At 44.4% G+C, this 61,256-nt stretch overlaps 1 protein-coding gene and 1 long non-coding RNA gene across 2 annotated transcripts; one reads left to right on the top strand and one right to left on the bottom strand.

Annotated features, from left to right (window-relative positions):
- Nucleotides 1–928: 928 nt before the first annotated feature.
- LOC137675681 (arrestin domain-containing protein 3-like) lies at nucleotides 929–28,269 on the top strand. The gene is made up of 8 exons (XM_068421849.1): nucleotides 929–1,235; nucleotides 11,307–11,388; nucleotides 14,529–14,676; nucleotides 15,908–16,010; nucleotides 17,434–17,690; nucleotides 18,106–18,268; nucleotides 23,656–23,810; nucleotides 25,553–28,269. The coding sequence occupies exons 1-8, from the start codon at nucleotides 956–958 to the stop codon at nucleotides 25,607–25,609; spliced, it is 1,245 nt and encodes a 414-aa protein (XP_068277950.1). The 5' UTR covers nucleotides 929–955; the 3' UTR covers nucleotides 25,610–28,269.
- On the bottom strand, nucleotides 2,989–9,319 carry LOC137675682 (uncharacterized). The gene is made up of 2 exons (XR_011049970.1): nucleotides 9,245–9,319; nucleotides 2,989–8,608 (listed from the first exon to the last, which is right to left on the bottom strand). It is a non-coding gene; the product is annotated as an uncharacterized lncRNA (long non-coding RNA).
- Nucleotides 28,270–61,256: the final 32,987 nt, after the last annotated feature.

The raw sequence follows: 61,256 nt of genomic DNA, 5'->3' as shown, positions 1-61,256 counted from the left end.
TTTTTGTACCCTCACCCCTCAGCGAATGTGCCCCTGCTGCGGGGGGGAAGAGGGGGAAGGGCCAGGCCGGCAAAGGCGGCCGTGCCCCACTCGCCTGCCGGCCTCGGCCCGGCTCCCAGCCTACAGCCTGCTCAGGACTAGCCGCTTCACGAACAAAAGCTTTGGGTGAGATCTGTAACTAAATGACGTGCCGAGCGTTTCCCTGACAGAATCGTTGCTATTTTTGCTGCTAGCCAGGCAACCCGTGGCTGGGGGGGGAGAACCCGTGCCGGCCGCGGCCAGCCTCCGGGGCCCGGCGCTCACTGCCCACTGCCCGATTTCAGCTGCCAGCTCCTTCCGAGACACCTCCCGCCCAGCCAGCCAGCCAGCCAGCCAGGGCCCCCAGGCCGTGCCAGGCAGTGAGGTGAGACGAGACGTCACGTTGAAGCCCTCCAGACAAGGAGCCCTCACACTTCCCGCCGCAGACGTTTTTCTCTCAGTTCTTCAGTACCTTTCTCAACACCGCACTGCGGGCTCGCAGCGGAGCCCCGGCTCCACCAGGGAATGCTCTGGCTCTCTGCGCGAGACTAAAGCAATAACAAAAGGAAAATGCACACGACAGGGAAGGTACGCGCAAGCGGCGGAGGAAACCACCGCTACGACTCGACTCGCGCATGCGCGGCGGGGTTGTTTTTCACAAAGCTGTTCTTAAAGTGAGCTGGCAGCGTGCGGGCAGCTGTCTTTGTAAGGAGATTATAGTGCTGGGTAGCCGCCGCCAAAGTTGGGGTTTTCTCAGTAATTCCGACGAAGCGTTTGTAGGGGACACACTGATCTTGTTGGCAGGCTCTTTGCGTGGCAGAGGCGTTGTTCAGTGTAAAGTGAAGATCGCATTTTGTATGAGACCGTGGCGCGCTTCCCCCCCCCCCCCCCCCCCCCCCCCCCTTACCGTATATTTTTATACTCTTTGTTGTAAAATATGGTGCTGGGGAAGGTGAAGAGTTTGACAATAAGCTTTGACTGTCTCAATGACAGCAATATCCCCGTCTATTCTAGTGGGGACACAGTCTCAGGAAGGGTCAATTTAGAAGTTACTGGGGAAATTAGAGTAAAATCTCTTAAAATTCATGCAAGAGGACATGTAAAAGTACGTTGGACTGAATCTAGAAATGCTGGATCCAACACTGCCTATACACAAAATTACACTGAAGAAATAGAGTATTTTAACCATAAGGACGTTCTACTCGGACACGAAAGAGGTAAGCTTTTCACTTATTCATTCACTACATGCAGACATTTTTCCAGAAAAGGACACATATTTGCATCGTCTTGGTTTATCCCTTTTTAATATGCAGTCTCATAGAGTTCACTATTTCTAAAGATGAGGAAATGCCGGTTACGTTCTTAGGTTTTATTTTTGATTATTTGAACGTTTACTTAATATTAAAACCGTGTTGAGGTGCATTTTCAAAGTACCTGCAAACAGGCCTTTCTTAAAATACCTGCCTTTTATCAGAGTCTTTTCATGAGGATTTGCTTTTTTTAATACATTGTTTTTTGATATGCGATGTAATTTTTTTCTTGGTGATATTAGCAGGATTTGTTTCTCTATGGGGAAAATAACTGTTAAATCAAAACCAGATGTTCAGTAAATTACTTTCTTGGTAGCATCCTATCGAATCATAAGTGTAACTAAAACATAGCACTAGACTTTCTGACACATAATAGATGCATATCAGTCTGAAAGTCAGACCTGTGATGATTTTTAAGGTTGGTTCATTGTTGGCAGATAAAAGATTCCCTGTGGCTTACTCCGATGCGCTATCACCACCCCACCTGTAATTTTCCATCTCTCCCTTTGCTCTAAACTAGTATACTCGTAAATTACCTTAATTTCTTTTATTCAGCTTCTCTATGGGGGACCCAAATGTAAAAATCTGCCTGAAAGGCCAAATAAGAGTTCATGGTTGTACGAACGGAGCATCGCTTCTGAGTTGGGGAGTTCTGGAACCTGCATTCAATGAAAACCTGGTCTGCTAAGCCCCTATAGAAACGGAAAGTGCCCTGCAAATTCCCTTATTTTGAGTATGGAAATGGAGTATTACATTGTGAGCGGGATTGTGGGGCTTAAGTTTGGTAATCTATTGCTCGCATAGTTACGTTGTGAAAGCATAAGGGGACTCTAAGCTTGTTTTTTTCTGAAGTTTCCACCCTTTGTTAGAAGCGGTTCAATCCTGTTTGGGACCGGTACTGGGGAGAAGGGAGGGAGTACTCCTCCTCTCCGCAGATTGGTTGCACACGTCAGGTGGTGGCGATGACTTAATTCCTAGCACAAGAAAAATGTTAACACTGATTACATAATTTGGGTCGGGTGTTTTGGTGTGTTGTTTTGTTTTTGTTTTAAATATGGAGCGTATTTTCTGCAGAGATCCTCTGCAGTAAAATGCAATTTTTAAAGAAGTTCGACTATAGATTGCATTGAGCCTTTTATTAAGCACTTCTGAAATAAATACTGTAGCAGAGTGGAGTTGCTATTGATTTTAATTGTGTTACCGTGATGCAAGCAAGCACGGGTCACTCGTGAGGTGGCTTTGTAGCTCGAATGTTCTTTATACTGCCGCCTTAGAAATAATTTTCTCACGTGAAAGTGCGTTCACCTCTGGTTTGCGGATGACAGAAACGTGCAAACATGCACGAGTCGTCCATAGCAGGATGTATGCTGACAAGTAGGAGGGCGACCCCATGCTTCTAATTGTCTGCTTAAGCAGCAGCAATGACTTTGCATGTGGACTGTAGGTCCAAATGCTGACCCCGATAGTAGGTGCTTGGTTTTGGCTGGAAAGGGAACAGAAGGTGGCAGGGAAGGGACAGATCTGACACGTTCCGACACCAGAAGTAATACAAAAAAATCGGAGATCTCCAAACCCCCTTGCTTTCTAACTTTCCTCACCGAAGTGGGAAGCTAGGTGCGGCTGGGTAAGGAGTCCGAAAGAAAACTCAATAACACCAGAGTGTGTTATTAAGCAGGCATTCTTTATTGCAGCGCTGGGCAGCACTGGGGATTATCCACCATGAGTGCTCCGCTGATTTTGCAGATTTTCAGAGATTATATACCATAAAGTTATACATAGTCATAAGATTCCCAATAACTCATTTGCATAGTCATGAGATTTCCTGGAACTCATTAATATATGTAAATGTCCGTTCCACATGCGCAGTCGTTTTCTCTGGTGGTCGTCAGGGGTCTTCAGATGAAGGCTTATAGTCTTCCTCGCTGTGTTCGCTAACTGACCCCTGCTTCTGCGCAAACTCAGTCCAGGGATCACGTAGGTCACGTAGGCTGTGTCCTTCAAGGCAGCTGTTGCAACTCCCTTATCTTTAGGTTTCTGTGCCTCTGTTTTCCCAAGGCCAAGTTGTCTGAAGTGAAATACAGCCATCCTAATTAGAAACTATCTTTTCAAGGCCCAGTTGTCTGAAGTGAGATATACCCATCTAAATTAAAAAAAAGGCTCCCTTTGTTTATTTATATAACTAGGTTAGTCGAATGTCTAAGGTATTTACAACATCCTCTTTGTTCTTGGGGCCCTCAACCGTTTCATTCCCCCCTTTACTTGTTACTTGTAAATTCTTTTACAAAGGTTCCAAGTTTTCGTATTTCATTACCTTAGGTAGGATCCAAATTTTCATAGCTAATTTCTTCAACCTATACCATAAAAGGCAATTGAAAGCTATTAGTACAATGACAAACACTAACAATATCAGAGGTGGTGTCAAAAACAAAACCACAATATAGTCATTAACAGTCTCAAGTTAACTTTACGGATGTGGGTTCTGTGAGCTGGGATTTCCATGGTCCTTCGGGTGCCTTCTTGATTCTCAAGTAGCGGATCCAGGCAGTGTGCTTCTCAAGCCTGACCGCTGTGTAGGTCATGAGCAAAACTTGAAAAGGGTTGCTCCATTTCTATTCGAGAGGGTTACCTGAAATATTTTTAACATAAACCCGATTCCCAGGTTTAAACAAACGCACTGGTGGCTATAAACCATTCATAGGTTTCCTTTAAACTGGTCAGCAAAGTATATGGGTTTTCCACTATTGGATACAAACCTTTAACTATCTGATTTATTGTTCACAAATCCTGCACCCATCGATAAGTTTTGCCAGCAGGTTTTTTAACAGGTAAAATAGGTGTGTGTTATACTCTAAAGAGCATTCAATCAATAATCCAAATCTCATGGCATCCTTGTCAGGGTCCGAGTCAGATTCTGGGCTCTGAGAAGGTTCTTTGTGATCCCAGAGAGCGACATTAAGGCATAAACAAGGTCAGATGTTGCCACTCAGACCACTTTGTTGAATGAGACGGCAGAGAGAAAACGAAGCGATAGGAAAGGTAGGAAGTGAGAAGAGAAAACTAAGCAGAAGAGCAGAGAGAGCAGCAGGGTTAGTCATCACCACAGATCCAGCGGTGTGCTGTCGGTCAGAAGTAGGCACCGCTCGAAGGAGGAGGGAGGCGGCAGCAGGGGGCAGCAGCAGCAGCAGCAGGGGGAAGCAGGGAGGCTGTAAGGATCCTGAGACTGGTCCATGGAGTCGTGTCGTCCAATGGGCATGTATCTCCATGTAGGTCTTCTCCAATGGATGCGTGTCCACAGGCCTCGGTAACAGAGCTTGTCGCTGGCAGATAGAACATGCCGCACTTATCCCAAAATAACTAAACGCACCTGCTGTCTGCCCCAAAGAGTCCATTTTATGGTCCTCCACACCACCCCGTGGCTCAAAGTTTGTTATGTCGTCTCCGATCGCTGTCTTCGGGATCCCGTGGTGGTGGGAGAAGGAAAGGATAATAAAGTAGGAAAAGAGCATTTGAACTTCCTAAAATGCAAGCAATCAACAAATTCAAACAATTTGTACAACAATGGCTTCGGTTGGTGTATTCAATGCCACCCGGTGATTAGGTAGGTCAGACAGAAATAAATTCAAACAAAATTAGTCTTTAGACCTTATTGCTTTTTCAAACAGAAAGTTGTAGGCAAACATATTATTTATCTCTCTCATGAAAGTTAGTATTGAATAATGTGGCAGCCCTCCTAGGAAATTTGTATTTTAACAATAAAGAAAACTTAAAATATTGTTCCACCCAACAAACAAAACAAGACAGGCTTATGTAGCGCATGGACAGCTTTGTCCACCACCTTGATATGTACATAGTAATTATCTTAACAATATCTTAACAATCTAAAGAGCAACAATTCAAAGAGAACAGAAACTTAACAATATCTCAACAATTGAAAGAGAATAAAAACTTATCTCAGGCCATGTTGAAGGTTTATGGCTCTGGGGGATCAAAAGAAGGAGGTGATTGTCCACAATTGCAAACACAAGGCCAATGACAATTACAGGATAAATCATAATCATAAAAAGACAGAAGATTAAGTATTCCAATAATGATTAAAGTAATAATTAAAAGGAAGAGTGCGACCAGAATCATAATTGCAGCTCCTGGTGCCAGCCACATTCTGTCCTTGTTAATTCTTACGATTCGTTTGGCTATTCACAGATGAGTTTGCTGCCTGTGTCGCGATCGGGAGACTGGTGGTCACGCTGCCCTGGTCTGCTGGAGTTGGGGTCTGCATACACAGTAGGGAAATAGATTTCCGCACCCCCAACCCAATAAGGAATGTTCCAGCACCTTCTCCTGGAAGGGCTGGAAGGCGCATGTGTGGTTTGGTGGAAAAATCTGTGCAATGAGATCTAACAGATATATTCTTTAGATATGTCTTTTATGTCTAGCAATGTTACTTTGATCACCAAGGATACTTGCAAGTATAGGACCCTGACAATCAGGAGGATCTGTATTTTACTAATGTAATACTCTGTTGACCTTTTACCAACTTATATAGATCCACATCATTTATTCACTTCCACACATTCTGATTTCTTTCAGCTTATGTATTCATTTCACTCAAAGCTATCAACTTGTAGTGCATTTCTTGGTTGGTTGAGCAACACAACAGACAAAACAAAACAAAACAAAAAAAAAACAAACCCAATTTGGTAAGGTAGTTGATGTTTTTCATAGTATTGGAGACTAAAGCTTCAATATTCACCATTACTAGAAAGTTCAATAATTCCTTGTTTTGATGACAAACTAAAAATTGTCCATAAAGCAGAAGGGTCTTCACAATTATGATGATTCTGCCAATAGTTACAAAGATCCTCTTTTCTTTCAAATAACTGTTTATGTAAGATGCAGTTATAGCCCGCTTTGGTCGTCTGCTTTTTGGGCCACCCCGAGACCAATTTCTCTAGCCTGTCTGTGGGTAACCCATCCATGAGATCCCTAGGGACACCTTTCTGACGCCCCAGAGACCATAAGATGTTTCACCTATTTGGTATGTTTCTCCCACCAGGAGATCTAGGGGGAGGGAACCCTGTGCAGCTGCCGGGGGATTTTATCTCAGTACGCCACAAGCCCTTTGATTCCGATCTCGCCGACGAGGTGTTAACTGGGCCATATTTTTGCCCACAGTTAATCAATTCCTGAACTATTTCCCCCACGTCCCCACCTTTTTCCCCTGGGTATAGCGATCCGGGGTTACAGCTCCGGTTAAAGCAGCTGTCACCCGTGCACTCTGAAGAAAGAAAAAAAATCGGCAATAGGTTTTCCAATACACAAACGGTTTCACTACAAAACCCCAGTCCATAAGCAATCTTCCACAGAAATCCTAATGCACAAACAGGTTTCACACAAGATCCTAGTTATCAAGCAATTTTCCACACAGAATTCGGATGCACAAGTTACACAATCCAGGCACACAAGCCACAAAGTTCTGATGAAGTTCTGGTCTACAAACACAACAAGCAGGGGGGTAATCGTCTCAGGGAGGCGGCACGTAAATCTTCACAAGGCTCTGGTTAAACAGGGATTTTCGTCACACAACCCCCACCCCAATTGTCCCTGAGAGGCACACACAGAAAACCGAACTCCACACACAAGAACTCCCATCCCTTACATCCCTGAGAGGTGAACACATAATACAGACACACGATACAGATCAGACCTATCCGGGGTACACAGGAGAAACGAGGCAAAGTTAAAGCAGACTAGAAGCACAAGCCAAAGTTAAAGCAGGCGAAGGGCACAAGCTGAAGTTTAAAGCGGGCTGGAGGGCGACACTGTCGCTTTAAGGGATCCTGCCGAGTACGCAAGTCCTCTATAACACTTTTCACTCCTCGCCTATCTTCCAGTTTCAGGGGATATTGTTTTATCCTAACAGGCCGTGTTCTCTCTTTAAGTTTAACAACAAACCATTCTGCATTTTTAGCTTTTCCAGGCATTCCTGAGGCCCACACTCCTGGATATACCTGGTCCTTTATTTCGTGTATAATTTCTTCTTCCCTAATTTGGGGTTCAGTGAGAGCCAAACAAAATTTCAATGTGATTCTTTTCTGGTATTTTAACTCAATTTCTCCATTTTTAAATTTTATCTTAGCATTCAATTGTTCTAATAAATCTCTTCCCAAAAGTGGTCTAGGAGCATCAGGCAGGTAGAGAAATTTATTAATTCCTACACTTTACCCAATTTTGAATTCTAATGGTTTCAAAAGAAAGCTTTCTCAACCTGCCCAGCTGCTTCCACAATGTTAACATTTTGTTTGCTTGTTGACAATAAGGTCTGATTCAATACTGAAAATGTGGCACCTGTATCTACTAGAAATTCTACAGTTTTTCTCCTTTCCCTAGCTGCATTTTTACCAAGGGTTCTGCTAGGGAAGAATCTCCTCATTCCAGTCAGTCAGCTCCTGTGTCAGTAACCATTACCGATTTCAGTTTGAGACAATCCTTTTTCCAATGCCCCATCTGTTTACAATACACACACTGATCTTTTCGGGAGGGGTGTATTTCCCCTCGGTGGGGCACTTGCACTTCGTCTCACAGCGTTAGTGTTATTTCCCGGTAAGTTCCAGAGGGTCTCTGGCCCCCCCGCGGTGCGCAGAGCAGCCGCTGCAGCACCGGCAGCCGCTGCGCCCTCGCTCTCCCCCTCCGAGTCTCCCCACTCCGATACGCCTGCCATGCAGTCTCCAGCAACCTCTCTAAATCTCTCGCAGCCATTCCTTGCACTTTCTGTAGCTTTCTCCTAATATCATCTGCCGATTGTCCCAAAAACAGAGATCCACTGTTCCCGGCAGAATTCCAGCCAGAATCAGAGCCTGCACCTGGGCTCTGGCCACTTTCACAAACACCACATCCAACATTGCACTCACATCCTCCCAGTCAGGATCCTGGGTTTTCACAATTAGTTCAAATCCTTTAGCAACCTTTAGTTTATATAACCTTTAGTTATACATAGTCATAAGATTCCCAATAACTCATTTGCATAGTCATGAGATTTCCTGGAACTCATTAATATATGTAAATGTCCGTTCCGCATGCGCAGTCGTTTTCTCTGGTGGTCGTCAGGGGTCTTCAGATGAAGGCTTATAGTCTTCCTCGCTGTGTTCGCTAACTGACCCCTGCTTCTGCGCAAACTCAGTCCAGGGATCACGTAGGTCACGTAGGCTGTGTCCTTCAAGGCAGCTGTTGCAACTCCCTTATCTTTAGGTTTCTGTGCCTCTGTTTTCCCAAGGCCAAGTTGTCTGAAGTGAAATACAGCCATCCTAATTAGAAACTATCTTTTCAAGGCCCAGTTGTCTGAAGTGAGATATACCCATCTAAATTAAAAAAAAGGCTCCCTTTGTTTATTTATATAACTAGGTTAGTCGAATGTCTAAGGTATTTACAACATCCTCTTTGTTCTTGGGGCCCTCAACCGTTTCAGAAGCGAGACTGGGTGTGCACCGCCGCATGTGCGGCACGTAAAAACTTAAGCAGTTGTCCCTGGACACCACTGCCCCTCCCTCGGCTGCAGGGGCAGGACTGCGAACACTCGCCGCACGGAGTGGAGTTTAACTCAACACCTCGTACCCTAGTCCGGAAGGCCACGCCCTGTCCCCGCCTTGTCATTGGCCTGATGGGGTTTGTTAGCCTGTTGCTAAGGCGATGCCAGCCGCTGATTATAGGGGGCTGGGACGTGGGGGAAGAGCGAGGCTGAGGGAGCAGGTTCCCCTGCCCGCACTCTGGTGCGTGCTGGGGGCGGGGCGAACGGGCTCTGGCCACCCCGAGGTCAACCCTGTGCGGGGTTGGGGGCGCTCCGGGCCCCACTTCCCTGAGTAGTTACAGAGTATGCACGGTGGGAAAGGGCACTAGCTGTGAAGTGAGGAGTACAAGCTTACCTTGCCGGGAAACTGGGGGGTGGGGTGTTTCAATTCAGCAGTTCCTGCTTTCTCCCTTGCTGCCTGCCTCTTCCCCGCGCCCCCCCCCCCCCCCCCCCCCCCCCCCCGTGTTATGGATCCGATCGCGGCCTTGGTAGGACGCTGGGGGCGCTGCACTGCTAAGGGGGAGTGTTGTCACCCTGGTCACTTCTTGTTGGGAACGGGGCCTGCCTGGCAATGTCGGCCTTGAGGGCTCAGAGGGCATGCTGCCTTTCTTGGGAAAGTCCACCTCTGGGGACAGACAGAAGCATTCAAGCTCCTGCCGCGCACATCCGCCGGGCCAGCAAGGGGCGGCCATTGGGAGACATGGCCCTGCAGCCTCTCACATCCCTCAATTGTCTTTCCTCTCCTGCACCCCTGGCCAGCACTATCCGTAATGTATACATTACTTTCAGTAATGGTCAGCACATGCTCCTGAGAAGTGCAGGATTGGGGTGTCACCTTGCACATAGTGCAGGGCAGGCTGGGGCAAGCCAGCAGCATGGCCCTGTGGTATGAGGAGACCAGATGGTGAGGCATGGGTGGTGCCCCTCCCTCTCTCCTTTACCTCTGCGGTAGTCAGGCTAGGCTGTGAGCAGAGTTGCTGAGCAAATGTGGTGGGGTGTGATGTATACTGTATGTACGTGAGTGGCTGGCAGGGGATCTGCTTGGGCCTGTTTATGCCAGTCCTCTCCTGCTCCAGCCTAGTCTGTGATTGACAGCTCAGTGCTTGTTTACCACGGTTCTGCTGCTCAGGCTCAATGGGACTGCTGATCTGGCAGGAAGGAAGTGAAGAAGGGATGAAAAAAACTTATGTGCAAGGAAAAGATTATTATTTTAAATTTTTTTAAAAAAATGAACAAACAAAAACCTCCAAGTGTTTTTTAACAAAAAAAAAGCATTATACACATTTTTTTGCTCTTTCAGTGTATTGAAGATTCTTATTTCATGACATTACGTGCTGAGGATGCATTTGTGTAAATAGTGTTCTAGTGTTTTTATATTTTTTGCATAGGTTTGTTTCAGCATTTCTGGTGCACTAAAGAAATTAGAGCATCAGCATTTTTGTAGGACAATGGGAACTAAAAAAAAAAATCTTAAAATGTACCAACATTCCTTCATGATGTTTCAGACTATTAACAATAGGTAGTGTCTTGTGCATAATCCCACTATATGTGTTTTTATTACCCCAATCCTTCTGTATATGAGATGCTCAATTATTTTATCTAAATAACTTTCTATTTTGATGGAATCAGCATTTTTCTGGTTTTATGGTAATTGTATGGGAACAAATCACAAATTTGTTGGAGCATTTAAAGCAATATGAGGAATCATGACTATAAACCAAGGTCAACTTTCTTGTTGAAATTAGGAAATGTTTGGGTCTTTGCTATCCAAGCAAAATAGAGCTAAACTTTGAATTTTTGATACGTTAGCTCTAAACAACATTAATTGGACAGCTTGCCACCTTTCGTGCCCCTGAATTTGTTTGGCACTTTCTAGGTGGTGCTTGTGTACTTTCTAAAAAAAAAAAAAAAATCAAAAAAAAAAAAAAATCAATTTTTGGACACTTGCTAGGCAGGAGATAGAAGGAAGCCAAATTACTAAATTTAATCTATTAATGTAGCAGACCTAATACTAAGATCACTTAAAATGTAATAGAGCGCTCTATTACATTTTAAGTTTTAACTAGAAATCATATTGGAAAACACAGCTTCCATTACAGATCTTTCAGGCAGACCTTGAAACGGCAGCAGTTACAACTATGTCAGTATTCGGAATCAAGATCATAAATTAAAACAAGTTAACTTCTGCTTTTATGTAAGGTGAATCTTGGAATCTCACCTAACCTTAAAAATCCTGCAGCCGTACATCTAGCAGTTAATACAAATGGACTGGAGAGACTTGTTTCTGGGACGCTGTGTTCTTAGTATTGTAAAGAATGTATAAATCCCTCTTATTCTGGAAAAGAAACCTATATAATATATTAATGCTGTGTAAAATGTTTGCAGGGGGAATAGCATATTGGGTTTTTCCCTCCTAGATGATGACAATTCTGAAGGCGGCCTTCATACCATTCATTCAGGAAGGCATGAATATGCATTCAGCTTTGAGCTTCCACAGATGTAAGTACTTACATGCAGTACACAGCTTGTGTGAGAAGGCTAAGATACATATCTGCTTAAGAAAAATTCTTGTGGGTGGAGGGGAAACCTTTTCAATGGTAGTAGGAGTTGTGCTCAGACATGCAGTAGAGGACATAATCTCATTAAACTGAAGAGGTTGCTTTTAAACTGGTTAAGAGTTTTTCACAAAACAGGAGCTCATTGTTGCCCAGTTGGTTAAGCTCTCTTTTGACTGAGGTCTATTGACTCATCATGTCTTGTAATATTTTACCCCTTCACAGGAGAAGGGAGGGGAATTTGTATCATTTGAGTCCTGCAGAGTGGCTGAGGTATCTTCTAAATGAAACAAGATTTTACTGGAGCCATGCAGGCCATCAGAACTAGTGATAAGATAACAGCTTAACTTTTTGCGCTCAGTCTGAAACAGATGTGGCAAGCTTAACCACATTTGAACAAAATAAGAGATTTTTTTTTTTTTTTTCTAGTTTAAATAGGATGTATGTACTCAGGCTGACCTTTATGCAAAAAGCTAGGATGGAAATAAGCAAATGGATGGGTGGATGAAGCAAGAAACATTCCCATACCTAATCTCGCTTGTCTCAGAAAGCAAAGGTGAAGCAAGAGGGATAGCAGAAGTCTTAAGATAAATTGCCACGTACACACACACACACACACACAAATTGTGGTGTCTAATGTATACATTGTGAAGGGAAGACTTATAAATAGAGGAGTTACTAACATGGAAATTAGCTAAAACACAAGTTGCAGGAAAATTAAATATAAAGGAACAGAGAGAGTCTGGGAATAGATAAAAGAAGGGAGGCAGGAGGAGCCTTTTACTGTAAAAGCCAAGCGCTGAAGTCATTAAGGTTAAAAAAAGTTGGCAGACTATTAGACTAATACCTAATATTAAAGCTAATAAACCATCTGCTTATTAGAGAGGCTGGCTTTAGCAGAAACTGTAGATGATAAATGCTTTTACAGATCAGTTTCAGTGAATAGCACAGGGCTTTACAGTAGGTATTATTGGAACACTGAAGAAGACCCATATATATGGAGACTCTTAGAAGTCAATTTAAGGTTCAGATGAAAATCTCTTCTATAAGAAGGGATAAGGATGATACCGATATTCCCTCGAGTTGGAAGGGATGCTCAAATATGAAAGAACAAAACAGTATATGTGAATATGGAATATTATGTTTGAGATTAAATAGATAACCAGTAAAATAGCACAAGTATTGATTAAAACACTAAAGTTCTTTTCCAAGTGACTTGAAGGAATAACTATGAAGCCATCTTTGATAATACTGAGAAAATGAAGGCTGGTAATAAAAGGCCTGAAGAACACTGGTTTGACACTGCCTCCTTACTGTTTCTTGCTCTTTTGTATCTGTAGAATATTTCTAAAATTGATTTAAAACAAAACCGATGTGGTGGGTTGACCTTGGCTGGCTGCCAGCCTTCCATGCAGTTGCTCTCTCACTGCCCCTCATCAACAGGACAGGGAGAGAAAATAAGATGGACAAGCTTGTAGGTTGAGATAAAGGCAGTTTAATAAGAAAAACAAAAGCCGTACACTGAAGCAAAGCAAAAATAAGAATCCATTCGCTACTTCCCAATGGCAGGCAGATGTCCAGCCACTTCCTGGGAAGCAGGGCCTCAGTATGTGTAGTGGTTGCTTGAGAAGACAAACACCATAACCACGAATGTCTGTGTCAGCCCTGTCCGGTTCCCCCCCCTTCAGCTTTTATTGCTGAGCACGATGCCATACGGTATGGAATATCCCTTTGGTCAGTTTGGGTTAGCTGTCCTGGCTATGTCCCCTCCCAAGCTCTTGCCCACACCCAGCCTATTGGCCTTTGGGAACAGGGTGTTGGAGAGACAGCCTTGATGCTGTGCAAGCACTGCTCAGCAATAGCTAAAATGTTTGTGTGTTATCAACACTGTTCTAGCCACAAATGCAAAGCACAGCACTATATGGGCTGTTATGAGGAAAGTTAACTCCATCCCAGCCAGACCCAGTACAACCAAATACAAAGCAATAGTGGAAAAAAAACAAGACACTGACTGGCCTTGCTGATTTTGCCTTAAAGGATACTGGGGCAGGATGAAACATTGAAGACCAATTAGAAAATCCTTTCATCTGTGTTATTAAGAAAAAAAGTAGCCCGTAGCAGAAAGAATCATTCTAGTAAAGTACTAGCACAGCTAGTATTATTCCCTACAGAAGTTAGGAAGGGAAGCTTTGCCCAGAACTTTTTTATTATGATGCGTTTCAACCGTAGTGCAATATAAAAATTCTTCCTTTGAGATTAAAGGCAAAAAATGTTAGGAAAATACAAGTTACAGTTAACTGGACGTGACTGGAATATAAAACAATCTTATGTCCTTCATCTTATGATGTTGGAGGGAGGGAGAGGAGGAAAAAAGGGTAATGCTGAAAGGTTTGGAGTCCCTTTCCACATCTTTTTTTCCCTCCAGCTCTTCAAAAGGACTTCCTTTGTCTTTCAGTGTTCAGACCAGAATAGTCTTTATCTTTTTTTTTTTTTTTTTTTTTTATATATATATATAAAAAAAATGTTTTAAGATGGCCTCATCGGGGTAAAGGAAAATTAGAAGATGCTCAAAATAGCCTCTCTCTATTCAGAACTCTAAATTGAAATATTTGACTACCGTACTTAAGGCGAAACAAACTGCAAAAGCACTCAGCTATAGCTAAAATAAACCACTGAGACACCAGCCAAGTAAATAATACACAATGTCCAAAACAATAATTGGATGGTACTAATGCTAATTTTATTTGGTGGTCTTAATTTGACCTTAAAAGGGCATGCTTTATTCTACACTTGAAAGTGGCCTCTTAAGTCTAAAGGAAATGTGTACTCTTCTGGCATTTTCTAGCACAATTCTTTAATTGATTCTTAAAACTTCTACAAAACTACTGTTGGATGAATTGGAGATGATATTTTCTCCCAGCTTTAATCTTAGATTTTTCTGGGATATGGAAACTTTGCAAATAAGTTATGCTTATTATGATGCACTAAAAATACAGTTCTGCATACTAATTCCTAATCTGATCAATTGTATTGTTATTGGAAAGAGAAAAATTTTTACTCAACTTTGACCTTTGTCCTGCACAGACCACTTGCTACCTCATTCGAAGGCAGACATGGCAGTGTGCGCTATTGGGTGAAAGCTGAATTGCATAGGCCTTGGCTTCTACCAGTAAAATTAAAGAAGGAATTTACAGTCTTTGAACATATAGATATCAACACTCCTTCGTTACTGGTAAGAACTGACAGAATTACTCATTCTTTTTCTGGCATAAAAATAATGAAGTATAATAACTGAAACAACATCAACATGGTAATTTTACCTAATGTTTGCTAGTTTAACTACAGCTCTTTTAAGTATTATATCAGTTTAGCAACTCTCTAACTGCTGGTATTTTGAAGGCTAAGTTATCCTGTACTTGGAGCTGCTTGATTTTTACGATACGTAAAATGCATTTGTCAATCTAAATTGATACTACTAAATTATGGAATCTCATTAAGGAAGAAAATTTGGTGAACTGTTCCTCTTCAATTATAAATAAAGAATAATCTATGGAAGGAACAGTGCAACTCTTAATATTTTAGTGAGGGACTGCTAACTTAAAAATGCAAAGTAAAAAATGTACTGCGGTGCATAATTGATAATTTCCATATGGATAGTTTTCTACCAATGGGGCGAAATTATCACAATTCTATATAATCCTTTCCTGAAATTTCATTTTATTAAAATAACTTTAATATCACAACTGCTTTCAATGAGGATTTGACTTCAGTCTGGCCTAAAATTCCTTTCTTTTATCCCTTCCTCAAATTTTAATCTAGAGGAAAAAAAAAATTAGAAGTCCATTGAAATAGGTTTCTTGTGTATATGGGTGAAAAATCAGGCTTGCAAAGGGACCTTGCACAAACTCCATTAAAATCAAAGGTCTCTCATTTGACTTTAATGGGCTTTGGATCAAGCCTTAAATCCTGATGTTGTGTAAAATAAGTCTTTTTAATACAGATGAAAGAGGATCATTCAGAAACCGAGGAAAAAGCAGGAGTCAAAATTACAGTAGTTTAGCTTAGTTATTCTGTTTCTGAAATACAGCTTAATGGAAAATGCAAAGATGTTCTAATTTACTGTTGGTTAAATTAAAAGCTTTGCAACAGTATGTTGGGATGTATAGGCTATGAAGCCTTTTGTTTTAAGCTATACAGTATTTATTTTTAGTATTAAAAACCGTTTTAAGTATCGCTGTAGCATGGAGGATGGCAGAAAAAGCAATACTAATACAGCAATGGAATTAGGACAAACATTGTATCTGTATAATGCTGTTTTTTTTTCCTGTGAAAGCAGCTTTGTTTATCAAAATATGTAATAATAAGCGCATTATGAAAATGATTATTTTCCTGTGTTTATTTAAATACCTGAAGAGATGAATGGAGCTCCTAATTTAATGGACAATATTTTTCTCTTCTTGCAGTCACCCCAAGCAGGCACAAAAGAAAAGACTCTGTGCTGTTGGCTTTGTACCTCAGGCCCAATATCCTTAAGTGCCAAAATTGAAAGAAAGGGCTACACCCCAGGTATGTAATAGAAGTAATTACAGGATATGTTTTTCCTTCCCTTTTTAAAGCTACAGTTTGTACTTACTGGTTTTATATCAATTAAACATTAAGGATATTTTTACCACCTCAGTCTGCATTTGACAATCTTCTCAGTATACTCTGTTAACTAAGACAGCGCTACTTGTATCTCTAGATTGTTAAAGGACCTCATCTATTAGACTGTGTCTCTGTTTAGCCCACATCCAGGGCTAAACAATAACCAGCTGTTCCATCACCCAATGACCCCTCCCCAGCCAGGAAAGGGAATTGGGAAAAGGAGGGAGACTTGTGGATTGAAATGGAAACAGATTTAATAAAATAAGAAAACCAATATCAATACTAATGCTAATATAAAATACACAGAGTTATACTCATCCCATATAGTGGTCGCGAGCTGCACGCTCCCAGCAGTGAATGCCAGATGTCAAACACTGCGAGCACCACAGCTCCAGTGAAAGCGCGATGGTCACAACGAACGGGAGAGCAGGCCTCGGGAGCAGAATGATGGGCGAGACCCTCCAGGGATGGCGACCTTTGAGGAGAGAGAGCTGTCCCCAGCAAACTTTCCAATTTATAGTGAATGTGATGTTTATGATATAGAATACTGCCGCTGGCCAGCCTGGGTCAGCTGCCCTGGCTTTCACTCCTCCTAGCTTAAGCACCTGGCTAACTCAAAACTGCTAATGGCCTTGATCACCATGGAAACCTGCATACCATGGCTGGCCGCAAACTAAAACAAAGTGTCTTATCAACTTTGTTCCCACCGTATCGGGTGCTGCAGTCATAGAATCATAGAATTGTTAAGGTTGGAAAAGACCTAAAAGATCATCAAGTCCAACCATCGACCCAATGCCACCATGCCCGCTAAACCATGCCCTGAAGTGCCCCATCTAGATGTTTTTTGAACACCTCCAGGGATGGTGACTCCACCACCTCCCTGGGCAGCCTGTCTTCTCAAAAGTGCAGCTTTTCTGAACAGAAAGTTGATTCTATGATTCCCAGCAAAGCCAGGAGAGACTGGTATGCTTTGGGTTTTTTTTTTTTTTGTTGTGTGGGTGGGTTTTTTTGTGGGTTTTTTTTGTTTTTGTTTTTTGTGTTTTTTTGGTTTTTTTTTTTGTGTGTGTTTTTGGGGTTTTTTTGTGTGTGTTTTTTTTTTTTTTTCTCCTTTTCTTTTAGAACAGCTCATGGGGATCTTGCTTTTATTAGCATCAGTGGATGTTTTCAAGGTAGAGCAGTAATAGCAGCACCTGGTGTGTTAAAACAGTATACGGAATGTGACAGTTTGCTTAAGCTGCCTTGTAAATGTAAAGAGAACTTGAAATTTTGTTGTGTGGTGGGTTGTTTTTTTTTTTTGGTGGTGTGTGGTTTTTTTGGTTGTTTTTTTTTTGTTTGTTTGTTTCAGGTGAATCAATTCAGATCTTTGCCGAGATTGAGAATTGCTCTTCCCGTATGGTGGTGCCAAAGGCAACCATTTACCAAACACAGGCATTCTATGCCAAAGGGAAAATGAAGGAAGTTAAACAGCTTGTTGCCAACCTCCGTGGGGAATCCTTGTCATCTGGCAAAACAGAAACCTGGAATGGCAAACAGTTGAAAATTCCACCTGTTTCCCCTTCAATCCTTGACTGTAGTATAATCCGTGTGGAGTATTCACTGATGGTATGTTGAGCGGTCTGTTTCACTCTCGAGAATGAGTAGCTTCCAACACTCCATACAAATTCCTAGCACAGCATTTTGTGATAATTAGTTATGAAAGAAATATATGTTTTGGTATTAGTGTTCTGACAGGAGATCTGGTAAGTAAATTTAGTTTAAATCGTGCAAGTTCTTAAAACGGCTGTGTGTCAACTAAGCAAGCATTTAATGAGTAGACTGCGTTTCCATGTGAGGGCTCATGTTGACTCTTCTTTTAACTTGAAGAGCTCATGTTTCCATAAGGGCATGGGCCCTAAAAGAGACTATTAGAAACAAGCTCCTCATGGAAGCTTTCATGGAAAGACAACTTAGACTAATGCTTACGAAGTGCTGATAAACCCCCACATTTTAATCATACACTTGTTTGATTTTTCTTCAGGTATATGTTGATATTCCAGGAGCCATGGATTTATTCCTTAGCTTACCACTGGTCATTGGTACCATTCCTCTACATCCATTTGGTAGCAGAACATCAAGTGTGAGCAGCCAGGGTAGCATGAATGTGAATTGGCTTGGTCTGACACTGCCTGAAAGACCAGAAGGTAACTTGACGATACAAATCCCAATCAATTTGCTAGTCTGTTTTGAGTTTTGTCTGCTTTATTCATTGCAGTCTTGCTAACAGAGTCAAATTACATCCTTTCATAATAAAGCCCACAGGAAATCTGTTGTGGATGTTTTCTTGCCACCTGCTTGACCTATGTAGAAGAACAGTGTTTCTTTCCCCGCCCCGCCTTTCTCTCTCTAGGACAGGCAGTGAAATCCAGCTGCCTTGGAAGGTGGCAGAAATGAAAGCACAGGATGCCATTCTACATGTGCACAACTTCATTACTTCCACCTCCAGTATCCCAATCACTTCCTTGGTTATAAGGCATTGCAACCCATAATAGCAGTTTCTGGGATCTCTCACCAGCCTTAGTAGCCAAGGCTTTGTGAAAAGATAATATTATTTTCTATGGGAAATCTCTTATGGCCAAAGAGAGAATGATGTATTTCCTTCATTCTGTTTTCACGTATCTCTAATATCCTGTTGTTTTTAAGTACAAATCCCAGACCTGGATACTTCTGGAGTCTGGAGGACTGCAATGTTCTGTCATTCCTACCTGTACAGAAATAATTTATCTTTGGTATGCTTTAAATTTTAAGGGGATAATTAAGCGACAATAAACACTGGTCAGTCTGTTTTTGAACATAAGCTTGATATTAGAATGAAATGGTCTAGTCTCACTTTTTTTTTTTTTAACAATTTTTTAAGTCGCCTACCTACTGGTGAATCTTACCGTGATTAAAGTCTAATATTTATCATGTTATATATTAGAATCATAGAATGGTTTGGGTTGGAAGGGACCTTAAAGATCATCTAGTTCCAACCCCCCTGCCATGGGCAGGGACACCTCTCCACTAGACCAGGCTGCTCAAAGCCTCGTCCAACCTGGCCTTGAACACTGCCAGGGAGGGGGCATCCACAACTTCTCTGGGCAACCTGATCCACTGTCTCACCACCCTCACAGGAAAGAATTTCTTCCTAATACCTAATCTGAATCTACCCTCTTTCAGTTTAAAACCGTTCCCCCTCGTCCTATCACTACATGCCCTTGTAAAAAGTCCCTCTCCAGCTTTCCTGTAGGCCCCCTTCAGGTACTGGGAGGCTGCTAGAAGGTCTCCCCAGAGCCTTCTCTTCTCCAGGCTGAACAGCCCCAACTCTCTCAGCCTGTCTTCATAGGAGGGGTGCTCCAGCCCTCTGATCATCTTCGTGGCTGTCCTGGTTTGGCCCAAACCAGGCCAATTAGTCTTAGAAAAACCAAGGTCACTGCTAAATTCCTCATTGCTTACGAGTGAAGAGCTGAAGGGGGGTCGCACCTGCAGGGAGGAGCAGACAGGGCAGGTAACCCAAGATTGACCAACGAGGTATTCCATCCCATACATGTCATTCTCACTTTCCTATTTATCACTAACCCACTGCCTCCTGGAGGTGGGGCCCAGGAGGGAGGGGCCCTCCTGTCTCCCACTGATTGGTACCAGCTTTGCCAATTCTCCAGTTAAAAGCCTGCAGGTGTGATAGCAGGGGGAGCTACTGCATTTTCCCCTCTGCCTGTGCTGGGGGGAGCAACTTTGCCTGAGGAGGATTTCCAAGCTCTCGATCTTGGTTTTGTATATATTTGTATATATTTGATTATTTCTATTATTATTGTTATTATACTCTTTTTCATTACTATAGTTTATTAAAACTGTTTTAACTTTCCAACCTGTAAGTCTCTCTCCCTTTTCCCTTTCCCTTAGGGTGGGGGGAGGGTTAACAGAGAGCGTCTGCCACTGGGTTAATAGCCGGCCCAGCTTTAAACTGTGACAGTGGCCCTCCTTTGGACTCGCTCCAACAGATCCATGTCCTTCTCATGTTGGTGGCCCCGGAGGTGGACGCAGTACTCCAGGTGGGGTCTCACGAGAGTGGTGTAGAAGGGGAGAATCACCTTTCTTCACCTGCTGGCCATGCTGCTTTGGATGCAGCCCAGGATATGGTTGGCCTTCTGGGCTGCAAGTGCACATTGCTGGCTCATGTTGAGCCTTCTCGTCAACCATCACCCCCAAGTCCTTCTCCTCAGGGCTACTATCAATCCATTCTCCGCCCAGCCTGTAGTTGTGCTTGGGATTGCCCTGACCCATGTGCAGGACCTTGCACTTAGCCTTGTTGAACTTCATGTGGTTTGCACGGGCTCAGCTCTCAAGCCTGTCAAGGTCCCTCTGGATGGCATCCCTTCCCTCCAGTGTGTCGACTGCACCACACAGCTTGGTGTCATCAGCAGACTTGCTGAGGGTGCACTCAGTCCCCCTGTCCTTGTTGCCGACACAGATTTAAACAGTGATGGTCCCAATACCGACCCCTGAGGTACGCCACTCGTCACTGGTCTCCACTTGGACATGGAGCTGTTGCCCCCAACTCTTTGAGTGTGAACATGCAGCCAATTTCTTATCCACCGAGCGGTCCATCTATCAAGTCCACGTCTCTTCAATTTAGAGACAAGGATGTCATATGTCATAGTGTCAAATACTTTGCACAAGTCCAGGTAGATGACATCAGTCGCTCTTCCCTTATCCACCAACACTGTAACCCCGTTGTAGAAGGCCACCAAATTTGTCAGACACGATTTGCCCTTAGTGAAGCCATGTTGGCTGTCACCAACCACCTCCTTGATTTCTGTGTGCCTCAGTATAGTTTCCAGGAGGATCTGCTCCATGATCTTGCCAGGCACAGAGGTGAGACTGACTGGCCTGTATTTCCCCAGGTCTTTTTTTCCCTTCTTGAAAATGGGGGTTATGTTTCCCCTTTTCCAGTCAGTGGGAACTTCACCAGACTGCCACGACTTCTCAAAAATGATGGATAGTGGCTTAGCAACTTCATCTGCCAGTTCCCTCAGGACCCGTGGATGCACCTCATCAGGTCCCATGGACTTCTGCACCTTCAGGTTCCTTAGATGCTCTCAAACCTGATCTTCTCCTACAGTGGGCAGTTCTTCATCCTCCCAGGCCCTGCTTCTGCCTTCTGCGACTTGGGCGGTCTGGCTAGAGCACTTGCTGGTGAAGACTGAGGCAAAAATCATTGAGTACCTCAGCCTTCTCCATATCTTGGGTAACCAGGTCTCCCGTTTCCTTCTGGAGAGGCCCACATTTTCCTTAGTCTTCCTTTTATCACCAATGTACCTATAGAAGCTTTTCTTGTTGCCCTTGGCATCCCTGGCCAGATTTAATTCTATCAGGGCTTTAGCTTTCCTAACCTGATCCCTGGCTGCTCAGACAATTTCCCTGTATTCCTCCCAGGCTACCTGCCCTTGCTTCCACCATCTGTAGGCTTCCTTCTTGTGTCTGAATTTGTCCAGGAGCTCCTTGTTCATCCATGCAGGCCTCCTGGCATTTTTGCCTGCCTTCCTCTTTGTTGGGATGCATTGCTCCTGAGCCTGGAGGAGGTGGTCCTTGAATATTAACCAGCTTTCCTGGGCCCCTCTTCCCTCCAGGGCTTTTTCCCATGGTACTCTACCAAGCAGGTCCCTGAAGAGGTCAAAGTCTGCTCTCCTGAAGTCCAGGGTAGTGAGCTTGCTGCGTGCCCTCCTTGCGGCCCTATGGATCTTGAACTCCACCATTTCATGGTCACTGCAGCCAAGGCTGCCCTTGAGCTTCACATTCCCCACCAGCCCCTCCTTGTTGGTGAGAACAAGGTCCAGCATGGCACCTCTCCTCATCGACTCCTCTATCACTTGGAGAAGGAAGTTATCATCCACGCATTCCAGGAACCTCCTGGATTTCTTGTGCCCTGCTGTGTTGTCTCTCCAACAGATATCAGGGTGGTTGAAGTCCCCCATGAGGACCAGGGCCTGTGAACATGAGGCTACACCTATCTGTAGAGGGCCTCATCCACTCCGTCTTCCTGGTCAGGTGGCCTGTAGCAGGTGCCCACTATAATGTCACATGTCCCTGCCCTCCCTTTAATCCTGACCCTTAAGCTCTCCATCAGCTCCTCCTCCATCCCCAGGCAGAGCTCCATCCACTCCAGCTGGTCACTGACATAGAGGGCAACACTCCCTCCTTGTCTCCCCTGCCTGTCCTTCCTAAAGAGCCTGTATCCTTCCATTCCAACACTCCAGTCATAGGAGCTGTCCCACCACATTTCCGTGATGCCAGTAAGGTCGTAGCATTGCATGCATGCATACGTCTCTAGTTCCTCTTGTTTGTTCCATATGCTCCATGCATTTGCATAGAGGCATTTCAGTTGGGTCCCTGACGAAGCATACTTACTGCCTGAAATTCTGTTGTGCTGCTCTTCAGGTGCTCTTCTGCTGACCTGCCATCCTTCTCCAGTCTCTGGGCATGTATTGCTGGCCCTGACATCAAGATGGCTGAATTGGGATGGATTGAGCTTCCCCTCCCCCCGGCAACATTAGTTTAAAGCCCTCTTTACCAGCTTGGCAAGCCTATGAACCAAGATGCTCTTCCCCTTCTCTGTCAGATGGACCCCATCGTCTGCCAGAAGACCAGGTTTCTCGAAGCGAGTCTCATGGTCTAAATAGCCAAACCCTTGGCTGTGGCATCAGTGCTATAACCATTTGTTGATTTGCCTAATTCGACTGTCCCTTTCAATCCCCTTCCCTTTGATGGGGAGGATCGATGAGAAAACTACCTGGGCCCTAGAGTCCTTTACCGCTGCTCCCAGGGCTCTGTAGTCCTCCTTGATACACCTCGGACTGCTCTTGGCTGTATCACTGGTGCCCACGTGAAACAGCAGCAGCGGGTAATAGTCTGTGGGCTGTACCAGGCTCGGTAGTCTCTCCGTGACATCCCTGATGTGAGCCCCTGGTAAGCAGCCCACCTCTCTAGAGTGTGCATCAGGTCGGCAGATGGGTGCCTCTGTGCCTTTCAGAAGAGAGTCACCTACCACTATCACCCTTCACTTTTTCTTGGTAGCACTGGTCTTTATACGGGGGGCACACTGGGCTGCCTTACCGAGCTCCAGCATCTCTCCTCATGCGACAGGTCTTTCCTCCTCAGTCTGCAGAAGAGTGAAGCAGTTCTGCAAGGGCACCTGAGGCTTTGGGAGAAGTCTCTTCCTTATGTCGGTCCTTGCCTTTGCAACCTTCCATTCCTCTGCAGTTTTATTCCCCCTTCCTTCTGTGTGTGCCGCTGGGGGTTCTGCAAGGGCACCTCAGGCTTCAGGGAAAGTCTCTTCCTCCTACTGGTCCTTGCCATTGCAACCTTTCCTTCTTCTGCAGTTTTATCCCCCTTCCTTCTGTGTGTGCTACTGGCAGGGGCTTTGGCTCTTTGGCCATGGACTACAGGGCCACTGCAGACTGCGCTTGGACCCCGTTATCCAACTCCTTCTTATGCATATTTTGACATGCAGAAGAACTTGTTGTTTGAACTTGCATATACCTTCTCCCTTCAGCACCTCCTAGCTATGCAGAAGTGGTCACAGAAGAAAACAGACATTCCAGCCTTGCACCTGTAGTTGCTTTTGATGATTTTGAGAGAGCACTTCAAGGACCGTTATTTGCATACATCCAGGAGTTCCGTTTTCTGCCTCCACCCTTATATTCAGAAGTAGGTATATCTGTTGGAATATGATGATTCATGTATTGTTTGTGTCTGATTTTTTTTTTTTTTTTTTTTTTGGTCTTGTGGAATAAGCTTAGGAAGCTGTTTCTCCTTCCTAAAATTAGGAGAAAACATTGAAGTGATGACCATGAAATAAGTTGTTTTTAGGGAGGATTTTTGTCTCTTTATAAGATGCAGATGAATTGCATCAAGAGTTTTCCATGTTTTTTACAGCATGGGTCACTCTTTTTTTATTATTTTTATTATTTTAATTTTTTTTATTTTTAACATGAACTCTGCAACCTTAAATTTAGAAGGTGCTCTGTGAGGTACCTTGGCTTCTCTATCATGTTATTTCCTGGAGCTGCAGACCTGGAAGGTAATTTTCCTTGGCAGCATTCTTCCCTAGTCTAATACTTTCTGGAAATTTTCAAAGTGTTGTTTACCATTTTAGCAACATAATTTTTTAAATTTGTGTATTAAAAATAAAAAAATAAGGTTTCAACTCTTTCACCTCTACTGCTTCCTAACATTTTATAGCAACCACTAAACTGTTTTGCCTGCATGTGTGTTTAAGTTCTGTGGATGTAGGGCTTTCAGAAGCTTCATGTAGATAAGTCACATACTGGTATTCATTTCTGCCTTAAGTTTTCTGAAGTACACAGTTCTTCAACACTTTTGGCCTTTACAGAACTAAAAATGCAGCCACTGAATAACCATGAATGAGATGCAAATTTCAAAGCTTTTCATGTTTATGTTTTTCAAGAAAAAGCAGTGATACAGGATGAAAGGAAAAAACGTGTCCTCTGGCCAAATTTTGCCTAAATTCACACACTTTAGGAAAATAGCATTATGTAGCACATTCCCCCCCCACCTTGAAATGCTACTGTGCTAATGAGTGGGCAGAGGGGCGTTTTTTGTGTGCTAGACACTTTCCTGAGAATTCTGCTATAGCTTAACTCTAGAGCACAGCTCCTGAGTCCTTTTCTTTTTAGGCACTTTAAGATTTAGAAAGAAGCTTTTTTTTTAAAAAAAAAAAAAACACAACAAAAAAAAACAAAGAAAGGCTATATGAAGTTAACTGATGCAATGTTGTCTAAAAGATGCACTGTACACTTAAACTATTCTTACCATCCAGTTTTTGAGACCTGAGTTAGCAGGCTGTACCCCTTCTTTCTCCTATAGAAAGGAAGAAGAGGTAAGGTTTAGAACACATGAACTTTTGAAACATCCCATAGGATATCTGAGGATTAATTACTTTTAAATTTAAAAGTAGAATGATATTTTTATTGATAACTTTCTGCCTTTTCAAGCAAAACTTCTCTACTTCTCTCAAATCAATTAAACATTTCTTAAGTTATGTTTCTAGTGATATGTCGTCATCTTCTTTTTGTATATATCAGATAATTCAAGGCTTTTATGCTAGTAAAGCAGAAATTTTTAGTTTTATATTAGTTATTCATGCTTATCCTTAAATTACCATCAACCTGTAGTTTAAAGTCTTCCACTGTATCTAATATTAATATTTCTATTAATTTTTATCCAAAATTTTGTCTGACTAGAAGTTTTTCAATTATTTCAGTAACCTTTGGACTGGGAATGCCATACATCATTATAATTCTCTTCAACTTGTGAATTTTGATTTTTATTTCTAGCAGTTGATTCTAAAATGCACTGGGTTGTTTTGTTTTTTTTTTTTGTTGGTTGGGGTTTTTTTTTGGTTGGTTTTTCTTTTCCATTTTGGTTAGATTGATCCAAACCCAGATCAGCCCACAGATGAGAGACCATCTTACCCCTCTCGCTGAAGGAATCCGTAAAAAGCTGACTTGACTTGGGTTTTGAATCACACCTGCTGCATTGAAGATCAAGGTGTCATAGTGGAGACTTGCTTTTAAAGGAAATGGTGTTGCTCTTGCCTGTATGGTGAATAAATGAAAACAACCTGTGATCATGCTTTGACACCTACAGCACGTCATAGGACTGCTCCACATGCTTGAAAACCTGAGGGGCCCCCCCCTTAAATAGTGGCACATACTAGGAGCAGCCTTACTAGCGTACAGTCATGTGTTTCAAACCACTCAAACCATGTTGTAAGAGACATGCTGCTGCTTATGATTTGAAAATTTGCACATGCTTATTGCTTATGTTATGCAGTTCAGTGTCACTACAGCTTTTTCTCATTTATGATGGACTGTTGTTACCCCCCCTTAATTGTTTGTGATCTGCACAACAAGGAACAAAAGAAAGCTTTGACCAAAAAAAAAGTGATTAAGACTGACAAATGCACTGACTTTTTTAAAATTTAATGTAGCCTGGACTTTACCTGCATATGCACATGCTCAGAATTGTCCTAGTAGACTGATCATGTATCACCTCTTGAGCTTGTATCCTATTGTGGATTTATTTACAAACATCACATGCCTTCAAGCCAATCCTTCTTGCTGTATGTTTTGCAGCCAACTGTAGTAGACAAGCAACAGATATGTGGGGGTGGGGGAAGAGATAACAGAAGGAAACTAATAAGAGACTTTGTCAAGATTGTATACCTTCTTGATTTCTTTTAAGAATTTATTGCCTTTCTGCTATTATTGCAAAGCAACATTTTGTTACAGACTGCCTAAAGATCACTTAATCTCAGGTGAATTCATCACTTGCCAAACTGTTAGAATGCTATTTGTTTTGTTATGTTGCACTGTTATTTCTTTTGTTTTGTGTTGTGTTTGTGTTTTGGTTTTGTTCTTTGAGGGGGATTTTGAATAGGGGCATGCACAAAACTTAGAAAGTGAAAGCAGCACCAGCAGACACCAGTAAAGTGTGAAAAGAACTTTAAAAGGGGATAGTCATATGCTGTCCAGGATTCATAGGCAGAGAGATATCTCAACTAGTAGGGATGGGAAGGAGGAGGTTGGTTTGTTGGTTTGTGTTTGATTTTTTTAAATAATACATAGTTACCTAATCACCAAAAGTTATATGTAAAATGAGTCTCCAGTAGAAAGTATATTTCAGACTGCAAGAAAAGTTTGAACTATGGCAACTAAGCAACAGCTTGGTTTGTGCACTTTGTATTATCTTCAGGGCTTATGATACTGTAAAAATAGTAAGACTAAAACTATAATAAAACTGGGCCAGAGTATCAGTGTTACCAGCCATACTCAAATTAGTTTGCTGAGAATTGCTCCGATTGTCTCCTGGGCTAGTCCTGAGAGCTTTAAAACAAAACAAAACCAAACCAGCAACTTTAAACATATATTCATCTAGAATGTGAGAAATGACATAGAAAAAGCACTTGCCCCTTGAGTGTACCCTAAAGAAGAAAAGAATGATGGAGCCATTAGATCTGACCAGTGCTTTTATGCTAGATTTGTAAATGTAAATTTCCTTTTCAGAAATCATGTAAAAAAACCCAACCAACCAACCAACCAAAACAAAACAAACAAAAAAAACCCAACAACAACAACAACAACAAAAAACAAAAAAAAAAACACCCCACCATTATTGTCAGAGACATGTCTGATGTTGACTACTTAAAAACTAATCCATTGTGTGTATCCTTGTGCAATAAAACAGTTCAGAAGGGAGGGGGAGAGGGAAAGCTGGTGCTTCTGCATTGTGCTCATTCTTACAAAGTTTTGCCTTATTTTTAAGGCTTCATAAATATGACAAAATAGGCTTTTCCATAAGTGGCCTTTATGAGAACATGAAAGATATTTCATGTTTCAAAAACAATGACAGGCTGATTAAAATGAGAGTCGTGTTTTAAGTGATTCAGTTCAAAGGTTTGGGCTTTGATAAGCAACAATATGCAATTGGGTGATGTCTTATGCTGGACAATTTTGTGAATGTCCCTTCCTTCTATCCTCTCCAGCCAGACAAAATTTTAAAAGTTGATAACATTGTTGGCATAAAAGGGCATTTAGTTATTTTACTTTTTTTATTTTTTGTTGTTTTAACAGACTAGGGAACAATTGCTGATATACATAGCATTAAAGTACTTATCCCAGTATAATGGAAAACTATATATGAAGCAGAATTGACCAATGTTGTAGTAATTGACATTGCATCACAGGCTGTGATCAGAGTGAAAAATTCTAAAACCTTATCAAATAAAGACTTCCCATTTAAACATGTTTGTTAGTTGTTCAGAGGCATTAGAGGTTCATAGTTGTAGTTCAATGTTTGATATAGAATCTTGATCTGAATTAGGAAAAAAAGTAAACTCCAAGCATTAGAGAAACAAAGTGCAATATTAAATGTTTGCTTTATAGACTATATTCTGTGGCTGTTTGTGGTTTGTTTGTGTTGTGTTTTTTTTTGTTTTGGTTTGAGTTTTTTTTGGTGTTTTGTTTTGGTTTTTTTTTTAAGTTTTGGTGTTGAATATGTCCTTACAGACTCTGTTTTAAGAAAACTATGTGGAAAACAGTTTAATTTTTCCTATTGTTCTTCCTGTGGAAAATAAAAAAAAAAATGCTTTAACTGTAAGCCATAAGGTTGTCTTTGTATAAAATAATAGCCATAAGGATCAAATTACTATAGAAATACATATGCTATGTATCAACTACATAGGGAAAAAACTGTTTCTGGAGCTACACCACTGATTAGCACAAGAGCTAAGTTTCAGCACCTTCAGTTCCTTTTTCTTGTTTATATCAATGATTTCTTGGGGCTAGGTTCCAGATGGGAAGCTACAATACAATCTCCTAAGTTTAGAAAATACCAATAACTTACAGGATATGAATGTCTTTCCAGGACACTGTTTAAAAATTATTGTAAGTGGTGACCTCTGTTCAAGTTACCTAGTATTTTCCAGTACATGTGGTGGGGGCAGGGATTGCACATTTTGGTAGGGGTAGGAGGAAACTGGGGAAGGGGAATTACTTTAAACGCCAGGTAACTTAGTGGTTTGTAGTTGAGATCTGAAGGTTGGTTTGTTGAACTGGGGTCAGTAAGGTGCATCTTGCTGTTTCCTTGGAAGTTTAATGTTACCAGATGTTGAAAATCACTATCTGTTATTTGTGTTTTGGTCAGTAGAGCTTTGCAAGATATTAATACAGCTCCTCAACATTCCAGAAATGAAGCACTGCCATAGCATCTTATTTTTGCATACTGCACACAGCTGAACCTCTGACAGAATGGACTATCATCATTGTTTGGTATCAAAATGTCATTTGACCTAAGGCAAGGTTCATTAGGCTAGCAGCCAGGGACTTGGGAGTCCAATATATGCTGTTCCTGTCTGTTGGTGTTAAAGGTACTGAAGACCACTAAATTCTCATGGTACTGTACAGTAGGTTTTATGGTTTATGCTACTAACATACACAACCCAAACATTTGATCTAACTCCTTGTATAATGCAAACAGTAGACTTCCTGAATGTGTGAATTCTTGTGTGAAATAAAGCATTTTGATTTAATTTTTAATTTGTAACTGCCAACTATGGAGAATCCAGAAAGATCTTTCAGTTTTTTTGCCCATTAATAACACTGTTAATCATTTGTGCCTGAGTTCTGGTTGAAACTAAGAGGAAATATAAAAAAAATAAGGTTGTCTCTCATGATCATATACTCAGAACTCCTTTATAGCTGAGTAACAATGATTAGGATTTTTTTTACTAATAACAGCACAACCCTTTTTAATAACTGAAGCTTCTAATGCTATGTGGCAATGTTAGAATTTAAATTATCATCAGTGTCATTGAAGGGACACACACTTCAAGCATTTTTGTGCAACCTTTTCTTGAAATCACATTTTTAGACCAGAACCACTGCTTATGATTATTTTTTTTTTTTACCTTTAGGTTTATTGTTAGCATTAAAAAAAATTGGAAATTACCAGTTTTATTCTTTGAGATCTGGGGTTTTAATTTAAAAAAAGGCAAATGTTTCATATATCTAAATATTAAAATACCTGTGCACTCATACAAATCTATGCTACACTAGGATATAAAACTCTTCTACATCACCTATCCATAAAAATATACAAAAGGATGATGAATTACAAAACTCCAATATCTGAGAGGTATTAAGCAATGTTGCAAAATTGATCAACTTTTTTTTTCCAGTTATCTAGTTAAAATAGCACTTCTTAATTCCTTTTTAAATTTAAGCCTTTCATGTTTTAGAAAAAACAACCAGTAAATCATCATAAACTACAGCTACCTTAGTTTTTCATAGCACAGCAACACTCACAAAAGTTCAGGTACAGAATCAAAGAACAGTCTTCAGAACAGAGTAAGCTGGGCCTTTTTCCAGTAATGAACTTTCTACAGGGAAATGTCTTTGCTCATGTGAATGCTGCTGATTTGAACTGAATGCTGTGAATTGAACTATATGGGTATATGTGACTCTGCAGAGTCGAGTGTCCAACATAAATTTTTAGTAGGCTGGTGTTACAAGAGGACACCTGCTCCTAAAAATATGGATTTGGCTGGAGAGTCCAGCCCGACTCAAAGAGTCCAGTCACAGACTTTCCACATTCCATGGATTTTGAGCAGAATCTTCAGAGATTCTCGGAAATTTAGGAGGTGCTAAGGACTTGTACTTGCATGACAGTTAATTAGGTTTTTATTTTTTTTCTAGTGAAAGCAACATAAAGGCATGTGTTGTGGTTTAACCCTAGCCAGCAACTAAGCACCACACAGCCGCTTGCTCCCTCCCCCTGCAATGGGATGGGGGAGAGAATTGGAAGAGTAAAAGTGAGAAAACTCATGGGTTGAGATAAAGACAGTTTAGTAAGTAAAGCAAAAGCCGTGCATGCAAGAAAAGCAAAAGAAGGAATTCATTCGCTACTTCCCATTGGCAGGCAAGTGTTCAGCCATCTCCAGGAAAGCAAGGCTCCATCACACACAAAGGTTACTTGGGAAGACAAACACCATAACTCCGACTGTCCCACCCTTCCTTCTTCTTCCCCCAGCTTTATATGCTGAGCATGACATCATAGGGTATGGAATATCCCTTTGGTCAGTTGGGGTCAGCTGTCCCAGCTGTGTCTCCTCCCAACTTCTTGTGCACCCCCAGCCTACTCACTGGTGGTACGAGAAGCAGAAAAGGCCTTGACTCGATGTGTAAGCACTGCTCAGCAATAACGAAAACATCCCTGTGTTATCAACACTGTTTTAAGCACAAATCCAAAACACAGCCCCATACTAGCTACTATGAAGAAAATTAACTCTATCCCAGCCAAAACCAGCACAGCATGTCATCAAGCACGTTTCACCTGCCCTCCAGATAATATCTTTGAAATAGGAAAAACAAAATCTATTTGTTCTCTTAAGTAATCATTCACTCCCTGTCAGCTACAGCCTGACATTTTTAGAGCTGCATCTCCATATCTCCTGACATAGTGGTAGTTTCTGAGTAGATGCCAGATGATGCTGCGACATACAAGTTGAACACTGTACCTTTAACCTTATCCAGTTCATAACAGGAAAGATTCAGAATTTAGAAGGACGTTGTATTTTGAGTATGTTTCAGGCATCTCGCTATAAATGTCTGTCATATTTGGATGAAAGACAATAACTTAAAACAGTGAAGGTGAGAGCATGCATTTTTAAGGAGGTAGGAATATACAACTACAAAAAAAACCCAAACAAACCCCAAACACACATCCAGGAAGTAATACTGAAGTGCACAATGAGGTATTAATCATTAAATCTCTGCCTCTTCAGCAGTAGAGTCTGGTCCCTTACACAAGAAAAACAAAAATGTAAGATGGTGAATAACCAGGCATGACAGCACCGTGAAATCCCTGTATGGGTTCCCACTAAGGACAATGGAGGGAATTATGAAGCGAAAGTTGGTTCCCCTCTTGTTCCTGTGAATCAGGCTAGTCTAAAGCATGCCTTTGACTTGCCCACTTTTGAACAAATCACAGAATCACAGAATGTTAGGGATTGGAAGGGACCTCGAAAGATCATCTAGTCCAATCCCCCTGCCGGAGCAGGATTGCCTAGACCATATCACACAGGAACGCGTCCAGGCGGGTTTTGAATGTCTCCAGAGAAGGAGACTCCACAACCTCTCTGGGCAGCCTGTTCCAGTGTTCGGTCACCCTCACCGTAAAGAAGTTTTTCCTCATATTTATGTGGAACCTCCTGTGTTCCAGCTTGCACCCATTGCCCCTTGTCCTGTCAAGGGATGTCACTGAGAAGAGCCTGGCTCCATCCTCATGACACTTGCCCTTTGCATATTTATAAACATTAATGAGGTCCCCCCTCAGTCTCCTCCAAGCTAAAGAGACCCAGCTCCCTCAGCCTCTCCTCATAAGGGAGATGTTCCACCCCCTTAATCATCTTTGTGGCTCTGCGCTGGACTCTCTCTAGCAGTTCCCTGTCCTTCTTGAACTGAGGGGCCCAGAACTGGACACAATATTCCAGATGTGGCCTCACCAGGGCAGAGTAGAGGGGGAGGAGAACCTCTCTTGACCTGCTAAGCACACCCCTTCTAATACACCCCAGGATGCCATTGGCCTTCTTGGCCACAAGGGCACACTGCTGGCTCATGGTCATCCTGCTGTCCACTAGGACCCCCCAGGTCCCTTTCCCCTACGCTGGTCTCCAACAGGTCTGTCCCCAACTTGTACTCATACATGGGGTTGTTCTTGCCCAGATGCAGGACTCTACACTTGCCCTTGTTATATTTCATTAAATTTCTCCCCGCCCAACTCTCCAGCCTGTCTAGGTCTCTCTGAATGGCAGCACAGCCTTCTGGTGTGTCAGCCACTCCTCCCAGTTTTGTGTCATCAGCGAACTTGCTGACAGTGTACTCTATTCCCTCATCAAAGTCATTAATGAATATATTGAATAGTACTGGTCCCACTACCGACCCTTGAGGGACTCCACTGGAAGCAGACACTGTCTGCAAAACATGCAGTTAGTTTCAGAAAGTGCAGTTACTTAGAGGAGACTTAGCTGAAAGTAAAAATCACTGAAAGGAAAATCGGCCTGGTTTAGGCCAAACCAGGACATTCTACCCCTTATTCCATACCATTCACGTCACACTCAGATCACCACTACCTTTTCATTTTCAAATATATACAGATGTCACTAGTTTATGATTCATCTCTATACAAAGTTCTTTAAGCTCATTTAGTTCAGGATTGTGGGTTTCCATCTGGCTAGCAGTCTCTCAGGGCAGGAGACATGGTATGAGCTTTGTCACAGTTCGTGCCCACAGGTTGCAGGTTAAAGATGTCAGTCTCGAGGAGGTTACTGGACGCCACTTGATGAAGCTAGCTCCGGTCTCATCACCACTGTCTTAACCTGAAAGACACTTATGAACACTGTTAGTATTATGCAGCAATTAACATCATACAGTTCAGAATTAAGTATTCTCACCCAAGATTAGATCACCTTCCGGGACACATCGGACTTCACCATCCTGCAACATCACCCACCAAGTACATCCAGGTCCCTGAGCAAAAGCAATCCCACGAATGGGTTTACCTTTGCCTGTAGCAGGAAGAACCCAGACAGTTTTTCCCAACAGATTCCTTTCATGCACCACCGGGACTTTATCTCCTTCTACTGTATGTAAAAGGTCTGACTGAGCAGGGCCAGCTCGATTGATAGATCCCCTGGTGTTAACTAACCAGGTAGCTTGTGCCAAATGCTTATCCCCGTTTTTAAAAGTTCCACCCCCCACTGCTTTTAGGGTAGTTTTTAACAGCCCATTATACCGTTCAATTTTCCCAGAGGCTGGTGACTGATAGGGGATATGATATACCCACTCGATGCCATGCTCTTTGGCCCAGTTGTCTATGAGACTGTTTTTGAAATGAGTCCCATTGTCCGACTCAATTCTCTCTGGTGTGCCATGTCACCACAAGATTTGCTTTTCAAGGCCCAGAATAGTGTTTCGGGCAGCGGCGTGGGGCACAGAGTATGTTTCCAGCCATCTGGTGGTTGCCTCCACCATGGTAAGCACATAATGTTTACCCTGGCGGGTTTGAGGGAGTGTGATGTAGTCAATTTGCCAGGCCTCCCCATATTTATATTTCAACCACCGCCCCCCATACCACAAAGGTTTTAACCGTTTGGCTTGCTTAATTGCGGCGCACATTTCACAGTCATGGATAACCTGTGCAATAGAGTCCATGGTTAAGTCCACCCCTCGGTCACGAGCCCATCTGTATGTTGCATCTCTCCCTTGATGACCTGAAGTGTCATGAGCCCACCGAGCTAAAAATAGTTCACCTTTATGTTCCCAGTCCAAATCTATTTGGAATACTTTAGCAGCCTGATCCGCTTGTTGGTTGTTTCGATGTTCCTCAGTTGCCCGACTTTTAGGTACGTGAGCATCTACATGACGTACCTTCACGACTAGTTTCTCTAGCCGAGCAGCAATATCTTGCCACAATTCAGCAGCCCAAATAGGTTTACCTTTGCGCTGCCAGTTGCTTCGCTTCCACTGCTTTAACCACCCCCACAAGGCATTTGCTACCATCCACGAGTCAGTATAGAGATACAGCCTTGGCCACTTTTCTCGTTCAGCAATGTCTAAAGCCAGCTGAATGGCTTTTACCTCTGCGAATTGACTTGATTCACCTTGTCCTTCTGTGGCTTCTGTGACTCATCGAATAGGACTCCATACAGCAGCTTTCCACTTCCGATGCTTTCCTACAAGATGGCAGGATCCATCGGTGAACAGGGCATACTTCTTCTCATCCTCTGGTAGTTCATTATATGGTGGGGCTTCTTCAGCACGTGTCACCTCCTTTTGTGGTGGCATTCCGATGTCTTTGCCTTCTGGCCAGTCCATGAGCACTTCTAAGATTCCTGGGCGATTAGGGTTTCCTATTCGAGCCCTCTGTGTAATTAATGCAATCCATTTACTCCATGTAGCATCAGTTGCATGATGAGTAGTAGGAACCTTACCCTTGAACATCCAGCCTAGTACTGGTAATCGAGGCGCCAGGAGAAGCTGTGCTTCAGTACCGATTACCTCTGAAGCAGCTCTAACTCCTTCATATGCTGCCAGTATCTCTTTTTCAGTTGGGGTGTAATTGGCCTCGGAACCCTTGTATCCTCGACTCCAAAATCCTAGGGGTTGACCTCGAGTCTCCCCTGGTACTTTCTGCCAGAGGCTCCAGGTAGGACCATTGTCCCCGGCTGCGGTGTAGAGCACATTTTTAACATCTTGTCCCATACGGACTGGTCCAAAGGCTACTGCATGCACAATCTCTTGTTTAATCTGTTCAAAAGCCTGTCGTTGTTCAGGACCCCACTGAAAATCATTCTTCTTTCGGGTCACTTGATAAAGAGGGCATACAATCTGGCTGTAATCTGGAATATGCATTCTCCAGAAACCCACAATGCCTAAGAAGGCTTGTGTTTCCTTTTTGTTAGTTGGTGGGGACATAGCTGTTATTTTGTTGATCACCTCTATCGGGATCTGGCGATGCCCATCTTGCCATTTAATCCCTAAAAACAGGATCTCCTGGGCAGGTCCCTTGACCTTGCCTCTTTTTTTGGCAAAACCAGCTTTCAGAAGAATTTGGATTATTTTCTCCCCTTTGTCAAAAACTTCTGCTGCTGTATCACCCCATACAATGATGTCATCAATGTATTGCAAATGTTCTGGAGCTCCACCCTTTTCTAGTGCAGTCTGGATCAGTCCATGGCAAATAGTAGGGCTGTGTTTCCACCCCTGGGGCAGTTGATTCCAGGTGTACTGGATACCTCTCCAGGTAAAAGCAAACTGTGGCCTGCACTTTGGTGCCAAAGGAATAGAGAAAAATGCGTTAGCAATGTCTATGGTGGCGTACCACTTGGCTGCCTTTGACTCCAGTTCGTATTGAAGTTCTAGCATGTCTGGCACAGCAGCACTCAGCGGTGGCATAACTTCATTTAGGCCACGATAGTCCACAGTTAATCTCCATTCTCCATTAGACTTTCACACTGGCCATATAGGACTATTAAAGGGTGAGCGAGTCTTGCTAATCACTCCTTGATTTTCTAATTGTCTAATCAGTTTATGAATGGGGATCAGGGAGTCTCGATTGGTGCGATATTGTCGTCGGTGCACCGTGGTAGTAGCAGTTGGCACCTGTTGTTCTTCAGCTTTCAGCAGCCCCACAACAGAAGGATCCTCTGAGAGGCCAGGCAAGGTAGACAGCTGATTAATGTCCTCTAAATGTGCTCTACACTGCAGCTGGGGACAATGGTCCTACCTGGAGCCTCTGGCAGAAAGTACCAGGGGAGACTTGAGGTCGACCCCTAGGATTTTTGAGTCGAGGATACAAGGGCTCCGATGCCAATTACACTCCAACTGAAAAAGAGATACTGGCAGCATATGAAGGAGTTAGAGCTGCTTCAGAGGTAATCGGTACTGAAGCACAGCTTCTCCTGGCGCCTCGATTACCAGTACTAGGCTGGATGTTCAAGGGTAAGGTTCCTACTACTCATCATGCAACTGATGCTACATGGAGTAAATGGATTGCATTAATTACACAGAGGGCTTGAATAGGAAACCCTAATCGCCCAGGAATCTTAGAAGTGATCATGGACTGGCCAGAAGGCAAAGACATCGGAATGCCACCACAAAAGGAGGTGACACGTGCTGAAGAAGCCCCACCATATAATGAACTACCAGAGGATGAGAAGAAGTATGCCCTGTTCACCGATGGATCCTGCCATCTTGTAGGAAAGCATCGGAAGTGGAAAGCTGCTGTATGGAGTCCTATTCGATGAGTCACAGAAGCCACAGAAGGACAAGGTGAATCAAGTCAATTCGCAGAGGTAAAAGCCATTCAGCTGGCTTTAGACATTGCTGAACGAGAAAAGTGGCCAAGGCTGTATCTCTATACTGACTCGTGGATGGTAGCAAATGCCTTGTGGGGGTGGTTAAAGCAGTGGAAGCGAAGCAACTGGCAGCACAAAGGTAAACCTATTTGGGCTGCTGAATTGTGACAAGATATTGCTGCTCGGCTAGAGAAACTAGTCGTGAAGGTACGTCATGTAGATGCTCACGTACCTAAAAGTCGGGCAACTGAGGAACATCGAAACAACCAACAAGCGGATCAGGCTGCTAAAGTATTCCAAATAGATTTGGACTGGGAACATAAAGGTGAACTATTTTTAGCTCGGTGGGCTCATGACACTTCAGGTCATCAAGGGAGAGATGCAACATACAGATGGGCTCGTGACCGAGGGGTGGACTTAACCATGGACTCTATTGCACAGGTTATCCACGACTGTGAAACGTGCGCCGCAATTAAGCAAGCCAAACGGTTAAAACCTTTGTGGTATGGGGGGAGGTGGTTGAAATATAAATATGGGGAGGCCTGGCAAATTGACTACATCACACTCCCTCAAACCCGCCAGGGTAAACGTTATGTGCTTACCATGGTGGAGGCAACCACCGGATGGCTGGAAACAAATTCTGTGCCCCACGCCGCTGCCCGAAACACTATTCTGGGCCTTGAAAAGCAAATCTTGTGGTGACATGGCACACCAGAGAGAATCGAGTCGGACAATGGGACTCATTTCAAAAACAGTCTCATAGACAACTGGGCCAAAGAGCATGGCATCGAGTGGGTATATCATATCCCCTATCATGCACCAGCCGCTGGGAAAATTGAACGGTATAATGGGCTGTTAAAAACTACCCTAAAAGCAGTGGGGGGTGGAACTTTTAAAAACGGGGATAAGCATTTGGCACAAGCTACCTGGTTAGTTAACACCAGGGGATCTATCAACCGAGCTGGCCCTGCTCAGTCAGACCTTTTACATACAGTAGAAGGGGATAAAGTCCCTGTGGTGCATGAAAGGAATCTGTTGGGAAAAACTGTCTGGGTTCTTCCTGCTACAGGCAAAGGTAAACCCATTCGTGGGATTGCTTTTGCTCAGGGACCTGGATATACTTGGTGGGTGATGTTGCAGGATGGTGAAGTCCAATGTGTCCCGGAAGGTGATCTAATCTTGGGTGAGAATACTTAATTCTGAACTGTATGATGTTAATTGCTGCATAATACTAACAGTGTTCATAAGTGTCTTTCAGGTTAAGACAGTGGTGATGAGACCGGAGCTAGCTTCATCAAGTGGCGTCCAGTAACCTCCTCGAGACTGACATCTTTAACCTGCAACCTGTGGGCACGAACTGTGACAAAGCTCATACCATGTCTCCTGCCCTGAGAGACTGCTAGCCAGATGGAAACCCACAATCCTGAACTAAATGAGCTTAAAGAACTTTGTATAGAGATGAATCATAAACTAGTGATATCTGCATATATGTTAAAGAAAATTGGCAGAGTCCGGGTCTCTAGGTTTGCTGATTCTTTATTGAAGCAATTCAGAGTTGGACCACCACCGCAGTGAATGGTACCTGACTCAAATTCACTATCGGTTTATATAGAAACTAATAAGCAATTACATCATAAACTTTTCACGAGCTTCTGTTAATAATCCACTAACTATTTCAATTCCTGTTTCTTCCTTCGTCAAGAGTCCACAAAAGTCCATTGTCAGAAGTCCACAAAAGTCCATTCTTTTCTATTGCTTAGCTGATCTTTACGTTCTGGTTCCGCTCTGACTCCGGTCGACACCCTGTCCTTAATGTTCTTGCTGTGATCAGCATCCCATCTGGATCCGGGTCGACCGGAGTCTGGTTTCCACTGCCAGCATCTCCTAAGTATTAACCTATAATAGCTAAAGTCTATTTAGAACTTTATTTCTATTTTTTTTTTTCTAAGTATCCTATATTTCTTTTAAGGCAAAGAAAAGGTTAACCATACATCCCCTTTACTAAAATGATCAGACAGTAATACTTCTAGGCCTACTCCTGCTTAGCTACTCGTTAAGCTTTGATTGATGATTTCTTCAGTCATAGGTCAGGATTACACAAGGAGCTTTGAGAACAATATTCATGGATTGTGAAAGCCCACCTGTGTTTATCAGATTGACTTATATTTAACATTCGATTCTTAATTCATGAGAACTTCTATAACAATTTATGTGAAAATTTCTACAACAATATATAAGAAAATGAAAAGGTAGTGGTGATCTGAGTATGACGTGAATGGTATGGAATAAGGGGTGGAATGTCCTGGTTTGGCCTAAACCAGGCCAATTTTCCTTTCAGTGATTTTTACTTTCAGCTAAGTCTCCTCTAAGTAACTGCACTTTCTGAAACTAACTGCATGTTTTGCAGACAGTGTCTGCTTCCAGGACTGATAACGCTTGAAGTTTGTAGTTATCACTGAGGCACCGGTAGGGATGTTATGCAGAAAGGCTCTTGTACTTATTCCTAGAGAAACCAAGGTCACTGCTAAATTCCTCACTGCTTACGAGTGAAGAGCCGAAGGGGGGTCGCACCTGCAGGGAGGAGCGGACAGGGCAGGTGACCCAAAATTGACCAACGAAGGTATTCCATCCACATCATTCTCGGTATAAAACGGGGGGATCAAGAGGGTCTGGGGGCTTCCCTTCCTCCTTCTGCTGTTTTGGGGGGCCTCTGCCTGCTTGGGCTGCTTCTGCTGCTTCGGGCTGCTTCTGTGGCTTGAGCCTTTGGCCAGTGTCTAAGAAGGACTCTGTCCATTTTCCTGCTGCCCCTGATCCAGATCCGTGCATCCCTGAATCCAGTTTCGACCGTCACTGGGCCCAGCCTGGGCCTTCCCGGAGCCTGCCCTGCAGTGCCGGTGGTGACGTGGCCGACATCGGGGGAGCTCGATCTTGGTTTTGTATATATTTGTATATATTTGATTATTCCAATATTATTATTATACTCTTTTTCATTATTATAGTTTATTAAAACTGTTTTAACTTTCCAACCCATAAGTCTCTCTCCCTTTTCCCTTTCCCTTTCCCTTCGGGTGGGGGGGGAGGGTTAACAGAGAGCGTCTGCCACAGGTTTAATAGTCGGCCCAGCTTTAAACCGTGACAAGAGACGAGATAACACAGCGTTCAAAAATGACATTACCATCTTCGCTATCTGTTTTAATTTCCAACCCCTCGTAAATCTCAAAGGAAGAAATCTGATACTCTGTCAGCTGAGCTCTCTGGGTCTCCTCCTGCCGGAGCTGGGATTCGACTTATCAGAGCAACCTGTTGGAGCTTCTCTCAAGCCCCACGTTGGGCGCCAATAAATCTGTCACGGTTTAAAGCTGGGCCGGCTATTAAACCTGTGGCAGATGCTCTCTGTTAACCCTCCCCCCCACCCCAAAGGGAAAGGGAAAGGGAAAAGGGAGAGAGACTTACAGGTTGGAAAGTTAAAACAGTTTTAATAAACTATAATAATGAAAAAGAGTATAATAATAATATTGGAATAATCAAATATATACAAATATATACACAAAACCAAGATCGAGCTCCCCCGATGTCGGCCACGTCACCACCGGCACTGCAGGGCAGGCTCCGTGAAGGCCCAGGCTGGGCCTAGTGACAGACGAGAGCTGGATTCAGGAATGCACGGATCAGGATCGGGGGCAGCAGGAAAACAGACAGAGTCCTCTTTGGACACCGGCCATAGCGGAAAGAGAGCGAGACCCTCGTGATCCCCCCGCTTTATACTGAGAATGACGTGTATGGGATGGAATACCTTCGTTGGTCAATTTTGGGTCGCCTGCCCTGTCCGCTCCTCCCTGCAGGTGCGACCCCCCCTTTGGCTCTTCACTCGTAAGCAGTGAGGAATTTAGCAGTGACCTTGGTTTCTCTAGGAATAAGTACAGCAAGAGCCTTTCTGCATAACATCCCTACCGGTGCCTCAGCGATAACTACAAACTTTGAGCGTTATCAGTCCTGGAAGCAGACACTGTCTGCAAAACATGCAGTTAGTTTCAGAAAGTGCAGTTACTAGAAGAGACTTAGCTGAAAGTAAAAATCACTGAAAGGAAAATCGGCCTGGTTTAGGCCAAACCAGGACATGAACTATTCTATTCTGTTCTGTTCTATTCTATTCTAAAAACAGGCATTAGTCTTCATCTTTGACTGGAACAAACCCAGCTGTGTCCCTACATCCACATCCTAGGTACCTGTCTGAACAAAGAGCTCAGCTGGACAGGGGAGAGAAAATATAACAAAAGGGTTGTGGGTCGAGATAAGGACAGGGAGATCACTCAGCAAGTACCATCACGGGCAAAAACAGACTCAATTTGAGGAAAATAAATTTAACTTATTACCAATCAAATCAGAGTAGGATAATGAGAAATAAAAACTAAATCTTCAAACACCTTCCCCCCACCCCTTCCTTCTTCCCAGGCTTAACTTTACTCCTGAATTCTCTACCTCTGCTTCCTCGAGCAGTGCAGGGAGATGGGGACCGAGGGTTGCGGTCAGTTCATCACATTGTTTCTGCTGCTCCTTCCTCCTCAGGGCGGGTAGGACTCCTCACACTCTTCCCCTGCTCCAGGATGGAGTCCCTCCAACGGGAGACAGTCCTCCACAAACTTCTCCAATGTGAGTCCTTCCCATGGGCTGCAGTTCTTCATGAACTGCTCCAGCATAGGTCCTTTCCATGGTGTCAGCATTTAAGGATGGGCAGACGGTTAAGCGGACGACAGATGCTCACTATTAACTTTCTCCTTCCCTAGAGGGGAAAAGGAAAAGAGAAACAGTGAGAGAGACTTACAGGTTGGAAAGTTAAAACAGTTTTAATAAACAATAACAAGGAAAAGAGAGAGCATAATAAATAATGAACTGTATACAAAACCGCTACTGAGCTCCCTCCGATGGCGATCATCGTCACCGCTGATGCTGCAGGGCAGGCGCTGGGGAGTCCCGAACCAGACACGGCAGCAGGCGGGAACTGGATTCAGGAGTGAAGGCAGGAGCACAGGCAGGGTCTTCCCCGGATGCTGGCCATAGGGCAGGTTCACAGACAGAGCTCTGATGAGAATATGCTGCTATCCAGGTGTCAAGCTGCAGGGTCTGCCCTACTCTTATGCCAGTACCAGATGGCAGTAGTGAGCACACCTGTGGGAGGTGCACCCAGGTAGAGGAACTCCTCAGCTTAGTGACAGAGCTCTGGGAGGAGGTGAGTAGGCTGAGGAGTATCAGGGAGTCTGAGAGGGAGACAGACTACTGGAACCACACCCTAGTATCCCTGAGACAGACCTGTCAGGCAGACAGGAAACATGATATGGAGGATTCCCTATCCTCTCTCCACCCGGCAGAACACGGTGACTTAAAGGATGGGGGGGAATGGCAACAAGTTCCTGCCTGGCGCAGCAGGCACATCTCCTCTGTCACTACCCCACCTTCCCTGGTGTCTTTGCATAATAGGTATGAGGCTCTGCAAGTGGAACCAAACAGTGACAAGGATGATGGTTCATCTAGGTTGGAGGTGTTGCCAAGGTTAAATCATCCTGCGCCCTGTGTCAAAGCCACTTCCGTAAAGAAAAAAAGATGGGTCATTGTCATAGGAGACTCTCTTCTGAAGGGAACAGAAGGTCCAATATGCAGACCTGACCCACTTAGGGAAGTCTGCTGCCTCCCTGGGGCCCCATTTAAAGATGTGACGAGAAAGCTTCCTACCCTGGTAAGGCCCTCAGATTATTATCCATTATTGCTTTTTCATGTAGGCAGTGATGAAGTTGCAATAAGAAGTCCAAGGGCGATCAAGAGAGACTTCAGGGCCTTGGAATGACTGGTTAAGGGATCAGGAGCACAAGTAGTGGTCTCCTCTATACCTCCAGTTGCAGTGAACGATGTGGGAAGAAACAAGAAGACCTAGCTGATCAATATCTGGCTCCATGACTGGTGTCACTGGCAGAATTTTGGGGTTTTTGATCACGGGTTGGTCTACAAGACACTAGGCCTGCTAGCTACAGATGGGGTACACCTTTCTCAAAGGGGGAAAAGGATCTTTGCACAGGAGTTATCAGGGCTCATCAAAAGAACTTTAAACTAGATTTGAAAGAGGAAAGGGATAAAACCCTTTTTTAGGCGAGGTGGGGAGTAGCACTGTATATAAGGAAGGGGTTGGGTTGTATGGCACTTCTGACAGTTGGTGACGACACAGTTGAGAGCCTCTGGGTAAGGATGAAGGGGAAAGCAAATAAAGCAGATGTTGTTGTGGGTGTCTACTATCGACCACCCAGCCAGGACGACGACACCGATGAATTATTCTACAAGGAATTAAGGGATATCTCTAGATCAACTGCCCTTTTCCTGGTGGCTGTCTTGGTCACAGTGACCACGAAGTAGTTGAGTTTCAAAATGTTGTCGATGATAGGAGAAAAACTGCCAGCAAAACTTTGACCCTGGATATGGGGAGAGCAGACTTCAGGCTGCTGAAGGAGCTAGTTAGTAAGGTCCCCTGGGAATCTGCTTTTGAAGGTATTGGAGTCCATGAATGCTGGTCACTTTTTAAGAGCCATCTCAAGAGTGCAGGAGCAGGCAATTCCAAAGTGTCGGAAGTCAAGCAAGCGGGGCAGAAGGCCGGCTTGGCCGAGCAGGGATCTTCTAGAACTTAGACAGAAAAGGAAAGTGTATGGACATTGGAAGCAAGGACAGGCGACACGGGAGGACTACAGAGCCGCTGTTCACCACTGTAAGGAGAAAATTCGTGCAGCCAAAGCTCAATTAGAGTTCAAGCTGGCCAGCACTGTGAAGGACAACAAAAAGGGCTTTTTAAAATATGTTAACAGCAAAAGGAGGATCAGAGTTAACATTGGTCCATTACTTGATGAGGTCGGTCACCTCACAAATAGGGACGTAGGCAAAGCAGAGACGTTTAATGCCTTTTTCGCCTATGTCTTTAACACCGATGATGGACCCTGGGATCCCCAGAGCCCTGTGTTGGAAGACTGTGACTGGGGGAATGATAAACTCCCAGCTGACTCTGAACTTGTTCGAGACTTGCTGCTCCATCTGGATGCACATAAGTCTATGAGGCCTGATGGGCTTCATCCCAGGGTACTGAAGGAGCTGGCCGATATTATTGCGGGATCTCTCTCCATTATTTTTCAATGGTCTTGGGAGTTTGGAGAGGTCCCAGTCAAATGGAAGCTGGCAAATGTTGTCCCAATTTTCAAGAAGGGTAAGAAGGAAAACCCTGGTAATTAGAGGCCTGTCAGTCTCACTTCAGTGCCTGGTAAAATTATAGAGAAGGTTATTCTGGGAGTTATTGAAAAACACTTGAGAGACAACACAGTCATTGGTCATAGCCAGCATGGATTCATAAGGGAAAAGTCCTGCTTAACCAACTTAATTTCCTTTTATGACAAGGTCACCCATCTAGTTGACCAAGGGAAGCCATTAGATGTGGGGGTTTTTTTTGATTTTAGCAAAGCTTTTGATACTGTCTCTCACAGTATCCTTCTGGACAAAATATCCGGCACACAGCTAGACAAGTCCATAATACGCTGGGTGAGCAACTGGCTGATGGATTGGGCTCAAAGAGTTATAGTAAATGAAGTTACATCAGGCTGGTGGCCAGTCAGTAGTGGGGTTCCCCAGGGATCAATTTTAGGGCCAGTGCTCTTTAATGTTTTTATAAATTATCTGGAAGCAGGAGTCAAATGTACATTAAGTAAGTTTGCCGATGATACTAAATTAGGAGGAGCTGTGGACTCCCTCGAGGGTAGAGAGGCCTTACAGAGAGATCTGGATAGACTAGAGAGCTGGACAATCACCAACTGTATGAAATTTAACAAGAGCAAGTGCAGGATTCTCCACCTGGGACGGGGTAATCCTGGTTATACATACAAATTGGGGGACAAGAGACTGGAGAGTAGCCCTGTGGAAAGAGATCTGGGGGTTTGGGTTGATGGCAAGTTGAATATGAGTCAACAGTGTGCCCTGGCAGCAAAAAGGGCCAGCTGTGTCCTTGGGTGCAAGCACAGCATAGCTAGCTGGTTGAGGGAGGTGACTGTCCCACTCTACACTGCACTGGTGCAGCCCCACCACCTCAAGTACTGTGTGCAGTTTGGGCGCCTCAATATAAGAAGTGCATCAAGCTATTAGCGTGTGTCCAGAGGAAGAAGACCAAGATGGTGGAAGGTCTCGAGGGCAAGACTTATGAGGAGTGACTGAGGTCACTTGGCTTGTTCAGCTTGGAGAAGAGAAGGCTGAGGGGTGACCTCATTGCAGTCTGCAACTTCCTCAGGGGGGCAGCGGAGGGGGAGGTGCTGATCTCCTCTCTCTGGTGACCAGCGATAGGACACGTGGAAATGGTATGAAGTTGTGTCAGGGGAAGTCCAGATTAGACATTAGGAAAAGATTCTTCACTGAGAGGGTGGTCGGTCACTGGAACAGACTCCGAGTGGTCATGACATCAAGCCTGTCAGAGTTCAAGGAGCATCTGGACAATGCTCTTAGTCATATGGTTTAGTTTTAGGTAGTCCTGCGAGGAGCAGGGAGTTGGACTCGATGATCCTTATGGGTCCCTTTCAACTTGAGATATTCTATGATTCTAGTGTTCTCTTTTTCCTCTCTTTCTTTCTCTCTCCTTTTACTCTTTCTTTCCCTTTCAAATTTTTCCCTTTTTCTTTCTTTTTTCTTTTTGCCTCTCTTTCTCACTGTTTAATTACTTTTTCTCTTTCCCATCTCTCTGTGCCAGAAAAAGCTGGTTCCAGATGGCCTGTAATGGACCCACCACTGACCAAAGTTGAGCCAATCAGCAAAGCTGGTGGCGCCTCTGTGAAAACATTTAATAAAGGAAAAAACACTGTGCAGGAGTGTGCGAGAAAGGGGTGGGGGTTCGGGAAGTGTGAGAAACAATCATTCAGACACCAAGGTAAGTTAAGAAGGGGGAGGAGGTGCTTGAGGAGCCAGAGCAGAGATTCACTGCAGCTTGTGGAGAGGAACATGGTGGAGCAGATAGCTACACTGCAGCCCATGGAGGATCCCATGCCACAGCAGGTGGATGTGCCCCGAAGGAAGCTGAACCCTGTAGAGAGTCCATTCTGGAGCAGGCTCCTGGCAGGAACTGTGGCCCGTGGAGAGGACCCCATGCAGGAGCAGGTTTCCCTAACTGGATCTGTAGCCCATGGAGGATCCACATTGGAGAAATCTTATCCTGAAGAACTGCAGCCCATGGGAAGGACCCATACCTGTTCGCATGGGTCCAGAGGAGGGCCACGAAGACGATCAGGGGACTGGAGCACCTCTCCTATGAAGACAGGCTGAGAGAGTTGGGGTTGTTCAGCCTGGAGAAGAGAAGGCTCGGGGGAGACCTTATAGCAGCCTTAAAGTGGGGCCTACAGGAAAGATGGGGAGGGACTCTTTCTCAGGGAGTGTAGTGACAGGACGAGGGGGAACGGTTTTAAACTGAAAGAGGGTAGATTTAGATTAGATATTAGGAGGAAATTCTTTACTGTGAGGGTGGTGAGACACTGGAACAGGTTGTCCAGAAAAGTTGTGGATGCCCCCTCCCTGGCAGTGTTCAAGGCCAGGTTGGATGAGGCTTTGAGCAGCCTGGTCTAGTGGAAGGTGTCCCTGCCCATGGCAGGGGGGTTGGAACTAGATGATCTTTAAAGTCCCTTCCAACCCAAACCATTCTATGATTCTATACAGGAGCAGGGGAAATGCATGAGGATGAAAGAGCAGGAGCGGCAGAGAGGAACTGCTATGAACTGACCACAATCCCCCATTGCCTATCCCCACTTGTGCCACTAGAGGTAGGTGCCGCATGTGAATTTAGAGAAGTCATCATTGTGTGGTCAACTAAAAGGGTTTTATTAATGATCAAATTATAATTAATAGATGATTGAATCATAATTAAATGGTAATCAAATGGTGATTAAGTAATAATTGAATGGTAATTGAACAGTGATTTGAAAATGGTTTGATAATGATTTGACAATGATTTAAATGATAATTTAGGTGATGATTAGATGGCCGTCAAACACTGCTGCTTACTACACTTCTAATAATTAAGCTATAGCTGGATATATAAAAGTCACTAGCATACAATATACTTTTAGGCCTAATGTAAAATGTCACTTACTTCGTTATAGATATCAGATGCTGGATAAGAGGTGTCTCAGCCTCGAGGAGCATCCTTGAGAGGCATCCCTTCTCAAGGGGGACATCACCACCATGCAGCCTGCTGCCGTACAGGAAAGCTCAATGGGCTTGGGGCAGGGCTACAGATATTTATAGCGTAAAGTGACTGACTTGTAGTCAAACCCCCTTTTGGTGGATGTGCAGGAGTACAGCTGTAGCAGTTTTAGTTTTGTCTAGTCCCAGCTCAGGCTGGTACTGTTAGCTCCTGATAAGACGTGGCCTAGACTCCATAGTTCCTGAGAAGATATGGCCTAGCACAATTCTCAAGGTTTGCACAGCAAGACTGATTTCAGTCAGGCCTACTTGTCAGTGATGCCTGAACCAAAGTACTGTTCACTCAGTCAAAGTGGGTGCATTCATCACAGCAGGGGAGGGGAGGAGGTGGAGTCACAGAATCAACTAGGTTGGAAGAGACCTCTGGGATCATCGAGTCCAACCTTTGAACTAACACCACTCTGTCAACTAGACCATGGCACTAAGTGCCACATCTAGTCTTCTCTTAAACACCTCCAGGGATGGTGATTCCACCACCTCCCTGGGTAGCCCATTCCAATGCCTAATAACCCTTTCTGTGAAGAAATTTTTCCTAATGTCTAACCTGAATGTCCCCTGGCACAGCTTGAGGCTATGTCCTCTAGTCCTTTTGCTAGTTGCCCGGGAGAAGAGGCCGACCCCCACCCCACTACAACCTCCTTTCAGGTAGTTGTAGACTGCAATAAGGTCACCTCTGAGCGATAAGGTCTCCCCTCAGCCTCCTTTTCTCTGGGCTAAACAATCCCAGTTCCCCCAGCTGCTCCTCATAGGACATACCCTCTAGACCCTTCACCAGCTTTGTTGCCCTTCTCTGGACTCATTCCAGCACCTCAATGTCTCTCTCGAAGTGAGGGGCCCAGAACTGGACACAGTATTCAAGGTGCAACCTCACCAGTACCGAGTACAGGGGGACAATTACTTCCCTAGTCCTGCTGGCCACACTATTCCTGATACAAGCCAGGATGCTGTTGGCTTTCTTGGCCACCTGGGCACACTGCTGGCTCATGTTCAGCCAACTGTCCACCAATACCCCCAGGTCCTTTTCCACCAGGCCGCTTTCCAACCACTCTTCCCCCAGCCTGTAGCGCTGTATGGGGTTGTTATGGCCAAAGTGTAGGACCCGGCACTTGGCCTTGTTGAAATTCATGCCATTGATCTCGGCCCATCTATCTAACCTGTCCAGATCCCTCTGCAGAGCCTTCCTACCCTCAGGCAGATCAACACTCCCACCCAACTTGGTGTCGTCCGCAAATTTACTGAGGGTGCACTCGATACCCTCATGCAGATCATCAGTGAAGATATTAAACAGGACTGGGCCCGGTACTGAGCCCTGGGGGACACCACTAGTGACCAGATGCCAACTGGATGCAGTACTGTTCACCACCACTCTCTGAGCCTGGCCATCCAGCCAGTTCTTAACCCAGCAAAGAGTGCACCTGTCCAAGCCATGGGCTGCCAGCTTATCCAGGAGAATGCTGTGGGAGACAGTATCAAAGACTTTGCTGAAGTCCAAGTATACTACATCCACAGCCTTTCCCTCATCCACTAGGTGGGTCACCTGGTCATAAGAAGAGATCAGGTTGGTCAGGCAGGACCTGCCTTTCCTAAACCCATGCTGACTAGGCCTGATCCCCTAGTTGTCCTCTAGGTGCTGTATAATCGCACTCAAGATGATCTGTTCCATGACCTTGCCAGGCACCGAGGTCAGGCTGACAGGCCTGTAGTTCCCGGGATACTCCTTCCAGCCCTTCTTGTGGATGGGCATTACATTGGCCAGCCTCCAGTCATCTGGGACCTTCCTGGTTAGCCAGGACCGACAATAAATAATGGAGAGCGGTTTAGCAAGCTCTTCCGCCAGCTCCCTCAGTACCCTTGGGTGGATACTGTTCGGTCCCATAGACTTGTGAGCGTCCAAGTGGCACAGCAAGTCGCTAACTACTTCCTCCTGAATTATAGGGGGTCTATTCTGCTCCCTGTCCCTATCTACTGGCTCAGGGGGGCAGTTGCCCTGAGGATAACCAGTCTTACTGTGAAAGACTGAGGCAAAGAAGGTATTAAGCACCTCAGCCTTTTCCTCATCCCTGGTCACAATGTTCCCCCCCGCATCCAATAAAGAACGGAGATATTCCCTTGATCTCCTTTTGTTGTTTATGTATTTATAAAAGCACTTTTTATTATCTTTTACTGCAGTGGCCAGATTGAGTTCTAGTTGAGCTTTCACCTTTCTAATTTTCCTTCTACATGACCTAGCGACATTCTTGTACTCTTCCTGAGTTGCCTGCCCCTTTTTCCAAAGATCATAAACCTTCTTTTTTCCCCCTAAGTTCCTGTGAAAGCTCCCTGTTCAATCAAGCCGGACTTTTTCCCCCACAGCTTGTCTTTTGGCTCATGGGGATGGCCTGCTCCTGCACCCTTAAGATTTCTTTCTTAAAGTATGTCCAGCTTTCCTGAACCCCTTTTTTATCAAGAACTATTTCCCATGGGACTCTCTGAACCAGTGTCCTAAATAGGCCAAAGTCCGCCCTCCAGAAATCCAAGGTAGAATTTTTGTTGACCCCCTTCCTTCTTTCCCCAAGAATCAAAAACTCTATCATTTTGTGGTCACTGTGCCCAAGACGGCCTCCAACCACCACATCTCCCACCAGACCTTCTCTGTTTGTAAACAGCAGGTCTAGTGGGGCACTTCCCCTGGTGGGCTCACTAACCAGTTGTGTCAGGAAGTTATCTTCCACGCACTCCAGGAACCTCCTAGACTGCCTCCTTTCCGCTGAGTTGAGTTTCCAGCAGACATCCGGCAAATTAAAGTCTCCTACTAGAACAAGGGCTAGTGATCATGAGACATCAGCCAGCTGCTTGCAGAATAGTTCATCTGCCTTTTCATCCTGGTTGGGTGGTCTATAACAGACTCCCACCAGGATAGCTGCCTTGCTGGCCTTCCCCCTGATTTTTACCCATAGGCACTCAACCTTATCATCACTATCCTTAAGCTCTATACAATCAAAACACTCCCTAATGTAAAGGGCCACCCCACTGCCTCTCTTTCCTCTCCTGTCCCTTCTGAAAAGCTTGTAGCCATCCATTGCAGCACTCCAGTCATGCAAGTCATCCCACCACGTTTCTGTGATGGTGACTACGTCATATCTTTCCTGCTGCACAATGACCTCCAGCTCCTCCTGTTTGTTACCCATGCTGTGTGCATTGGTGTAGATGCTCTTCAGCTGGGCTATTGGTTTCTCCCCCAACTCTGGCATTCCACCCCTAGGCTCATTTCCAGCAAGCCAGGTTTTATCCCCCTCCCCCTTCAAGCCTAGTTTAAAGCCCTCTCAATCAGCCCTGCCAACATACAGGCTAGAATCCTTTTGCCCCTCTTAGGCAGGTGAACTCCATCTGTCTCAAGCAGGCCTGGTATGGTATAAACTGCCCCATGATCGAAAAAGCCAAAATTCCACTGATGGCACCAGTCTTTAAGCCATGTGTTGATCAGGTGGGTTCTCCTGCTCCTTTCTCCATTCTTGCCTGCTACAAGAGGAATTGAGGAAAACACCACCTGTGCTCCTGTCCCTTCAGCCAGTACCCCCAGTGCTTTGAAATCCTTTTTGATTGCCCTAGGGCTTCTATCATCAACCTCATCACTGCCAACCTGGACAACCAGCAATGGGTAATAATCAGATGGTTGAATTAGTCTAGGGAGCCTCCTGGCAATATCCCTTACCCAGGCCCCAGGGAGGCAGCAGACCTCCCATGGGATGGGTCTGGTCAGTATACAAGGCCCTCAGTTCCCCTCAGAATGAAGTCTCCCACTACCATCACCCTTCTTTCTTTTTTTTAACACCTGTAGTTCTGATCTGTCTGGTTGACTGACTTATTCTAGGCAAGTCCCCAGATGGACCTTCTTCTCCACTATCATCTGCCTGACCCTCAAGTTCCAGAGCCTCATACCTATTCTGTAAGGGCACTTGGGAAGGTGAGAGGGCCTGGGGGGGAAAATTTTCCTATCCCCCCGAGCAGGGACCTGTTTCCACTCCCCCTCATCCTTTGGGTCCCCTCCTTCCTGATGGCAAGAGGATCGGGGCTCCTCTGACTCTTGCTGAGTTTCCATCTGCTGCATTTCTCTCAGGGATGGAAGGGTGTGACTCCACCAGTCAATTTCTCTTTCATACTCCCTGATACTCCTCAGCCTCTTCACCTCTTCTTTAAGCTCTGCCACCAGGCTGAGCAGATCATCTACCTGTTCACACTGCACACAGGTGTCATGTCTGCTGTCTCTTGATACTAATGCCAGGTTCAAGCACTCCCTGCAGCTAGAGACCTGGACAGCTGTATGCTGTTTAGAGGGCTCCATCTGGGTCCCCCCCACACTCCTGCTAGCCACAGCTTTTAACCTTGTGGAGACCATCACTGGGTCTATTCCAAATTGGACAGGCAAAGCCACCAAGTGTGCTCACCCCAGGAGTCGGGAGGGTGACTGAGCCCTGCCTGCTTGCCCTGCCCACGCTAACGGCCGCGCCCATCCTATTTGTCCGTCCTGGTCGCTCGCACTCCCTCAGTCGCCGCTGCTGCCCTGACGACTGACTGTTTTGATCTTTCCGCGTTTAAATCTCCCGCGGTTGCTCCTGGCAACGCTCCCTCCTCGCCTGATTGGCTGGCGAGGGCTTCCGGGTGCTGACGGGGCTTGGGGCTGCTGCTCGGGTGTCCCTGAGCTCTGGAACACCCTGTACAGCTCGATCTAACACTCACCCCCGGACTCACCTCAGTCGTCATCGTCGTCGCTGCTGCTGCTGCCGCCGCCTCTATGACTGAGTCGTCCAGAATGAAGGAGTTAAGTTGATCCTGGGAAGAAGGAGGGGCTGGGGGGAAGGTTTTTTAGTTTTTATCTTTGTTTCTCACTATCCTACTCTATTTTTAATTGGCAAACAATTAAATTAATTTTCCCCGAGTCTGGTTTTCTCTTGATCATAGTTGGTAAGTGATCTCCCTGTCTTTATCTCGACTCACGAGCATTTCATCTTATTTTCTCCCCCTGTCCTGTTGAGGAGGGGGAAACCTGCTTCTGAATGGGCTCCTCTTGATATGCTGCAGTTCCTGCCAGGATCCTTCTCCAGCATGGGTATATCCACTTGCTCTGGCGTGGGGTTCTCCACAGGCTGCAGTGTGGATATTTGGCTAATGTGGTCCTTTCTCTTGCTCTGTTTTTGTCTTTTTTCTTTCCCTTTTATTTTTTCTCTTTTCTTTTTTTCCCCTCTTTCTCTCTCTCATTTTCTCTCTTGTCTCTATTTGTCTCTTGTTTCTGTCATTTTTTCCACTCTTCTCTTTTTTCTCCCCCTCTTTTTCTCTCTCTGTTTTCTACCTTTTGCTCCCCTTTTCTCTCTCTGCCCCGCTTTCCCTCTGGTCTTCAGTTTTTCTTTTGTCTCTCTTTTTACCCCTTTATATTTTCCTTCTGTTCCCCTCCCTTCTCTTTTTGTCTCTCTTGTTTCTCCATTTTTCTCTCTCCTTTCTCTCTAATATTCCTTCCTTCCTTCTTTCCTTCCTTCCTTCCTTCCTCTCTCTTTCTTTCTTTCTCTTCTGATTTTCTGACTTATTTTCTGTCTTTTCCCTCTCTTCTCTTTTTTCTTATTCGTTATTGTATTTATCCTTCTTCTTTATCTCTTTTTCGCTTTCACTTTTCTGTCACTTTTTTCTCTCTCATTTTATCTTTTTTCTCTCTATTAGATCTCTCTTTTCTCTCTTTCTTTCTCTCTGACTTTCCTGTATCTTCTTTCTCCATTCTGACAGGTTGCATCTTGTTTTTCATCCTGTTTTCAAGTGAATTTGATACTGCTTGTTCGTATTTTCAGTTAATTAAATGCTAAGCTTTAGATTTTTCTTTTTTTTTTTCTTAAAAGAATGTATTTAGGACTTTCTGCTTATTTTTAGATAGTTTTCTGTGTCACTGAGTGATGTTGAAATGTATATCGTGATTTATTTCTTATTTATCCAACAATTTTTTTTTCTGTTGAAAATAATAAACAAGAAATTACCTGCGTGAACTTGTTTTTCATTGACATTTAGTAAAAAGGCCATTGCTTGCATTTGGGAGAACATTAAAAGATCTTTAACTTAATCATGCCTTTTGTTATTCTCACTCATAATTCTGGCATAGTGTCACAATTTAAGGCTGGGCAGGCTGTTAAGTGGACAACAGATGCTCACTATTAACCCTTTCCTTCCCCAGAGGGGAGAAGGAAAAGAGAAAAGGGAGAGAGACTTATGGGTTGGAAAGTTCAAACAGTTTTAATAAAAAATAACAAGGAAAAAAAAGTATAATAAATAATGAACTATATACAAAACTACTACTGAGCTCCCCCTGATGACGATCACGTCACCGCTGACGCTGCAGGGCAGGCGCTGGGGAGTCCTGAAGCACACACGGCAGCAGGTGGGAACCGGATTCAGGAGCGAAGGCAGAAGCATAGGCAGAGTCCTCCCAGGATGTCAGCCATAGGGGAAGAGAGCATGACCCTCGTGGTCCCTCAGCTTTTAACTGAGTGTATCAGGTGAGTGGGATGGAATATCCCGTTGTTCAGTTTTGGGTAACCTGTCCTTTCTGCTCCTCCTCGCAGGTGTGACACTTTTACAGTCCCTTCCTTTGTGGAACAAAGAGACCCAGCAGGGACCGTAGTTTCCACGGCAACAAGTGCATGGAGTCAACTTCAGAAAGTATAGTTGCGTAAAAAAAAACTTAACTGAAAAGTCTGTCCTAGTCCAAACCAGGACATTCCACCCCTTATTCCATACCATTTACGTCATACTCAGTTCACTACTGGGGTTTTTTTCCATTTCCAAATATATACAGATATTACTAGTCTATGACTGCAGGTTTCCATCTGGCATAGCAGTCTCTCAGGGCAGGAGAGATGGTATGAAATTTGTCATGGTTCATGCCCACAGGTTGCAGGTTAAAGGTGTCAACCTCAAGGAGGTTACTGGACGCCACTTGATGAAGCTAGCTCCGGTCTCATCACCACTGTCTTAACATGAAAGACACTTATGAACACTGTTAGTATTACGCAGTGATTAACATTATACAGTTCATAATGATCATTCTAACCCAGAGTTAGGTCCCCCTGAGGCACACATTGGACTTCACCATCCTCCAGCATCACCCACCAAGTACATCCAGGCCCTTGGGAGAAAGCAATCCCATGAATGGGTTTGCCTTTGCCTGAAGCAGGAAAAGCCCAGACAGTTTTTTCCCAAGAAATGTCTTTCATGCACCACGGGGACTTTATCCCCGTCTACCATATGCAAAAGTCCTGACTGAGCAGGGCCAGCTCGATTGATAGACCCCCTGGTGTTAACTAGCCAGACAGCTTCCGCTAAGTGCTTATCCCAGTTTTTAAAGCTTCCACCCCCCCATTGCATTTAGGGTAGTTTTCAATAACCCATTGTACCATTCAATTTTACCAGTGGCTGGTACATGATACGGGATATGATATAGCCACTCGATTCCATGCTCTTAGGCCAAGTTGTCTATGAGGTTGTTTTTGAAATGAGTTCCATTGTCTGACTCAGTTCTCTCTGGAGTGCCATGTCGCCACAAGATTTTGTTTCAAGGCCCAGAATAGTGTTCAGGCAGTGGTATGGGGCACAGGATATGTTTCCAGCCATCCGGTGGTTGCTTCCGCCATGGTAAGCACATGGTGTTTGCCTTGGTGGATTTGACGGAGTGTGATACAGTCAATCTGCCAGGCCTCCACATATCACAGAATCATAGAATCATAGAATCATAGAATCATAGAATCATAAACTCATAGAATGGTTTGGGTTGGAAGGGACCTTAAAGATCATCTAGTTCCAACCCCCCTGCCATGGGCAGGGACACCTCTCCACTAGACCAGGCTGCTCAAAGCCCCATCCAACCTGGCCTTGAACACTGCCAGGGAGGGGGCATCCACAACTTTTCTGGACAACCTGTTCCAGTGTCTCACCACCCTCACAGGAAATAATTTCTTCCTCATATCTAATCTAAATCTACCCTCTTTCAGTTTAAAAATGTGACCCCTCATCCTATCACTACATGCCCTTGTAAAAAGTCCCTCTCCAGCTTTCTTGTAGGCCCCCTTCAGGTACTGGAAAGCTGCTATGAGGTCTCCCTGGAGCCTTGTCTTCTCCAGGCTGAAGAGCTCCAACTCTCTCAGCCTGTCTTCATAGAAGAGGTGCTCCAGCCCTCTGATCATCTTTGTGGCCCTCCTCTGGACTCATTCCAACAGGTCCATGTCCTTCTTATGTTGGGGGCCCCAGAGCTGGACACAGTACTCCAGGTGGGGTCTCACAAGAGCGGAGTAGAGGGGCAGAATCACCTCCCTCGACCTGCTGACCATGCTTCTTTTGATGCAGCCCAGAATATGGTTGGCTTTCTGGGCCACGAGTGCACATTGCCAGCTCATGTTGAGCTTCTCATCAACCATCATCCCCAAGTCCTTCTCCTCAGGGCTACTATCAATCCATTCTCCGCCCAGCCTGTATTTGTGCTTGGGATTGCCCTGACCCATGTGCAGGACCTTGCACTTGGCCTTGTTGACCTTCATGCAGTTCACATAGGCCCACCTCTCAAGTCTGTCAAGGTCCCTCTGGATGGCATCTCTTCCCTCCAGCGTGTTGACTGCACCGCACAGCTTGTTGTCGTTGGCAAACTTGCTGAGGGTGCACTCAATCCCACTGTCCATGTCGCTGACAAAGATGTTAAACAGCACCAGTTCCAAGAAGAAGAATGACTTTAAATGGGGCCCTGAGCAACAGCAGGCTTTTGAGCAAATTAAACAAGAGATAGTTCATGCAGTGGCCCTTGGTCCAGTCCGGACGGGACCAGATGTAAAGAATGTCCTCTATACCACAGCCAGGGAGAAAGGACCTACCTGGAGCCTCTGGCAAAAGGCACCAGGGGAGACTCGAGGTCGACCCCTGCGGTTTTGGAGCCGGGGATCAGAGGACTGTTATACTCCAACAGAAAAAGAGATACTGGCAGCCTATGAATGAGTTTGAGCTGCCTCAGAAGTAATTGGTACTGAGGCACAGCTCCTCCTGGTGCCCTGATTGCCAGTGTTGAACTGGACGTTTAAAGGGAAGTCCCCCCTTCTACACATCATGCAACTGATGCTACGTGAATTAAGTAGGTGACATTGATTACTCAGCAGGCCTGAATAGGGAACCTCAATTGCCCAGGAATTCTGGAAGTAATCATGGACTGGCCAGAAGGCAAAGGTTTTGGAATGTTGCCTGAGAAGCAGGTCATACGCGCTGAAGAGGCCCCACCATATAATAAACCAGAAAATGAGAACCATCATGCCTTGTTCACTGATGGATCTTGTTGTATTGTAGGCAAACAGCAAAGGTGGAAAGCTGCTGTGTGGAGTCCTATGTGATGAGTGGCAGAAGCAGCTGAGGGAGAAGGTGAGTTGAGTTAGTTTGCAGAAGTAAAAGCCATCCAGCTGGCTCTAGATATTGCTGAGTGAGAAAAATGGCCAGTACTCTACCTGTACACTGACTCGTGGATGGTAGCAAATGCCCTGTGGGGATGGCTGAAGCAATGGAAGAAAAACAACTGGCAGCGCAGAGGCAAACCCATCTGGGCAGCAGAATTATGGCAGGATACTGCTACCCGATTAGAGAAGCTGGTTGTGAAGGTACGTCACGTAGATGCCCACGTACCCAAAAGCAGAGCCACTGCTGAACATCAAAACAACCAGCAGGTGGATCAAGCTGCTAAGATCCAAGTGGCTCAAGTAGACCTGGACTGGCAGCCTAAAGGTGAACTATTTTTCGCTCAGTGGGCCCATAATACATCGGGCCATCAAGGCAGAGATGCCACATATAGATGGGCCCGTGACCGAGGGGTGGATTTGACCATGGACGCCATCGCACAGGTCATCCACGAATGTGAAACTTGTGCTGCAATTAAACAAGCCAAAAGACTAAAACCACTGTGGTATAGAGGATGATGGCTGAAATATAAGTATGGAGAGGCCTGGCAGATTGATTACATCTCACTTCCATGAACCTGACATGGCAAGCGCTACGTGCTCACAGTGGTGGAAGCAAGTACCGGCTGGTTGGAAACATAACCCATGCCTCATGCCACTGCCCGTAACACTATTATGGGCCTTGAAAAGCAAAATTTGTGGCGACATGGCACTCTGGAAAGAATCGAGTCAGACAATGGGACTCATTTCTGAAATAGCCTCATAGACACCTGGGCTAAAGAGCATGGTATTGAATGGATATATCACATCCCCTACCATGCACCCGGCGCCAGGAAAGTTGAACGATATAATGGACTGTTGAAGACGACACCTGGTTGGTTAATACCAGGGGATCTGTCAGTCGGGCTGGTCCTGCTCAATCCGAACTGTTGCACGCTGTAGAGGGGGATAAAGTCCCTGTGGTTCATGCAAGAAATATGTTGGGGAAAACAGTGTGGATTACTCCCGCCTCGAGCAAAGGCAAACCCACTTGTGGAATTGCTTTTGATCAAGGACCTGGGTGCACGTAGTGGATGATGCAGGAGAATGGGGGAGTTAATGTGTACCCCAAGGAGATTTGATTCTGAGCGAAAATAGCCAATAACTGTATGATGCTAAGTGTCATTTATTACACTAAGAATCACCCTAGACCGTGAACTTGGGCTGCACCAGATACAACAGCTGCAAGCTCCAGATACAATACATCATCCTGTTGTGCCCAACTTCAACAGTCCATGACACTATATTGAGTCCTGGTCCCGTTTTGTCAACTGAGTGAATCCCACACCAACATTTTTTCCTGCCCTGAGAGACTATTATGAGAAATGGAACCCACAGATTTGGACTGAATTGATTCAGTGGACTTCTTGGAGAGATGGCCCATGGACTGGAGAGAATATCTGTGTGTGGATGTGTATGTATGTTGAGGGATGGGGAAAATAGTAGTGACTTGATGTAAACGATATAAAATAAGGGGTGGAATCCTGTCCTGATTTCATTAGGATTTTGTTTCAGTTTGTGGCCAGCCATGGTGATCAAGACCCTTAGCAGTTAAATCCAGGGCAGCTGACCCTGGCTGGCCCACAGGTGTATTCTATAGCATTAACAATCAAGTTCACTCTAAGAGGGAGGGCTTGCTGAGGAGAGGTGGGATTCTTTTTGATTTTTTCTTTTTAGTTTCCCTTTTTCTCATTCCCAATGATTGGTATTCCTCAAGCAACTTGCTGCATCCCTGTAGCCAAGTATACTTTTGTGTGTTTTGTGTTAGCATTTATATTGGTTTCTTTGTTTTATTAAATCTGTTTGTTTTTAACCCATGAGTCTCCCTCCTTTTCCCAATTCCATTCCTTGGTCAGGGAAGGGACATTGGGTGAGAGAACTGTTTCTTGTTTAGCCCTGGTTTAAGGCTGGGTTGGCTATTAAACTGGTGGCAGATGCTCTCTGTTAACTCTTGCCCTGCCCCCCCTCCCCAAAAAAAGGGGAAGGGGAAAATGGGAGGGAGACTTACAGGTTGGAAAGTTAAAACAGTTTTAATGAACTATAATAATGAAAAAGAGTATAATAGTAATGGAAATAATTAAATATATACAAAACCAAGATTCAGGTCCCCCAATGTTGGTCATGTTACCACCAGTACTGCAGGGCAGGCTCTGGGAAGGCCCAGGCTGGGCCCAGTGATGGACTAGAACTGGATTCAGGAATGCACGGATTGGGAGCAGCAGGAAAATGGACAGAGTCCTCTTTGGACACCAGCCATAGCAGAAGGGGGTGAGAAGGGGAGAGACCCTCGTGATCACCTTGCTTTATACTGAGAATGATGTGTATGGGATGGAATACCTTTGTTGGTCAATTTTGGGTCACCTGCCCTGTCCGCTCCTCCCTGGAGGTGCAACCCTTCTGTGGCTCTTCACTTGTAATCAGTGAGGAATTTAGCAGTGACCTTGGTTTCTCTAAGTACAGCAAGAGCCTTTCTGCATAACATCCCTACCGGTGCCTCATTGCTAACTACAAACTTTGAGCTTTATCAGTCCTAGAAGCAGACACTGTCTGCAAAACATGCAGTTACTTAGAAGAAACTTAGCTGAAAGTAAAAATCACTGAAATGAAAATTGGTCTGTTTTAGGCCAAACCAGGACACCCTGGGTGTGGGCTAAATGTAGATGCCCGTAGACCTATAATAAGTAATTGTTCCTGCACAATATGCAACTATTCATTCTTGACAGTTTTGCATTAGTAGATTAGGTAATGCTCAATCAGTAACCAAACTAACCTAATCTTGTATTTGATCAATTATATGGTTTTAGTAAAGGATAAGATTAATAAAATTTTCTATTGAGATTACAACACTGCCTAGTTCATTTCACCTATGGCATTGCTTAGTAATACTTTATTCCTCAGATTAAGATTAAAGATAGACCACAAGTAGGAGACACTGCATCTGAGTGCTATTAGTGGATAATCTGATTTCTTACCATTCAAAGTTTAGCTGTTAAGTAATGTATTTAATATTTTTAGATTATTTGGAAGTCATGTTAGAGGTATCAGATTCCCATCCCCAATATTAAAATAAACAAAGATTAGGGGCATTAGAACTAGGGAGAATGGTTCTGGCAACAACAGAAGAATTCCAAACCTGCTCTTCTGGAGGCTTCTGAGCCAAATCCAAATTTTGACCATTCTGTTTCACACATAACAGACCCCTTCCCCTCCTCCCATTGAAAAGGGTTAAAAACACTTCTGTAAGGGTATGTGGAAGGAGAGTGCTCCTTTAATGGTATCTGGTCAAAGGAGCCATAAACAATAACATACAGGGACATTGTTTTTCTCAAATAACTTTTTTTTTCCCTCAGAGAACTGTTTTTCTTAGTTGGTAGGATAAGAAAAGGGAGGGAGACAAACACACAAAGTCATAAAACCTGACCAATTAGCATTAACAAAGACAATAACCAGAAACAAAACTGATCAGTCACATTAATAGATGGGCTATCTGCAGGCAAACTAGGACTTTGCAACTGATAAGGATGCAAACCTGAGGATCCAGGATGTTGGAGGGGGTAGGTGGAACTATGCCAGCTGATGAAGCAATGTGCAAGGGAAGGGGGAGAAGGGAGGAACAAAGAGGGGGGGTAGACAGAAAAGGGTATAAAAGGAACTAGTCAGTCTAAAACTGTGTTGGTCAGTACGCTTGTCTGACTGAGCCTTGTGCCTGATCACTGCAGTCTATCTTCTTACTGAATCTTTTCCTAAATATCTCTCTGCATAATCTCACTCTCTATACCATGTGTATGTGTGCTGCAAGGACTAAGTGCCAGCTACTGGTGAGACCTGTGTGTGAGTGAAATTTGGTACCAGCTACTGGTGTCAGTCTGGGGGTGTAGATACCCTGCAGCCTGTGGCGTCAGCTAGTGGAGCGAAGGAGGGTCCTAGTGTCATTAGTTGGAGGGGCCATAGCTCTCTGGGTCTAGAGAGGGACCTACAGACTTTGTGCCTGGAGTGCCAGCTACGGGGGGGGACTGGTGTGAGTGGACTGGGTGCTAGCTGCTGGAGTCAGACTGGTGATATAGGTGCCCCTGGCTTGTGGCATCAGCTACTAGAGCAAGTGAGGGTCTCAGTGCCAGGTACTGGAGCGAGTGGGGTTGTTGACTGTCAGCCACTGGAGCGGGAACAGTGTGTGTCCTGAAAACCAGCTACTAGGGGGGACCAGCATGAATGAGGCAACCGAGGGGCTCAGTGCCAGCAGCTAAGGTGGGACCATGGGTCATAGCCCATGTGCCTGGTGCTGGCTGCTGGTGACACCAGACGGTTTAGTAAAAGTAGGCCTCAAAGTAGGCCCTAAGAGGCTTACTTTGTGTAACCTTTAGACAGAATCAATTTTCCTTTCAGTAATTTTCCTTTCAGCTAAAATAACTGCACTTTCTGAAGCTAACTGCATGTTTTGCAGACAGTGTCTGCTTCTAGGCCTGATAACACTTAAAGTTATAGCTATCACTGACTCTTGCTTGTGCTTATTCTTAGAGAATCCAAGGTCTCTGTTAAATTCCTCACTAATTACAAAGAAGGGCCAAAGATAAATAAGACTGTGAACAACATCTTTGTAGTGTCTTAAATGACTTGATTCACAGCTCTGGCACCAGAAGAGGTAAATCCTGTAAGAACAAGAACAGTATCTTTTCCTTGGAGCCACCTGCATGTGTCAACAGAAAGGCCTTAACCACGCTTGCGCAGAAGCGGGGTTATACAGCGGACAGCATAACTATGGGGGGGATTATGACCCCCAGAGACCACCCAAGACCCCTTCCCCAATTTAATACACATGCACAAAGACATTACATAATGTATTAGCATATGCATAAGGTTTCTTGGAATAGGCGGGCTTTTCTCAGGAATTGTATGAATATTCATTTTTCTATAATGTATATAATGAGTGTGCTTTTGTCCCTTGGTCGACATGTTAGGTGGAGCGATCCCCCATGTCCCTCAGCC

Source organism: Nyctibius grandis, chromosome W (genome assembly GCF_013368605.1).
Source record: "Nyctibius grandis isolate bNycGra1 chromosome W, bNycGra1.pri, whole genome shotgun sequence".
In the NCBI taxonomy this organism is placed as follows: Eukaryota; Metazoa; Chordata; class Aves; order Nyctibiiformes; family Nyctibiidae; genus Nyctibius; species Nyctibius grandis.
The sequence above is the reverse complement of the archived record's forward strand: the minus strand, read 5'-3'. Positions and strand labels throughout refer to the sequence as shown.

Coding starts and splice junctions, on each gene's coding strand:
- LOC137675681 (XM_068421849.1), top strand. CDS start 956: ATGGTGCTGGGGAAGGTGAAGAGTTTGACAATAAGCTTTGACTGTCTC. Junction 14,677..15,907: donor TCAACACTCCTTCGTTACTG/GTAAGAACTGAC, acceptor CTCTTCTTGCAG/TCACCCCAAGCAGGCACAAA. Junction 23,811..25,552: donor CTCCACCCTTATATTCAGAA/GTAGGTATATCT, acceptor CATTTTGGTTAG/ATTGATCCAAACCCAGATCA.